Source organism: Diabrotica virgifera, chromosome 1 (assembly GCF_917563875.1).
Source record: "Diabrotica virgifera virgifera chromosome 1, PGI_DIABVI_V3a".
Lineage (NCBI taxonomy): Eukaryota > Metazoa > Arthropoda > Insecta > Coleoptera > Chrysomelidae > Diabrotica > Diabrotica virgifera.
The window spans coordinates 293,472,384-293,534,891 of record NC_065443.1 but is presented as its reverse complement, the minus strand read 5'-3'; the positions used below and the strand labels follow the sequence as shown (position 1 = coordinate 293,534,891).

General features: G+C 32.9%; 1 protein-coding gene and 1 long non-coding RNA gene across 5 annotated transcripts; one reads left to right on the top strand and one right to left on the bottom strand.

Moving 5' to 3' along the window:
• The first annotated feature begins 7,638 nt into the window (after positions 1-7,638).
• LOC126885371 (uncharacterized) lies at positions 7,639-13,530 on the top strand. The gene is made up of 2 exons (XR_007698394.1): positions 7,639-7,869; positions 13,266-13,530. It is a non-coding gene; the product is annotated as an uncharacterized LOC126885371 (long non-coding RNA).
• Positions 13,531-18,812: 5,282 nt separating this feature from the next.
• LOC126885331 (zinc finger protein 28-like) lies at positions 18,813-62,107 on the bottom strand. Of its 4 annotated transcripts, none has more exons than XM_050651895.1 (2): positions 61,681-62,103; positions 18,813-20,261 (listed from the first exon to the last, which is right to left on the bottom strand). In XM_050651895.1, the coding sequence occupies exons 1-2, from the start codon at positions 61,916-61,918 to the stop codon at positions 19,582-19,584; spliced, it is 918 nt and encodes a 305-aa protein (XP_050507852.1). In that variant the 5' UTR covers positions 61,919-62,103; the 3' UTR covers positions 18,813-19,581. The 4 variants fall into 4 exon arrangements, with proteins under 4 accessions (XP_050507852.1, XP_050507842.1, XP_050507845.1 ...); XM_050651885.1 differs by lacking the exon at positions 18,813-20,261 and adding an exon at positions 28,476-30,594 and having other exon boundaries at positions 61,681-62,107; XM_050651888.1 differs by lacking the exon at positions 18,813-20,261 and adding an exon at positions 45,553-47,123 and having other exon boundaries at positions 61,681-62,107.
• Positions 62,108-62,508: the final 401 nt, after the last annotated feature.

Here is a 62,508-nt window from a genome sequence, read left to right as displayed (position 1 = left end):
TTATATGTCAAAATAAAAACAACAAAGACCATTTTTATTTAAATAAAATATAATATTTTTATTTACATAAACAACATAACTGAAACTTCTAAAAAATAATTTAAAAAAATGTTACATAAATATCCACAGAGAACGACAGTTCTCACCAGTGGCGCACAACACCCCTACAAGCAACACTATATATACACGAAATTTTCGATTTTGTAAACCTGACTGAATTTAAAATTGGGCCAAATCCCATCTTAAAGTTTAGGAAAAGACTCGTCCATCCATATGTTAACTCCCCATTTTGGTCCAAGGGTGTGGATTTTACGGCCCTTCCCATTTAAAGCCTGTTTTTCGTTCTCGTCCCCAAAACTCCCAAAAATTTCAAAATTTTAAGCCCGACCTTTGCGGCTTCTGATAGCACAGATCATTACCTTTCCAACGCATGTTTAATTTTGAAAATCGGTTATACCATTCAAAAGTTATCGAGCTCAGAAATATGACTCAATTTTTATTTAAAAAATGGAAAATGTTTGTGGATATGTATGTATGTGTGTGGAAAAGTTACACCGATCTGAATTTTTTTTCTGTGTTTCAAGAACTTGTGAGGGCCGATTCAGAACCGGTCTAATTTTTGACTTCTGACTACCCGTAAGCCAGCTAGAGGACTAGGTAAATACAAAATAGCATATTTTTGGGCGTATATATCTTAGGTTCAAGGAAAGTCAGGAAAACCACAAATACACCAAATCAATAGGGTTGAGTTAAGCTTTCAAATGGCGCCTAAGCGATCAAGCTGAGACATACACACTGCTCACCATAGCCAAAAAACTGAAAAATTAAACTTTGAAAATTTTGGTTTTTCGACAATTACTCAAAATTTCAACCTACGAATTGCGCCAATAACTGAGCGTTTGTAGAAGGACTCAGGACGCGTCTAACGGTGTGTACCTCATATCTGGGAAAATTCGAATTTTTAAGTTATAGGCTTCATAAGTATAATCAAATCTATTTCTTATGGGAAAAACGGTTTTTCAAGCTCAATAATTCGTGTAATGCGTTCAGTTATCATACTCGATCTTGGATGCGTCAGATACTACTTGTCAATACGTTTCAAATTCATGTTTAGTGATCAACATCAGGTAAACCGTTCAGAAGTTATAGAGCTCCAAAAGTATAATTAGTCCAGGAACTGAAATTTTTCACTTCGTAATTTTTACAGAATGGATAGATTTGCTTGAAAATTTGACAATAAGTAGTGGATAGTCCAAGGATCAAAATCTACATGATGCCGAAAGACGCTTTTACCATGGGGTGGTTGCCACCTCATCTCGAGGGTGGAAATTTTTTTATTATATTTTGACCGCAAATGCTGGTAAAAATATTAATTATAAGCAAAAAATGTTCATTATACATTTTTTTGATAAAATTAATAGTTTTCGATTTATTGGTTATCGAAGCTGTTAGTTTTATATCGAAAAAATTACCAGAGAACGGCAGTTCTCGCCAGTGGCGCAGAAATACACCCCCTACACGCGACACTATTATATACACGAAATTTTCAATTTTCTAAATCTGACTGAATTGAAAATTGTGCCAACTCCCATCTTCAAGTTCAGAAAAAGACTCACCCATTCATATGTCAACCATCCATTTTGGTCCAAGGGTGTCGATTTTATCGCCCTTCCTATTTAGGGTCTGTTTTTCGTTCTGTTCCCCAAAACTCCCAAAAACTTCGAAAATTTAAGTCCGACCTTTGCGGCTTCTAACAGTACTGATCATTACCTTTCCAACGCATGTCTAATTTTGAACATTACCAGAGAACGGCAGTTCTCGCCAGTAGCGCACACCCACACCCCCCTACACGCGACACTATATATACACGAAATTTTCGATTGTCTAAATCTGACTGAATTGAAAATTGGGCCAACTCCCATCTTAAAGTTCAGAAAAAGAGTCACCCATTTATATGTCAACCATCGATTTTGGTCCAAGAGTGTAGATTTTACGGCCCTTCCTATTTAGGGTCTGTTTTTCGTTCTCGTCCCCACAACTCCCAAAAACTTTAAAAATTTAAGTCCAACCTTTGCGGCTTCTAATAAAACTAATCATTACCTTTCCAACGCATGTCTAATTTTTAAAATCGGTTATACCATTCAAAAGTTATAGAGCTTAGAAATGTGACTTAATTTTTATTTAAAAAAGGGAAAATGTTTGTGGATATAATATATTATGTGTGTTTGAAAGTTAAACCGATTTGATATTTTTCCTCTGTGTTTGAAGAGGGGGTCAGGGCCGATTTAGAACCGGTGTAGTTTGTGACTTTTGACCACCCATAAGCCAGCTATAGGACTTGGTAGGTACAAAACGGCATATGTTTTGGGGGTATATATATTCGGATCAAGAAGAGCCAGGAGAACCGCAAATACATCAAATTAATAGTGTTGACTTAAGCTTTCAAATGGTGTCTAAGCCGTCAGGATCAGATATACACACGGCTCAGTATAGCGGAAAAACTGAAAAACTAAACTTTGAAAATTTTGGTTTTTCGACAATTACTCAACATTTTAACCTACGAATTGCGCCAATAACTTAGCGTTTGTAGAAAGACTCAAGAAATTTAACGGTGTATACCTCATATCCCGGAAAATTTGAATTTTTTAGGTTATAGGCTTCATAAGTATGATAAAATCTATTTCCTGTGGGAAAAACGGTTTCTCAAGCTCAATAATTCCTGTAATAGCTTCAGTTATCATACTTGACCTTAGATCCATCAGATACTACTGGTCAATACGTTTCAAACTCATGTTTACTGATCAAAATCGGTTAAGCCGTTTAGAAGTTATTAAGCTACAAAAGTATAATCCAATTAACGATTATTCCCGAAATGGTTTATGTAGTTGTAGTGGTTACGACGCTAAATTTGATCTGGCAACGGGCAATCCGACTTCATTTACTGGCCATCTCAATATTTTTTTTTCAATCTATTTCGAATAAAAAAAATCTAGTGTACATTCGATGGACACTAGATCATTTGGGAGATAATGCAACAAAGGTGACCAATTATAAAGCTTGACGTGTAATAGAGGAACATTGCATTCAACTTCATACATTTAATTTATAAATAACTTTGAAAAACTCCTGATACAAGAATAAAAAACCGCTAAACGCCGTAAAAATGAGTGGCGCATAAAATATTCCAGCTACAAAAGATCTGATATGAATATTACGTGGCGCGAAAATGGATTTTCATTTGATGCAAAACAAAATTCTAGTTTTATTTTAAAAGATTTTTCCATAATATTTGCTAAATTTGAAGTAAACGCGCCACAAAAGAGTTTCAAAATTCAAACTGTATCAAAGTTACTCTTTTGTGGCGCGTTTACTTCACATTTAGCAAATATTATGAAAAAATCTTTTAAAATAAAACTAGAATTTTGTTTTGCATCAAATGAAAATCCATTTTCGCGCCACGTAATATTCATATCAGATCTTTTGTAGCTGGAATATTTTATGCGCCACTCATTTTTACGGCGTTTAGCGGTTTTTTATTCTTGTTTATTATTCTATAGATAGAAAAATATATCCTCTCTAGGATAAAGTGGTGAAAACAAGAGAAACAAGTTTGATTTAACTAATAAAATACCATTGTTTAAGAACTACCCTTTTTTAAACAATACTAATACATTTTGTGCATTTAATTTTTTTAAGTCACTTTCTTGTGCTTAACACAGTTTACTATACAAAATTTTACTTCAAAATTAAGTTAGTTGACGTTTCGAATTAGTAAAGCTTATTTTAATGTGAAATTATAGCTTATTCCAATAAACCCCAACTGATAAAATGCTACAGCATTGGCAATTTCATCTGATTGCACATATCACAAAAATATCCTCTCAGAAGAATTTGGTAAAAATAAGTTTTATTTAACTGAAAGGAAAGTTCTACATATATAAACATGTAAAAGACAACTATAAGTTCTAGGCAAAAAAATATTAGGTAAATAAATATGTAGTATATATTTTGTACAAAGTTCATTTTTAACTTAAAATATTTTACAAACACGCAATGGTATGTTTGCTGTCTTTTGTAGTATCTTTAAAGGTAGGTATATCGGAATTAAAATAATATTTGTATATATTTTTTTCTCCTTATGAACTTTTATTTACAATCAATTTCTTAAAAGTTTTAAGCAAGTTTGAACGAAATTTTAAGCAAGGAAGGAGGAGCATGCAATGATCCTTCGCCTAATAAGTTTATTTCACTGTTGTATTAAATCTTGTAGCCACATTCGCTTGAGTCTTCTGATTATTGGTCCATTGGCAGAAATGTTTGATCAGTTCGTTGTCTTGGTTTCTTGTTTGACTTTCATGGTTGGTTGCTGTCCGCTGTATTTCATCTCTTACAACGGGAATATTTAGATCATTGCGAATTGTGAGATTACTGACATACCAGGGTGATCTAAGGACCTTTGATTGAATTTGATATAGTTGTGATGTGTGTTAATTTAGCGCAATCCCAGACATGGATACCATACATCCTAATTGGTTTCAACGTGGCTTTGTATAGTAGTAATTTGTTATTTAATGACAATTTGGATGTCCTACCAAGGAGCCAGTACATTTGTCTGAACTTGAGATCCAACTGCCTGCATTTCATTTGGAGGTGTTTGTTCCATGTTATCCTTTGGTTGATATGCAATCCAAATGATATTAACAATATAAACAGGTTAATACAATAAAACAAAGGTTTAAGTATTTATTTTTTAAATTTTAATCCTTTATGTATTAGAATCTATAGTTTTGAACCAAAAGTATTAATTACACTTTCATTTGCATGCCACAGCATTTGTTTACTTAAATGTACTATAAAAAACCCACCATAAAGCTAATTCCTTTATTATTATGTTTGTCCTTTAAAACAATTTGTTTATCATACATTTTTGCTAGTTGTGGAAGTTCTTTTAACGGAATGTGATATAACATTAAATGATACTTAAAATCATTTCAAATCAAACACCAATATCATGTATGTATTTATAAATTTATTAACAAACTGCAATCCAAGAAAAATAATATATTATCAACATTAGCCATTTACAGTAAAACCTTCGTTAACCGAAATAATTAAGGGGGAGGCTGTTTCGGATAACAAGAATTTTGGTTAAAAATAACATTGTTTTTTGTATTCTTCTTTTATCAAATTACATAGTATTGTTCTAAAACACTCTAAACATGTTCAATTTCCTTAATTTTATTGCTGTTTAATTTACTTTTTATTGACAAAATTATTGAAACTGTCAAGCCATTTCGGTTAACGGAGGTTTTACTGTATTTGCCTTAAATGGCAACATTTTAAAACAAACAAACACACACACACACACACTACACAAACAGTTGCACGTTGCACAAGATTTTCTCCTGGTTAAAAATGTACTGCCACAGCTTGTTCGATTAAATAACCGCAGGCTCAGTTGTCAGTATTTCAATGTTTTCTCTAAACAACTGCAATATTTGTAAAGCTGATATTTTTTGAACAAAAGATATCTTGCATTGCATCTCATTTCACATATTAATATGAAAAATCTCTTCAAAATACGAAACCTTTCAATAACAAGCAATATTTATAATTGAAGCACTTCAACTGCCGTCTGAAGATTCTGCAATGGTGTCAGGTAGTCGAGAACTGGATATTCCCTAGCAATACATTGTCCATAAATTCCCCATTTTATGTGCAAAAGTATTTAACAACTCCTAAAATAGAGTATTTGTAAATGCACGTCTATATTGCAGGATGATTATTATCGGTTATGTTGTTCTGTTCTTTAAATGACAAAATACTAATTAAATTCAACGTTTTACTCTTTTCCATGATCTTATTTTACTTTTTATCTATATTATAGGTAACAAATAAAATTTCAGCACATTTTAAAGGTTATTTTTATAATTTTCTACAAATTTACAAAAATATTTAATGGCATTTGTCAATTGTCAAAATAAAAGATTGGCTGCATTCAGCAGAAAACAGTGTTGCCAGGTAGAGAAGAATGAAAATCCCCATATGGCGGTAAAAAAGTCGCTACATTGTCGCTACGCTGAAAATCGAATTTCAAATATACATCGATGTTTTTTGCGATGCATCAAGCGGAAAGCTTCCATCGATGTTTTTCGATACATCGTATATTAATACTCGATGCATCGCTAAAACATCACATGCGCATGCGCGTGTCACTTATTATGTGGCACGCGCATGCGCAGCCGGCATGTTGAATCAAAACGGGTTAAAAAGATACGCAAATATGCAAATAAAAAAGTTATACGATGTAGATGTATTCCGGGGAAGTCCCGAATAAAAAGAAGCGCAAAACAAAAACTGTCAGATTACAAGTCAATTGGTAATCAGTAGCGCCACGCTCTTAAATAAATCAGATTTAAATATCAAATAAATCAATTCATGGTCATATAATATAATTGGACTTTTCGAAAAATACAATAATTGCTTTTTGTAGTGTATTGTATTTTTTAAAATAAATATAATATATTTGATTTTATGCTCCAGAAAGTCGCTACAAAATGGCTTTTTTTTGTAAATCGCCGCTACGTCGCAAAGCACATAAAAAGTCGCTATTTTCGCGATAAGTCGCTACCAATGGCAACACTGGCAGAAAACTGCGATGACTAATCGATTACTTAGCGATGTGTAATCGCTAACGATTCTTCTGAATGGTATACTTTCATGTACATACGAAATAGGTTATGACAACTGTCACATTTTTCAAAATGATTTGCAAATACGTGAAAGACACCCCAAGAACAGAAATAAAAATTATTATGAAATGGTAATTTATAAATAACCCCATTTAATTCATACATAGTTTCAAATTCTTGAATTTCTTGCGACATAGGTAAACCAAATAGGTACATACGAATAATCCAACAAAGCAGCTCAGATATTTATCAGCGTGATTTATATGCCTTTCAGCCTTCCTTGCCTTCAATTCATGTTTTTTTAAGATATATAACTTAAAATATACGTATTAGACACACGTCATACGTCAATCATATTTTGATTTGCTAAGAAATCATATTTCAAAACCGATGTTTAAAATGGCGACCGATAAGTCATCAAATGATAACTAATCGACAATTTATGTGGCATTCAGCAGAAAATCACTAATCGATTAGTTAGCGATTGCGTCTGCTGAATGCACCCATTCCTTTCAACCATAGAGTTATATATTAGCATAGAGAGAGTGTCATTCAGAGCGAAGTGACGACACCATCTTTTTTATTGGGATTAGTGCTGTTTCACTCTTACGCATAGTAAAGCTGCTACAGTTGTCCTCCTCTTCCGTGCCTATATTCACACTGAATGTCATCATAGATTTTCGATACAATGTGTTAGAAAGAGATGCAGGAAACCAGTCCATGAGATCTTGTCGTCAGGAAGCGCGGAAGGTAGGCTCCCTCTATGTTAATATATACCTCTATGCTTTCAACCAAAACCTACTAAAATCTACTATATTTTCTACCAGATTCTAAAATCTACTAGATGTAAAATTTTCCCACTAAATCACAAGAAATTCTACTAGATATAGTAGAAAATCTACTAAATTGGCAACCCTGAGCACAAACCATACATACTCATAGACGTTTCACGTAAATTGTCAAGGTCAAGACAGCAAATTAGTTACCATTCCAATCCAGAGATGTCGCTGTCAGTTAATTCTCTTGTCATATTTAACAACTGACAGTTGACAATTAAATTAATTTGTTATTTACTTTTTATTTTACAGTTTTTGGCTTAATGATTTTATTATAGTGGTGTTACGTTTTTAATTAGATTTAATCACAATTTTAATCAATTGTATTATAGACCAATCAAGTTAGTAAAAAATAAGCCGTTTTTCGACATAACTGAAAAGACGAGGTTTGACAGTTGAAATGTGTAGTATGAGATATTACAAAAGAGCTACCATCTTGGGATTCATCAATTTTTTAGTGGAACAATTTTTAAATAAACAATCAAAACGTCAAACTTAGTTTTGTGCTCATAACTTAAAAACTTGTTTATTTAGAGATTTGACGTTCACAGGTAACTTTTTTAGAATAAAAAGATACATCGAATGAGATACGCCAAATGAAAATCGGTTAATAAACAAAAAAGTTATTACAAAACAGACGACAAAATCGTTGTTTTTTAATATTGTTAATAACAATTTTATTGTTTATTAGAATATGTTTAAATATACCTAAACTTGAGGGCATTATGGTGTTTGAATGGTGTGCAAAAAATGGTCCAGATCTGTTTAATAGTTTTAGCAAAATTGAATTTGTTTATAATTTTTTTTGAAAAACGAGCTAATTTCTGAGGCTGGTCCAGTTAATATAGCTGAATGTATCTCAATAATCCGGAGCTCATTTCCTTCGTTAAGATGTATTCTAACAGCCTATGAAAAAAAAAGTAAAAAAAATTTACATATACGTACACAAAATTATTTGTTAATAAATAGCAGTTTTTAAGCTTATAAACAATTACAATAATTTCGTAGAAATTAGATAAAATTAAATGGCAATAAAAAATACGGAAAGCTGGTTAAAATACACAACTTCTAAAAAAAAATTTTAGGTCGTATGACCCTTGGGGTCTGAGATAGCCCCTTTTTTTGAAAAAATCACTGTTACGTTAATTAACAACACTAAGATCTGAAATTAACCAATATTTTATAAGAAAAGTCAAAGTTTTTAACAAAGTTTTTAGCAAGAAAAAATGTTAAAAATTGTTTAAACAGTAGTGTTTTAAACAAAAGTATTTTGCGTTCCGACTAAAGTAAAAAATAGCGAGCGTAGTCCACTGACTGAATAGTGGGCGCGGTTGGCGACCGGCAGCAACTCCTAAAATTACGTCATACCGACCACAAAAATCAACTTTAAAGTGAATAACAAATTTTCATCATTCCTTATGTTTTCGAGGTCTCCGAATCCGAATATGGAGTTTATTTTTTTCTAGAATTAGTGGAACATATTCAAAAATCAAATTTTATGCCAAAATACGATAAATCAATTTTGATGATTTTTCAATTTTAACTCACTGTATTTTTGGTCGCTGTAAATATTTCCTTTTGAAAATTTTACTGTGCTATCTTTGAAGCATTTAGATAACAATGAGATTTGTCCAAAATGATTAAACACATTAAAAGACAAGTTGTAAATTTTTAAACATTTTGTCGTCAGATTTCGTTAGTTTCATGCTTACTTAAAAAAGTTGAGTGACAAACTTTTAAGTTTATAATTTTAACTAACACAGAAATAAAATATAATTCATGAAGAAGTTTTCCAAAAAAATTTAATTTAAAATATGCAATAGGAAAAATGTTATGTGACTTTATAGACGAGCGGCACACTGGCACACCCCAAAAAAGTTTGTAATACTTGATATTTTTGATGGTGCCGAATACGAAAATTAGGGTTGTTTTGAAAAAATGCCATTTTTTTTGAAAAAATCACTGTTACGTTAATTAACAACACTAAGATCTGAAATTAACCAATATTTTATAAGAAAAGTCAAAGTTTTTAACAAAGTTTTTAGCAAGAAAAAATGTTAAAAATTGTTAAAACGGTAGTGTTATAAACAAAAAGTATTTTGCGTTGCGACTAAAGTAAAAAAAAATAATGGGCGTAGCCGAATGAGAATAAATTCGCGGACTACCATTCGCTAGTGCTAGACCGTTGCAGCCCATTTTTAACATTGACAGTATACCGGATTTGAAGCTTAATATTATATTTATATATTTTGGTAGAAACTTGCATTTTATGAATATTATTATCTTGCACATTTATTTAGTAAAAAAATATAAAAAATGACAATAAAAAGGCCACTTAAAAAAGGTTTATACATCCTATTAGCTGCTTTGTTTTGGATAATTTTGCAATGAAAATAAGATAAACATGATCATTTTAATGTGGTACCATAGATAAAAAAAATAGTAAACTTGGTACAGTAGAACCCGATTGGTAGGTATAGGCCATTTTTTATTCTCTATTTTGAAGCCGTGTGTAGTCCAGGCTGTATCGTCGACCCCGTTATTTAAATTATTCCGATTCTTATTTTTTGCACAAACTTACTCAAAAAAAAGTTCCTTATAACAAATCCAAAAGGTACCAAGAGCTACCGCGCCCGGAAAATTGTTTAAACAATTTTTTCATTAGTTTTCTGTTAACTTATAAAAGTTGGGTGACAAACTGTTTAGTTTATAATTTTAATCAACGCAGCATTAAAACATAGGTCCTGAAGAAGTTTTCTGGAAAATTTCAAGTCAAAATATGCAACAGAAAAAAAGTTACGCGACCTTATAGACGAGTGGTACTCCCAAAAAAAAAACGCTCATTTCTCGAGATATCAACCACACTGTGGCGAATGGCTAATTTTGGTCTTACTTTATGTTTTTGATGGTGCTGAAAACGAAAATGAGTTTTATTTTGAATTTTAGATGGGGAAACATTGTCAAAATCGAAATTTTACGCTAAAAATAAAAAAAAATGAAATCACGTTTTTCTTAAAATTAAAAGTTACACCACCTTTTTTCTATAAAACATTTTGTTCTCTGTACTCTAGATTTTAACATAAAATTAATTGAACAGCTAAATTTCAAATTTTGTCACTCAACTTTTGCGATTAAACTTTGCAATTCAAGAATCTGCACCTTTTACTTCAAACAATTTATAACTTTCTTTATAGCAAGATAGAAATATTGAAGCAGGTCCCATTGTCTTCAGAATGGTGAGAAATATATACTATAAAAATTTCAGAAAAAAATATTACAATGGAACTGAGTTGTAGCAAGCTAAATGCAAAAAACGTGATTTTTATTTTTAGGGTAAAGTTGCGATTTTGATAATGTTCCTCCACGTAAGATTCAAAACAATTTTCATAATTTTCGTTTTCGGCACCATCAAAAATATAAAGTACCTATTACCAAAATTAGTATCAGTATCTCGAGAAATAAGCTTTTTTGGGGTGTGCCAGTGTGCCGCTCGTCTATAAAGTCACATAACATTTTTCCTATTGCATATTTTAAATTAAATTTTTTTGGAAAACTTCTTCATGAATTATGTTTTATTTCTGTGTTAGTTAAAATTATAAACTAAAAAGTTTGTCACTCAACTTTTTTTGTAAGCATGAAACTAACGAAATCTGACGACAAAATGTTTAAAAATTAACAACTTCTCTTTTAATATGTTTAATCATTTTGGACAAGTCTCATTGTTATCTAAATGCTTCAAAGATAACACAGTCAAATTTTCAAAAGGAAATATTTACAGCGACCAAAAATACAGTGAGTTAAAATTGAAAAATCATCAAAATTGATTTATCGCATTTTGGCATAAAATTTGATTTTTGAACATGTTCCACTAATTCTAGAAAAAAATAAGCTCCATATTCGGATTCGGAGACCTCGAAAACATAAGGAATGACGAAAATTTGTTATTCACTTTTAAGTTGATTTTTGTGGTCGGTATAACGTAATTTTAGGAGTTGCTGCCGGTCGCCAAGCGCGCCCACTATTCAGTCAGTCGACTACGCCCGATATTTTTTACTTTAGTCGGAACGCAAAATACTTTTTGTTTAAAACACTACTGTTTAAACAATTTTTAACATTTTTTCTTGCTAAAAACTTTGTTAAAAACTTTGACTTTTCTTATAAAATATTGGTTAATTTCAGATCTTAGTGTTGTTAATTAACGTAACCGTGATTTTTTCAAAAAAAGGGGCTATCTCAGACCCCAAGGGTCGTACGACCTAAAATTTTTTTTACAAGTTGTGTATTTTAACCAGCTTTCCGTATTATTTATTGCCATTTAATTTGATCTAATTGCTACGAAATTATTGTAATTGTTTATAAGCTTAAAAACTGCTATTTATTAACAAATAATTTTGTGTACGTATATGTAATTTTTTTTTACTTTTTTTTTCATACGCTGTTAGTATACATCTTAACGAAGGAAATGAGCCCCTGATTATTGAGATACATTCAGCCATATTAACTGGACCAGCCTCAGAAATTAGCTCGTTTTTCAAAAAATTTTATAAACAAATTCAATTTTGCGAAAACTATTTAACAGATCTGGACCATTTTTTGCACACCTTTCAAATACCATAATGCCCTCAATTTTAGTTATATTAAAACATATTCTAATAAACAATAAAATTGTTATTAACAATATTCAAAAACAGTGATTTTGTCTTCCGTTTTGCAATAACTTTTTTGTTTATTAACCGATTTTCATTTAGCGTATCTCATTCGATGTATCTTTTTTTTCTGAAAAAGTTATCTGTGGACGTCAAATTTCTAAATAAACAAGTTTTTAAGTTATGAGCAAAAAACTAAGTTTGACGTTTTGATTGTTTATTTAAAAAATGTTCCACTAAAAAATTGATGAATCCCAAGATGGTAGTATTTTTGTAATATCTCATACTATACATTTCAACTGTCAAACCTCGTCTTTTCCGTTATATCTAGAAAAAACCTAACTTGATTGGCCTATTAACCTCCTCTCCGTTTTTATGAGTAGAATTTTTAGTTTACATTGATCATCCCGTGTTGTGTTTCTCCCAATGAACTGTCAATACGGATGGAATAGGCACAAAGACAACTAATGCAGCCACGATACAAGAGAGAGGTCCTAGAGAGAGACAGACAAGGTGGTGGAAACTTTGACAGGCCGTGTAATTTGAGTTGCCTATATCAACTTAAATCGGGGAAATATAAAAGTCTAAATATAAAAGTAACATAAAAACATAATCAAGGACTTCTTCACTTTGTATAAAACAGTCACTAATTTAGTATTTAAATAGTTTTAAAATTATTTAACTCCCAAATACTTTAGGAAAGTAGGTATTTGTTTTGATAAATACAAATAACAATTCTGAAAAGTATCTAAACACCAAGTATGGCACTGTGTACTCTATTTATCCCCTAAATACAAAAAAGTGGTTAAATTTTGAAATACGTACTGCCAATCAGCATTAGGCCTTAGCCAAGTTAAAATATAAGTTAAAATATTCAACGAACTGTAAATACCGATTCAATCGGGTCCATTTATATAGGCAACTCAAATTACACGGCCTGTCAAAGTTTCCACCACCTTGTCTGTCTCTCTCTAGGACCTCTCTCTTGTATGTTGGTGTCAATCTTGCTTCACTATTTGAATGGGACATGGCCATTCCATCCGTATTGACAGTTCATTGGTTTCTCCACATTAAAAAAAACAATATAATAGATCCTGAAACAGTGTATTCCAATAGACAAGTGTGTCATCAACATTTCGGACCTATATATTTTTGGAAGTTTGTAAAATATTATAAGGTAATATTTATCTAAACTCTAAACAATCATCCTACAAGATTCTTTCAAAAATTTTCATTCAACTCAATATTACACATCAGTGCTTTCACGTGACACATGGCAGTAGTGTTTAGCATTTTGAAGAAAAATTGGAATATTTGAAGTTTTCAGTAAAATATGGAATAAAACATTGAATTGTCTTTCTGTTGTTTTAATTTCCTGCGAAATTTCATCAAAAATCCCGCAAAATTTATAATTGGAAATTCTCACGAACTAAAATTTGTCAATTTAGTTCCCATTCCAATCAAGAGATGGGGTTAATTCGATCCGAAAGATTAACGTGGTCGTGAAACGTCTATGAGTATGTATGGTTTGTGGTTTGGAGCACCTTCTGTCAGCACTTTAGATCATAATATCAAAGAATAGACTCGTTGACATTACATAAAATAATCATATCCGTAACACAGTTTAAATTCTTTAGGTATATACTCATACTAATTTATTTTTAAATCCAATACAAATTTATTTTTAAAATTTTGACCATTATCCACCATATTGAAATGATTGAAATTAAAATATTTATTATAGGGCTTTTCATTTTTCATTCACAGTCATTTGTTTCGAGCTTCTGTCATGTGTCACATAATATTAATAGGGCTTTTCATTCACAGTCATTTGTTTCGAGCTTCTGTCATGTGTCACATAATATTAATATATCTACGTCATACGTTATTGGTAATAACAATGATAGAAACCAAAGACGTATGGCGTAGATATATTAATATTATGTGACACATGACAGAGGCTCGAAACAAATGACAATCGATGAAAAGCCCTATATATATCTACAGGTTTGTTCCAACATGAACTTTTGGACGGTCCAGAAACCGTCACGAAACTACTTGTACCGTTTGTTGTGCGCATGTTCGTAATTGTATCGCCCAGTTATCGTCCCATGACGGTAATCATATATTTGTCATTTTTATTGGTGACAGCTTGTGTGCTTTTAGTCGATCAAAGGCTCAAAAACTTTAAAGAATTAAGTCCTAGTGCGCAAGTCAGTCCAACCAGCACATTATGCATTTGCCCGATTACTGAAATGATCATATAAGGTTTGTTCCAACTCGATACAAAACCGTTCTTGAACGGTTCGTGAACCGCGCAGTAACGAAAAATGTGTTACTGCGCATAATTATTCGTTATTGCGCATGCGCGTAACGATTCAAGAACGGTTTTGTATCGAGTTGGAACAAACCTCACGAAACCGTCACCGAAAGATCACAATTCTTGTTGGAACAGTGGGAAGGACGATCCGATGACGATCATATTTTTGTTGGAACGGATTTTGTTTACTGCGCAGGAGCATTACCGTTTCGTGACGGTTCTCGGTCGTGTTGGAACAAACCTGTCGTACGTTATTGGTTATTAGTTATTAGACTTTATTACGGTTGTCTTGTGCGACGGTGGTGGGGAGACTTATATTTTTGACTTTACGTCACAAGAGTTTACATTCCCATATTTTTAAATGATTTTCGATCATTGAATGTGTGTTATTGTGTATATATGTGTATTATTTCTGTTATTATGAAATAATTAGACAAATAGTACACATTTTATCTTATACCGGGTGGTGAATCGTAAAAAGGGCCATAGAAAACTAAATGTAAAATTCTGAATTGTTGAATTCCTGCTTCCCTAATTATTTTACATCAAAAGTCATGAGAGAATACTTGTAGAGAATTAAAATCTGTATTAAAACCAAAAGTTAAAATTGTTCTACGATTTAAATGCATTCCAAAATTTTGAAAAATATGATACATTTGCCACAATAGGTATGCGTGTAAAAGTAAGGCCACACGTTACTATTTAACTGACAGTGCTCACACCATTGACTGAATAAAAAAATCTTTATTATTAATCCTTTCTCCTCAACTGAGGGTATCTTATCAACTGTATTGTTTTTAAACAATAGATGATAAAATAAAAATATTGACAGTTCAAAAATGTGAACATTATTGCATTGTGTGTGGCCTAAGTTTGGGCTGAAAACTAAAATGTATTACATTTTTACAAAATTTTGGAATATGTTTAATTACGTAGACCAAATTTAACAGTTATTTCCAATACAGATTTCAATCCTGTACAAATAGTTTCTAATGTCTTTTGATGTACAATAATTATTAGGGAAGCTGGAATTCAACATTTCAGAATTTTACATTGAGTTAATGCAAAATTTTGACGCCTGTCAAAATTCTCAATGTGTTTTAATTGTATTCATTTTTTTCGAATCCTGAGAAAACTAATAAATATTTTTGAAAAATTTAAACTCAGAATGAAAGACATTATTACCGAGGGCTGAAAGTCCCTGAAAACTTCTATAATGTTTACTTTAATAAGTTACAGGGCTGAAAATAAAAGAGAAGTGTGATATTTAATTTCAAATATTTCATTCAATAGAATCTGCTTGTTTATTCTAAGGGGCTTTCCGCCCTCGGTAATAATGTAATCTTGCATCCTGCGTTTAAATTTTTCTAAAATACTTGGTTTTCTCAGGATTCGAAAAAAATCATATTACGATTCAAATGACAGTAAACTCTCGTGACGTAATCTCACCCTTAATGTTCATTGGTTAGTCGATTTAGGCAACCGTAGTAATGTCTAAGAACCGTGGGCTAAGTCTAAGTTAAGTGAAAACTTGTATGTAGTCCAGAGAAATAAGATTTTTCTCGTGACACATCCCCCTCCAGGCCGAAACCAAAATTTTTGAGTAGTATGGACATCTCTATTAATAACCTTTATGTTTCCTGCAGCCAACTTTGATGATATACATAGTTATAAACAAATGAAGATCAAAAAACGGTAAATTTTCGCTTTTTTCGTCTATAACCAAAAAGTTAAGCATTTTAAACAAATTTGAGAGTAAGAAACTCATAAATCGTCTAAAAAATTTCAATATGGGGTTCGCTGAATATGTCTATCCTTATTGGTCTCTTAGAAAATTGCAAAATTAATTATAAATTTTGAGTTTTTATAAATATTCATAACTTATGTAAAAATTAACTTAGAACCTTCTCATTACACGAATTGCTGAGACTTTTGGTGCTTAAATTATATTTTAAATTTCAAAGGAATTCGTCAAATAGTTTAAAAGATATTTAATTTGTTTATCCCAAATTCATTTTTTTTGCAACACTACAAGTCAGAAAATTATGAGGTTACAGTAAGAATTCTGACAGTTTATGGAAGAACATTTATACTATTGACTTAATTAAAAAAAAATGACAAAAAGTACTTTTAAACAGTGTAAAATTATTTTGCAAAAACACGTCCATTTTTTGCTTAGTTATAAACAATTAGAATAACTTTTTAACCGTTACCCGTAGAAAAATTATTTTTTCATATTTGAAAAGACTGAATTTTTATACACATTTAGAAAGAAAAATAATTGTCCTAGGACAATTAGGGACGAAGTTAGCCCCCCCTATTTTTAATTCACATGTTTTTGCGAAATCATTTTGCAGTATTTAGAATTATTTTTTGTCATTTTTTTTAAATTAAATAAATAGTATAAATTTTCTTCTTTCGTAATCTACTCAAAGTATTCGTGTAACTTCATCATTTTCTGACTTATAGCGTTGCAAAAAAAATTAATTTGAAATAAACAAATTAAATATCTTTTAAACTATTTGACCAATTGTTTTGAAATTTGGGGTATGATTTAAGCACCAGAAGCCTCAGCATTCCGTGTAATAAGAACGTTCTAAGTTCATTTTTACATAAGTTATGAATATTTATATAAACTCAAAATTTATGATTTATTTTGCAATTTTCTAAGCAACCAATGAGGATAGACATATTCAGCGAACGCCATATTAAAGGTTTTTATACGATTTATGAGTTTCTTACTCTCAAATTTATTTAAAATGATTAACTTTTTGGTAATAGACGATAAAAGCGAAAATTTACCGTTTTTTGATTTTCATTTGTTTATAACTATGTATATCATCAAAATCGGCTGCAGGAAACATATAGGTTATTATTATAGATGTCCATGCTACTCAAAAAATTTGGTTTCGACCTGGAGGGGGTTGTGTCACCAACATGATATTTTTTTTCCTTGTTTCTCTGAACTAATGGTGGAACGCAAATTTCAACTAAGAATTTTTTTTGACTAAGCAAAACTTACGTAAGATTTTACTTAGATCACGTTGGTGGAACTGGGCGTAAATAAAATATAATTTGAAAACACAAAACACTAATTTGACATTATATTTTTTAATCTCCAATATAGTCCAGGAACCGAAGCTTTTCACCCCGCAATCTTTACAGAATGGATCAATTTGCTTGAAAATTTGAGAATAAGTAGTGGATGGTCCAAGGATCAAAATCTATATGATGCCGAAAGGCGCTTTTATTATGGGGACGGTTGCCACAACATCTCGGGGGTGGATATCTCAGGGGGGGTACAAAAACATTCATTCTAAGCAAAAAATGTTGTATACATTTTTTTGATAAAACTAATAGTTTTCGATTCATTCGCTATCGAAAGTATTAGTTTTATATGGAAAAAATCAATGTTCTTCTATAGTATACTCATTTACTATTCACTCAATTATTGTCGTAGAAAAAAAATTTTTACACCAAGTTCTTAAGAATTAAATAACCTACAATTTCATATTTAAACATTTTTTCTTATCTTTGATGCTAATCTTTCTATTCTGAAGAAAATGGCATTTTTTACAAAACTACAAAAATTCTTTATTCACTTTTAACTTCAGTTTTTTAAAAACTAATCATTTTAAGCCAGTCAAACTTCTAGAATCTATTAATAATACACAAATAAAGAAGAATGAAAAAGGCCAATGACTAAAAACACCGCTAACTTACATTATTATGCTTACAATTGGATTTCTCCTTTTTTTTTTCTCAAAAAAATATAAATATTGATTTTTTAACCGTAACTTTTTTATTTTGTATCTTAGAAAGTTTGGTATAAAATAATTTTGTAGGTTTTTACAAGATCTACAAGCCTATTAATATTAAATCTTATTAAAATCCTTAGTCACAAAAAGAGGTGACTTTGAAAGGGTTGGTAAAGGTGGTTTTTGCATGCTATTACAAGATTTAAATGTCAATAGCTCACTTAATTTTTGCCATAGAAATTTTTTTTCATACCAAATTCTTGGGAATTAAATTAGCCACAATTTACTATTTAAACATTTTCTCACATCTCTGATGCTAATCTTTCTATTCAGAAGAAAAGGCCATTATTTCCAAACTACAAAAATTCGTTAATCGCTGTTAACTTCATTTTCTTTTAAAACGAATCAATCAAGTCGGTCAAACTTCTCGAACCTATTAATAATACATAAATAAATAAGACCAAATAAGGCCAAATGACTAGTTTTAATTAGGGTGGTGATTACGGGGTTGCTTCCGACCACTTTTGCGCTGAAAAAAATATGGTGTAGTAATGCGTAGGTTTATTTTTTTTCTTCTTCTTTTGGAAATTATGGCTTTGGTGAGAAAAAATTAGCTTTAATAATTGTTAGAAATAATATTTCTAATATTACAAGTAAATAAAAATACTATAACATAAAGATTTGTTGTAAATTCGCGTCTAAGTTCGTATTGTTAGACAAAATCTAAAGCGCAACCGATTACGTCACAGAATAGAGCGCGATTGTTCCCGGTTTAAGTTACCTTGAAAAAAGTGAAAGCGCTAGCTGATACAAAGCAGATTGTAATAAAAAAATTAACAATGGCAAATTAATAAAAATACAATCATTCCAAAACTATTATTTTACCAGTGGGTTAGAAAATTTTGAAAAACTTTTGAAACCAAAATTTTCTGATATTGAGTTGACCATCTTAGAAAAAAATTGACTCGGGGTATCCCCGAAAAGAAAAAAATCCCCTAAATACGTATTAAATCAACTGTTCGAAGAAAATTTGGAGGAAATACAAGAACTTGACTGGTACCTGGAATTGCTTAATGGCAAAAGTTCAAATGAAAAGGATGAGGAGGAAGGGGAGGAGAAGACATGTGACTGCATGGAAGAGGAACCAACGCTTCAATTTTGATTTTGCTCTTTTACTTTTTTCAGTTTTATTACATGACTCATAACTAGGTACTATTTATTTTAAATATGATGCTTCTTTAAATTGGTATGGGATTTTGCTGTACAAGTTTTCGGCTTTTATCTCAAAATTGAAAAAAGTGGATCTATCGGCTTTTGCATGTATGCTCCTCAATTGTGAGATTTTTCTCCAGTGTGCACTTTCAAATGTCTATCCAAATGAGCTTTGAAGGAAAACAGCATAAAACAAATCTCACACTTGTAAGTTTTTTCCCTAGTATGCACTCTCATATGTCTTTTCAAAGCAACTACTTCTCTAAATTGTTTAAAACAAATTTCACACTTGTGAGGCTTTTCGCCAGTGTGCACTATCAGATGTCTATTCAATCTATATGCTTCACTGAATGGTTTAAAACATATTTCACACTTGTATTGATATTCTCCAGTATGCAATCTCATATGTCTCCTCAAAGCAACTGCTTCACTAAATTGTTTAAAACAAATTTCACACTTGTGAGGCTTTTCGCCAGTGTGCACTCTCACATGTCTATTCAGACTATATGCTTCACTGAATTGTTTAAAACATATTTCACACTTGTATGGTTTTTCCCCAGTGTGCACTCTCGAATGTCTTTTCAAATTACGTTCTCTACTAAACTGTTTAAAACAAATTTCACACTTATTAAGATTTTTCCCAGTGTGCACTCTCAAATGTCTATTCAAACGATTTGTAGTAGTTAATTGCTTGTAACAAGTTTCACATTTGTAAGGCCCAGTACGATTTCCTTTATGAGAAGGATCTGCAGTTGAAGTTTCCCTGATTTTCATTTTTGGATCCTCTTGAGGATTACCTAAAACACAAACCAATTGTAACAAATTTTTTTAGAAGGGAAAAATAAATGTAGAGACAAATCTAAGTACAACATAATAAAATGTGTATTCGCTCCGTGCATGACTGACGCGGTACCTAGCGTAGTCGCCTGAAATTTTTGGCGAACACAATTTGACGTTAAACATATGATACACATATAAAATCAAGTAACAATATAAAATATCTTAGAGTAAAAATCGACTTTCATTTAAGATGGGATGCCCACATAGATGAAATAACGAAAGTGTTTGAGAGCCTTAATACCAAAGTTCAAATTTCTCAAATCTAAAATAGATTTAAATATTTAAAAATATTATATTATGCACTAGTTGAATCTAAAATTAGATATGGAATATGTACACTCAGGTGCAAAAAAATCGATCCACTAAAAATTTGGTCATTTTTGAAGTTTCGAATTTCCTAAACCTGTTGTTGGATTTAAGTGATTTTTTTACCACGATATAGCCTTATTTATTTACAATATCGCTGTAATAATATTGTTGCTAAACAGTCAAACTGTCATTGTATACCGGGTGTACGAATCAAACTGTGCCTTTTTCTCAAAGTTCGCATCACCCTGTGGACTATTCTAGCATTTATAAAATACTGAAGTTAAAACCTAACTATAGCCCCAGGTTTTCTTAACATTTTGTCTTTCGATTCATTCGCTTATATTGGATAATGAAGAAGTTAGGTACTTTAACAACTGGCCATGTTCGTCATCAGTACAGGGTGTTTCTAAATAAGTGTGACAAACTTTACGGGGTAATTTTACATGAGAAAATAATCACAATTTGCTTTATAATAATAATGTCCGCAAACGCTTCGATTCCGAGATACGGGATGTTCAATATTTTTTTACAAACTGACGATTTATTTATTGCTTTAAAATCAGTTGAGATATGCAAATCACGTTTGGTGGGTTTTAAGACGTAGTTATTGCACATTTTTTGACATACAATTAAGAATTTTATATTCACCATTGGCGCGCAAACGGGTATTATGACCCATAATATTACCCACCAAAAATGATGTGTTATCCAGAGGGAGCCACATACGTCTTTCAGCGGCCATTTAATACGTTCAAGTTTTTTATCCCCCACTCTACATACTTTTTGAATCAAAATTTTTATTTTCTTAATATTTTTACTTAAAATAGGTATACTACATTCATCTCGCTAAACAATTTTCGAGATAAACTCATTTTAATCTGCGATACAACATAATTTTTTGATGTTGTTCTGAAGCTATTTTCTTGTGGCTATTTATATGGGAAATAACCCACAATTAAATTGAAAAAAAAATATTAAAGTTTCGACGCCCAAATCGGGTGTCGTTTCAAAATAGAAAATACTACTGAATTAAACAAAAATGTTGTTGCTAAGTAAAATATTCTTCTAATAATCTATTTAATCTTACTCATTTATATTGGCAATTTAGACATATATTATACATTTTAAAGTAGAAGACTTTAAAATTATATTGCCAATATTTATGAGTTGCGTTCCTGGGACGACTTTACTGAAAGATAGTTCATTCGATTACATGAAAGCAACCCCAACTCAAGAATATCCGTAACAAAAAAATCATAGCATGTGATCTGTCTTTAGAAAGACAACCAAATGCAACGATGACAGTAAAATTCTCGCGTTTCCATAGTAAATCACGAGGGAAAACCAGGAAAAAACCTCGTGATACTATCCCGTCATCGTAAGTATTTGGTCTTTAACTCTTTATTTGGTCTCTATTTAATTTACTCTCAAAAAACTAATAGGTACCCAAATTCCGACTTTAATATGTTTAAATTATAAATAATATTAATATGTTAACTCAATATGTTATTTACTTACTAATCGTGGTATTTTATTTCTATTGACTTTTTCTTTCAGTATTGGTAACCACATCCTACTGCACTCTACCGAGGAATTTGCGACACAATTGGTTTCATTTAGCATAATTAGAGCCGCTTCTTTGATTTTTCTCTTTTTACTATCTGATTCTATTACTATCTATTCCATATAAATAGTTAATCATAATTTTTTGCATAATATCATTGTAGTTAGACCCGAAAAATAAACTTGAAACCATAATCATTGTCCTAGTGCTCACATTTATGTCATTGCATCGTAAATTTCATTTGAAAAAATTTGCGATATATTTTTGTAAATTTTTATGGTTCGGGTGTAACTACAATGATATTATGCAAAAAATTATGGTGCCTCGCAGATTTAAAATGCGTTTATCTCAAAAACGGTGTTGAGTTTAGCGAAATGAATGTAATATACCTTTTTCAAGTAAAAATATTAAGAGAAAAAAGTTTTTATTCTAAAAGTATGTAGAGTGGGTAATAAAAAAACTTGAATCTATTAAATGAGCGCTCAACGACGTAAGTGGCGCCCTCCGGGTAATACATCATTTTTGGTGGCGAATTTAAATTTCTAGTCCCGAAAAAACCCCGCTTACTAAATTTCGTGTTATTATCCCATGCCTGTTAGGAAATATTCAAGAATAAATAAAATAAAAGTTTAACTTTGACACCCTGTATTTCGGTTATTATCAACTTTCGTACTAAGGTAAGTTAGCTTAAATCGATCCATTTTAACCTCAGGAATCTAGGGTTAAGCTATCACTCTGTACATTAATAGTTCTTAAGTCTTAATTCATGAAAGTATGGTAAGATCTATATAGTCTAGGCGCCAGAGGGGTCACCGTGTCATATTCAATTCTGATGGACAAACTCAACGGTTTCTTATGGATTTTTGGCTGCTGATTACGAATTTCGAGGGGGGATTTCGATCCGAGTGGTCAAAAAATTGTTATAAACAATTTAATTGTTTATAAGGCTCTGGCTCATAAACTAAAAGAGATAAAAAAAATGCTTCAAATAAAATTTGTTCCTTAATAAAAAACCGTTTACTAAACTTAAATCTAACAATTAGAACTCAAGATATTGTAAAATTAGTGCACAATGCAACTTGCAAACTAAGTATTTTTAGAAGCTTTATCGATCTTAACTCGGCTTCTACGCATGCAAATAAGTCTTAGAAGGTGTCGTTTTAAAGCTTAATTAACAGGCTTCCAAACAAAGTTTGTTAAATTACTTGATCTTCATTTGTTTTAAAGTTATACCCGTTTGAAGTTACAATTTTCTTAAAAATATTGTACATTCATTTGTTTATAAGGGTTTCAAGCAAATTTGAGCTATAAAAATTTATACTTTAATGAACAATGATAGAAAAACTCAAAAGGAACAATTTGAGGTTATGAAAAGGTTCATAAGTTTATGTTTGGCCAAGATGTCGATATTTTAATGGCGCGCGCTATGAGGCGCAAGATCGGCTCACCGCGTAAAGGTTCACGCGCTAACTTCTCGATGCAAATTTTATAATTTCTATGTATACATACGTTATCTTCATTTTTCATTTTTGAAGATCCTAATAAAAGTTTATCATATAATTCTTATAATTAAATCATCATACTGTACCTCGTATCACCTTTCATTCTATTTACATTGTCTTCTATTTTTTGCACTAAATGAGAAAAAAACATTAAAAACTAATATTTCAGAAGTATAACTAAAAAGTAAGTTGATATTATTTATTAATACTATTTTTACAAACATTATTTTTTCATGCATCTGCAAATTTGCATAGAGATATACAGGGAATATCAGCTTTTTACATCTGCATAAGTTCTTAGCGAAATTTTAACAGTTACATGGTGGTACAAGTCTGTTCTTGTAGGCAGTAAAACTAAAACTTTTTGAGGCTTCAGAGTCTAATTATCTATATGATATCCATATAAAGTGGATCTAGTTCTTTTGCAGCATCATCAAGGCCCGTCAATTGTGTGTATGCCGCCACATCATAAATGCTCGTTTTATATGCAATGATGACGCTGCAAAAGAACTCGATCCATTTTTATATGGATATCACATATTGGCTCATTTTCATGCGTAGAAGCCGAATTACGATCGATAAAGCGTCGAAGAATATATACTTACTTGACTGTGAGCCAATCTTGCGCCTCATAGCGCGACATTAAAATATCGACATCTTAACCAAAAATAAACTTACGAACATTTTCGTAAGCTCAAATTGTTCCTTTTGAGTTGTTTTATTATTATTGTTAATTAAAGTATAAATGTTTATAGCTCAAGTTTGCTTGAAACCTTTATAAACAAATTAATGTACAATTTTTTAAGAAAATTATAACTTCAAACGGGTATAACTTTAAAACAAATGAAGATCAAATAATTTAACAAACTTTGTTTGGAAGCCTCTTAATTAAGCTTTAAAACGACACCTTCTAAGACTTATTTGCATGCGTAGAAGCCGAGTTACGATCGCTAAAGCTTCGAAAAATACTTATTTTGCAATTTGCATTTTACACTAATTTAACAAAATCTTGAGTTCTAATTGTCGAATTTAAGTTTAGTAGACGGTTGTTTCCTCGTTTTTTATTAGGGAACAAATTTTATTTGAAACATTTTTTTTATCTTTTATTTTATGAGCCAGAGCCTTATAAACAATTTATAAACAATTAAATTGTTTATAACAATTTTTTGACCACTCGGATCGAAATCCCCCCTCGAAATTCGTAATCAGCAGCCCAAAATCCATAAGAAACCGTTGAGTTTGTCCATCAGAATTGAAAATGATACGGTGACCTCTATTTGGCGCCTATACTAATATTCAAAAAGTATGTATTGAACCTAGATTGTATTATTGTACATAAATTATTTGTAGTATGATAAAATTGATCTAAATAATGGCATAACCAAGACATCGAAAGTGAAAGTTATCCTCCAACACCAAATTGTTCTATATAGTCCACATAATGTTCAGAAAAAAGTCACATCATTTTGAGCGTCAGGTTTGGGGCAGGGAGGGGGGAGAAATCGGTAAATTCGTAGTTTTTTTAGGTTTTTCGTCAATATTTCTAAAACTATGCTGTTTAGCGTGAACAATCATCTATACAAAAATGTTCTACATTAAATTTTAAATAAAAAAGGTCCTATGATTATTCTTCTAAAATGAAAGGTTGCAAAGTTACGGAGGTAGTATAGTATAATTGGTCCAAAATAACGCCTAACCCAGACATCCAAAGAAAAGTTTTCCTCCAACATAAAATTGTTCTATATGGTCCACATATTATTCAGTAAAAAGTTACACCATTTTGAGCGTCCGGTTTGGGGGGGAAATGGGGGAGAAGTCGGTAAATTAGTAGTTTTTTTAGGGTTTCCTTCAATATTTCTAAAACTATGCTTAAGCGTAAACCATGTTCTATACAAAAAATTTAAAACAAAAAAGATCCTATTCATAATTGTTATAAAATCAACAGTTCCAGAGTTACGGAGGGTGAGAAATGGAGGTTTTCGATACTTTTTATATTTTTTGGACAACTGATGATGATTTTGGATGGTGACATTGACGTTTCTTCAAGGGCTTATCACTAACATACCATTGGGAATTTACAAAACATAATCTTGTCAAAGAAAATTTCTTTCATCACTAATAATATTATAAATTGCCCACAAAATATAAAAAGTATCGAAAATCTCCACTTTTCACCCTCCGTAACTCTGGAACCGTTGATTTTATAACAATTATGTATAGGACCTTTTTTGTTTTAAATTTTATGTAGAACATTTTTGTATAGAACATTGTTTACGCTAAAGCATACATTTAGAAATATTGACGAAAAACGTAAAAAAACTGCTAATTTACCGACTTCTCCCCCCCAAACCTGACTTTTTTCTGAACATTATGTGGACCATATAGAACAATTTGGTGTTGGAGGATAACTTTCAATTCGGATGTCTGGATTTGGGTCTAGTTATATATACTATTGATCTGACTTAACAAGTGAACAAAATAAAAAAAAGAATGTTTGCAATAGAGTGGTTTGTTAAATTTACCCAGTTCCTTTAGGTATAATATAAAAAAAAATACCTACATGTAAGATAATAGAATGTTTGTAGTATTTAGTATAAACATACTATATTTAACATTTAGTATGGTATAACTAGATCCAAACCCAGACATCCAAAGTGAAAGTTATCCTCCAACACCAAATTGTTCTATATGGTCTACATAATGTTCAGAAAAATGTCACACCATTTTGAGCGTCGGGTTGGGGGGGGGGGGAAGAAATCGGTAAATTCGTAGTTTTTTATTCAAATTTCAATATTTCTAAAACTATGCGGTTTAGCATGAACAACACTAAATTTGAAACAAAAAAGGCCCTATGCATAATCCTTCTAAAATGAACGGTACCAAAGTTACGGAGGTAGTATAGTATAATTGGTCCAAAAAAGGCCCAACCCAGAGAGTAAAAGTAAACACAAGTAACACAAAGTAAAAGTTTTCCTCCGACACCAAATTGTTCTATATAGTCCAGATATTGTTCAGTAAAAAGTTACACCATTTTGAGTGTCCGGTTTGGGGGGGGGGGGGAGATGGGGAAAAATCGGTAAATTAGTAGTTTTTCGTCAATATTTCTAAAAATATTCTTTAGCGTAAACAATGTTCTATACAAAAATGTTCTACATCAAATTTAAAACAAAAAAGGTCCTATACATAAATGTTGAAAAGTGGAGGTTTTCGATACCTTTTATATTTTTTGGGCAATTTATAATATTTTTACTGATTGAAAGAAATTTTCTTTAACAGGATTTGCTATTTCAGTGGCCAATGTTATGTTAGTGATAAGCCCTTGAAGAAACGTCAACCTCACCAGCCAAAATCATCATCAATTGCCCAAGTAATATAAAAAGTATCGAAAACCTCCACATTTCACCCTCCGTAACTCTGGAACCGTTGATTTTATAACAATTATTATGGATAGGACCATTTTTGTTTTAAATTTTATGTAGAACGTTTTTGTATAGAACATTGTTTACGTTAAACATAGTTTTAGAAATATTGACGAAAAACGTAAAGAAACCACTAATTTACCGACTTCTCTCCCCCAAACCGGATGCTCAAAATGGTGTAACTTTTTACTGAACAATATGTGGACCATATAGAACAATTTGGTGTTGGAGGAAAACTTTTACTTTGTATGTCTGGGTTAGGCCTTTTTTTTGGACCAATTATACTATACTACCTCCGTAACTTTGGAACCGTTCATTTTAGAAGGATTAAGTATACAGCATTTTTTATTTCAAATTTAATGTAGAACATTTTTGTATAGAAGGTTGTTCATGCTAAACCTCATAGTTTTAGAAATATTGACGAAAAACGTAAAAAACTACGAATTTACCGACTTCTCAATTTAGAAGAGACAAAATAACTCTCAATTGGCGCTGAAATAGAACAACTCGATATCGAAGACAATCATAAAATAAATCCATGTGACGAATATGCTGGGCGTCATCTTGGACCGTAGTGGAAAAGACGAACGAGAAATAGAACATCGAATCATACAAGCACGAAGAGCTATAGCATGTCTAAACGGAGTTATATGGAGTAAAGAAATATCAAAGAAAAGAAAATGGAACATATATGAGACAATGGGTTAAAACTAGCCTACTTTATGGAGCCGAGACATGGAGAATAACCAAGAAATATAAGAAAAAGGTCGAAGCCACGGAAATGGATGCCATCAGAAGATCGATGAGAATATCGAAAGCCGAAAGAATAAGGAATGAAGTAATAAAACAACAAATGGGTGTAGAGGGCACTATAGTTGAGGATATTGAGAGAGAACAGCTCATATGCTATGGGCATGTGAGCCGAATGGGGGACGAAAGATTGCCTAAAAAAACTATGATGTGGCAACCCCCAGAGAAGAAAAACGAGGAAGAGCACCACAGAGCTGGAATCTGGGGTTAGGAAAGCGATTCGCCAAAGTTGTCATATTTCGTCGCTACGGGCGCTGGCATAGTTTCGTATATCCCCACCATGGTCACGCACGGAGCCCATATAACAAAGCATAATAATATTTGTAATTTGATCTCGATTGACGATAAAAAAATAATATGCAGGTGATTATAGTAGCGTGCTACTACACAATGGGAGTTGTAATTTTGTACAAGTGGGAGTAGTAACAAACCAGGGTCGTTCCTGGGGTCCCTGCCACCCGGGTGCCCAAGAATAATTTGCCCTCCCATAAAACCCAACTTTTCCAGTAAGTTTATAAGCATGTATAAATCAAAAAGTTAAAATAACTTTAAGTTAAAAAAACAAAATTGTAAGAAGACAGAGTTTATTTTTTATTTAATACAATATTATTTTAAAACTTAATTGTAAAGTATATAGGACAGGATATTAACATATCTACTAATACAGTAACCTAGGGAGATATCGCAAATGCATTTTTATCGCACGCTAATAGCGGAATATGCTATTTTGACATGTGCGCAGAGTGAATGTTACGCTAATACCGAATAACGTCTCCCGCTATTAGAAAGATATCGCAAAGGTTAACATTAATAACGTGTCAAGAAGTAAATAACAGATAACGGTCTATTTCAACACGGGCATCAAGAGAGTTATCGCAAATGTATTGGGGCGAGGCTTAACGTTATTATGACAACCGACGTTTGGAATTAAATGTAACCTAGGAAATTAATGTTTAAAGAAAAGACCAGAAGAAGACCGTTTAGCCTTAAAGAACACAAGCATTTAACACAGGAAACAAGATGATTTACAATTTTTAGTTTATAAAATTTGTATTCTACAAATTATTTTTGTTTAATGTCAAATTAGCGCTAACGTTATTACCGTCCCTTATTTCGACCTAAATAACGGGACTCGTTATCCGGTATTAACTTCAAATTCACTCTGCGCTTGCGTACATGTCAAAATAGGGTATTCCACTATTAGCGTGCGGTAAAAATGCCTTTGCGATATCTCTCTATATTTAGCTTGAAATAAGGGACGGTAATAACGTTAGCGCTAATAAAAACAATAAATAATAAATAAGCTAATTTGACATTTGACAACGGACCATAATCCGACGCCGTAATAGGCATAAAAGGAAAAAAGACAAGAAGAAGAAGTAATCATTTTCAAAATGACGGTGTACTGGGGACTAGAACTAAATTAGTTCATTTTGAATATGAACACCTAAATAATATATTTTATGGAGTTATTTTAATCCTGTTAATGTGGTCGGATATCATATCATTAGGTTGAAATTGTATCAATTAATTTTAAGAAGTTTACATTTTGTTGCTTTACTGAGTTGTTTAAAGCAAATTTTACACTTGCAAGGTTTTTACCGAGTGTGCACTTTCAGATGTCTTTTCAAAGCACTCGATTCAATGAATGATTTAAAACAAATCTCACACTTGTAAGGTTTTTCTCCAGTGTGCACTCTCTGATGTCTTTTCAAAGCACTTGATTGTCTGAATTGTTTAAAACATATCTCACACTTGTAATGTTTTTCTCCAGTGTGCACTATCAAATGACCTTTCAAATGAGATTTCTGAGAAAACTTCCTAAAACAAATCTCACAATTGTACGGCTTTTCCCCAGTGTGCACTCTTGAATGTGTTTTCAAATGACCTGCTTCACTAAACTGTTTAAAACAAATCTCACACTTGTAACGTCTTTCTCCAGTGTGTACTCTTAGATGTCTTTTCAAAGAACCTGCATCACTGAATGGTTTAAAACATATCTCACACTTGTAATGTTTTTCTTCAGTGTGCACTATCAAATGACTTTTCAAATTAGATTTCTGAGAAAACGTCTTAAAACAAATTTCACACTTGTGAGGTTTTTCTCCAGTGTGCACTTTCAAATGAAGATTCAAATGAGCTTTCTGAGCAAACTGCTTAATACAAAGCTCACATTTATAGGGCTTTTCTCCAGTATGCGATTTTAAATGATTTTTCAAAGCATACGTGTCAGTATATTGCTTAAAACAAGTCTCACACGTGTAAGGAGTTTCCCCAGTGTGCACTCTGAAATGTCTTTTCAGAGTCTTTTTTAGAGAAAAGTGCTTAAAACAAATCTCACACTCATAAGATTTTTCCTTAGTGTGCATTTTCAAATGATTTTTCAAACCATACATTTCACCAAATCGCTTAAAACAAACCTCGCACTTGTATGGTTGTTCCCCAGTATGTACTTTCAGATGTCTTTTCAAATGACTTATTTGACTAAACTGTCTAAAACAAATTTCACACTTATTAAGATTTTTCCCAGTGTGCACCCTCAAATGTCTATTCAAACGGCTTGCAGTAGTTAACTGCTTAAAACAAGTTTCACATTTGTAAGGCTTAGTACGTTTTCCTTTATGAGAAGGATCTGCAGTTGAAGTTTCCATAATTTTCATTTTGTTATCCTCTTGACGGGGACTACCTAAAATACAGACCACATGTAATACAAATTTTAGGCAGGAAAAATAAATGTAGAGACAAATCAGGGTACAACACAATAAAGCATAATATTTGTAATTTGATCTCACAACAGGGAGTTGTAATTTTGCAAAACTTTTTTTTGTTTGAGAGTGGGAATCTTCTAAGCCAGGTGAATCGTACCTTGCGTGTGTTGATTCAGAGTAAACATAGTATATCCGAACGCAGTTCTCCCCCTGGAGGTCTTGCCTCCGGATACATCCACGTTACAATGCCTACCAACTAAACTCACTCTCGACTCTCGGCTTACGCGCGTTTCAAGTCTTTCCAGACCGTTCACTCGCGCGGGCAGCCTCCCTTTCTCTACTCTTTTCTTTTTATCTCTACTGCTTATGTTTACCCCTGTTGTCTCTCTCTTTTTATAATCTCATTTCTTTTAATGATTTTTGTCACAGCCTCTAGCACTTCTTTAAACTCTTTCCCCCTTGTCACTATTGCCATAAAATTGTTTGCTCCTAATATGCCTACTTTTGCATACAGCCCCGCTCTTTCGTCATAAAACGTTCTGCATTCGAACACACAGTATTCTGCTGTGTCGCTTACTACATAATCCACACAACTATCATCTATTGCCTTGCCTACCCTCTCAAGGTATGTTCTAAACGATCCGTGTCTCATAAGGGCTTGCGTTAAGAAGTAGTTTGTACTTTTATATTTGCACTTCACCCACTCCTCCACGACATGGATCAGAGTCCTTGTCCATGCAGCCCTCCGCTCGCTTTCCCACTTTGTAATGGTTTCGTTTCTTCTGTCTTCTCCTGGTTATTCTTGCCGTATGTTTTGGCTCTCTCTTTCACCTGCAGTTGTATTGGTGGTACTCCGTACCCCAGCTATAACTTGTAGGGCTACCATCGAGGTCGTTCTGTCGGCGCACACGGCCTTAATTTCGTACAACTGGGAGTTGTAACAAACTGTTACAACAGTTCCAGTTCCGAAACGGTTGCAGGAGGAACCATCTCTGAAGGAGGAAGCATCAGTTTTTTGGGATGCGAGAGGAATTTTGTTTGTGGGTTACTTGCAACCCAGATATCACATGACATCCCGAGGACGTCCGTTTCAGGTCCCAATTAAGTCCGAATGTACGGGGACCTCAATCGGACGTTCCAGGAATTACAAATTCAGACGTCCCCAGGAAGTACGAATACGGACGTCTGTTTCAGGTCCCGCTAAGTCAGAATGTAATGGGACCTTAATCGGACGTCCCCAGGAAGTACGATTACGGACGTCCCTAGGAATTACCAATCCAGACCAGTTCAGGAATGGATCCAATAACCTTCAGTTATTTGGCATTTGCAGTGTTGCCATACTTTATTTGTTTGATTCTTGTATAATTCCAATCAATGGTATAATATACAAGAATAGTAAGATTGTATATGAACGTTTAATATATAGAGATAGATTTATAGTCTAAACAAAATTTATACAGTTTATCTTCATTTATCAGTTTTGATCTTCCTTTTTATAACAGTGTTAGTTAACTTTGAATATAATCTACTGAATAATTTAAATTTCAATTAATGTTTTAAGTTTTAATAGTAATCATTAACAAAAAGAATTTAAATTACCTTTTGATTTAAAAACATTTATACAGTTGATCTTTATTTATCTTTTTGTAACAATTTTAATTAACTTTGATTTAAAATGCCTCTAGAGTTTTTTCTATCCAGTATTTACACTAATATTGTACTATTTACTTTTCCAAACTTTATTTTTTTGGTGCTTCAAAACTATTGAAGCAGCTATTTTTAAATGTAACTTTATGTGATGTGGTTATGTTTGTGAAAAAATTGAGGATACGGCAACGGTGTCATATTATGTCAAGCATAGAACCCTGCCTGGCCAATCATAGGATAGTGGGTAGATTAACCGTTATAGAAGGAAATGTTAGCACAAAAGATTAACTTTTTATGCAAACAGAGGAAGATACAGCTAGATACAATACTTCCGCAAGAACCCGATAAGCCATGGCATAAGTTTTTTTATATAAGGTATAGGGTGGCCATACGTCCCGGTTTGGCCGGGACAGTCCCGGTTTTGACCGCTTTTGAGGGCGTCCCGTCGGTTTCAGAAAATTCCCTAAAATGTCCCGGTTTCACGCAAAAATAAAAAAATGTATATTTTTACTAACAAAGATAATAATTTATTAATAGTTTCATCGCAATTCATAAAAGCTTAAAAAAAACTAGTAGTTTTAAAAAGTGCATGAAAATGTATCGTGTATGTGCTACTTAATGCGTGTTTTGTTGCATCACCTGTACTTCGCGATGAACGAGAAGCTTTTCTTGTTGACTGTACACTGTACCGTCAGGTGCGCCTACCGACATGCACATTCGACAGAAGTGCAAAATTCTCTCCCTAAAGGTCTAGTCGCCAGTGCGTGCATGAGTTTAGTGCCAGTTGTATTGTGTCTCTCTTTCGGTGAATACGGTCGCATGGCTGCTCAGTTTTAGCGTACTTGTGAAAGTGTCATCATTAATATTAATTGGTGTTTGTGTTGCGAATAATGTCACTCTCAAAAAAACAAAAACGGTTATGTGTTTTCAATGAAGATTTGGAGAGAGAATTTAAGTTTATTAAAACTGACATTTCTACCGCTGACGCATCAAACAAAAAGGCAGAAAAATGTTTTCCTGTACTTGTTCGTTATTTTTTGCCGTTATCCGGAGTCCACGTTAAAATGATTTCATTTTCTTCGCTTCCAAACGAACAATCTGATATCCAGAGCAAAATGCTTGAGGAACTAATAAAAAACAAAAACCTTAAGGAAAAATTAGTAGCTATGTGTGCTGACAACACTAATACAAATTTTGGTGGGGCCGCTAGAAAAGGGAAAAATAATTTGTGGCGACATCTTCAACATAGTTTAGGGAAAGAAATAATCGGAGTAGGATGTGGTGCCCACATAGTCCACAACTGCATTCTGAAGATATTTGAAGGCCTGAAGTCCTACTTTCTTTCTCAGGATAAATGCCCTTACTTTCTAAGCCAACTTTTTGAAAATCCATGTTTTAAGCCATGGCTGATGTTTGCGACATCCCAGATTTCAACTTTTGAAGATAAAGAAAGACAATATCTCCGCTACTGAAGTTGCTTGGCGCATAAACTCGCTCAAAAGTGTGTTGAAATCTAGAGCGGAAGAGGGATTTATTCCTACTAATGTAAAAACACTTATATTAAACTTACAGGAAGAAGGAGAACTAAATGTCCAAGACTTTACAGAAACAGTGAAAAAGTTTTACAAAACTTGTGTTGACTATTTAGAAAAATGGGAACTGAGCTTCGGAGGCGTACATAACTTGCAGTGGATTTTGCTACAAACAGTTCCGTCATGGAGTGATATCCAGACCAGCCTACCTAATTTTAATGTCACACAGATCAAGAAAATATCTGAGGATGAAGAAGAAGAAACCAAACTCTTTGACCAGTGGCAGTGTGTAAAGGAGATTGTGTCTGAAATATTAACGGAATGGAACAGAGTGGACAAAACTAAAGTAAAAACTTCTGTTGAAGAGCGATGGAAGCAAATATTCGCAAGGCTTTATAGTAAGGATATTGCATACGATACTATTTTGAAAGTGGTCGAATTTGCTATGTGTTTGACAGGAACTAGTGCTCCCGTAGAAAGAGTATTTTCCATCATGAACAACTTGTGGTCAAATGAGAAATCACGACTTCATATAACAACAATGAGTTCAATGTTGATGGTTCGAGTGAACTTTAAATACACCTGCGACCAATTTTACGAGATGCTCTTGAAAAACAAAGACGCATTGAGAAAAATAAGTAGTTCCCAAAAATACTTTTGGTATGAAAAAGAATCTGATGAACAGGCAGGACCCTCAAACTAAAAATAAGTTTAAAGTGGAAGTGGGCCATTTTTTGTTAGTGTAAGAAGAAACACGAATTTGCTATGATTTATAAGTTTTTAACCTTGTAGGTAATAAATAAGAAGAAACATAATGTTAGTTTTGTTTCACAAACCAACCCATTTCCATGGATTAACTTCACCGGGGGACCCCCCCCCCCCGGTAACTACGATGTCCAGGTCTGAGCCAAACCATTTATGGCCACCCTAATAAGGTAGGAACTTAAGTATATTCTTTTATCTACGATTGTAGGTAAAAGAATTATCAAAATTTGGAGGAGCAAGCAAAGAAGAACATAAAAAGACGTCTTATTGTTTGTTAAATGTTAATAAAAATCTTGTTTAATACTATATAGGTAATATGTGTTTTTTTCCTTTTAAATGCAGATTTCATCTTTAAAAATTATGAGTAAATTTATATAAAATAATTTTAGACTTTTTCAACATTGTTTAATAGTAATTAAACGCCATGTTTACAATTTCTGAAAACATTTTACATAATGCCCTAAAAAGGTTTGGTCGGAGGTTCCAAGGAGGTTTTGGACGACCGTCCCAAGGAGGTTTTAGTCGGACGTCCCCAGGAGAGTTCGGTCGGACGTCCTGGGCACGGATGATTTTGTAACATCGAACGTCCTCGGTACGTACCGAGGATTTCCCAGGACCTGAAACGTACGTCCTCAGGACGTACGAATGTCCTAGGGGTACATCCCAGGGATGTACTTGTGCTGTTTGGGTAAAGACCCGGTTTGCTGAAGAAAAAAATCATTTTTGAAATTATAGATACTTCTTTAGGCGCGATTGGGAGTAAATGTAAATGTGCGCGAATTCATAAAAAATGTTAGCCCTACGCGCAGATGAAACGTTAAACGTTTGCTCTGATTGGGCATTACAATGACCTGTCAAAAATTATTCAATATGGCGGCTATTGGTAAACAAATGATATGTGTTAGTTTTTATTGTTGTAAGAACAGAGACAATAGTAAGTTTGTAATTATAGTGGCTTTTTAAATAGTTTTTAAAAGCAACAATTAATTAATTGTAAATGTTCTAGAATTGTTAAAAAAATTACATACCAATTTCGAAAATGTAAAATGTAGTAGGTAGTGCTTCGATTTACTCAATTGTATTTCCAACAAAATTTCTACCAGCCAAACAGTCAAACTAGTCAGAAACCGTCAGCAAACAGTTGGTCAGTGAGAGAACATAAAACAGCCACCAGTGCTATCCCCTCTACTCGCGCTGGTCCACTATTCGCTGATGGTTTCAAACCGTTTGAAACTGATGCTAGAACAAACCTAATGTTTTCTTACTCTATATTTTGTTGTATTTTAATTCCAGAAAATTCAAACCAATTTGATTAATTGACACAGTAAGCAAATATGTCAAAAAGTTTAAAACATTCAGTTGGCGTAGTGATGTAAAATTTCCGGGAAGATTCGAAAGCCGGAAAGTTTCCGGAAACTTATGGAAATATTGCATTTTTATTAAAATTATTATAATAAATTATACAAATCAGTAATTAGCTTTACTTATTGTTGTGATATTACGACTACAGAAAAAATCTGTAAAAAAATAAATATCCAAAAATACTTTTAAAATTTATTTAACTTAATAAAAAAAAATAATCTGAATATTTGTTAGTAGTCAAAAGTTAATTTATTTAAAAAAATAATAAAATAAAAAAGATGCAACAAACAAACCAAACTTGATTATATAGGAACTTACTGCAGGTAATCTGTATTCCTATATAGTGTTAAAGCAGGAATGTTTCCTTAACTAGTAATAACAAAAGACACTACACAATTCTTAGGAATTATAAATATAAAATATATAAATACGTAAGAGTCTATTCTTGTGAGTCACAGAAATTTTTTTTACACAAGCTGGACTATGTATTATGAAGAGAATATAATGAAGAGACTCTCTCCGTCTCGCTTGATCTTTCATTTTCTGATATGGATTTAGAGTCTTGCCGTGGTTCCAACATATTATAGTTATAGTTATAGAAAGACTCTCATCACATACCATTTTTCCATGTTTATGATCTTTTAGGAGTTTTTCATTATGAGCTATTATACGTTGACTTCCCTGCTCTATCCATAATTAGTATATTTCTCCTTTTATTATTATAAGTAAAAGAGTTTGTGCTATCACTACGCTCTGTTTCAGCGTAGGAAGCTGGTAGCCCCAGCATTGTAATTGCCAAATCTTTTAAAGAAGTTTTGGTGCACATTCCTTGTCACCAGCTTATACAATCTACTGATCCTGCTGAAAGCCAAATAAAATCCATTAACCAAAGGTCTGCTTTTGCACAGAACTTTGTTAGATCTGTAAAAATGTTTTCCTTTTTGTTGCCAATAAACTTGGAATGATTGGTTAATATCTTGTCTATACGCTGCATAGCTAATATATGCTCTTCACCAGTGAGGCTTTGTCCTGTTAAAGAAGAAACAAGTAAGTTTGCAGCATGGTGCACAGGCTTCACTGCTTTCTTCTTTTTTTTTTTAATTTAGATAAGCATTCCTGTTCCTCAGACTTACTGATTGGAAGTAATGGAATATTCTCGGTAAATATATTTTATGTATCCTTAAATGCCTCGACAACCTGGGATATTTTAAACATATTGCCTTCCAATAAAGTACAGGTAAACAGAGTTAACAAAAACCTTTAAGGTCACTTGCAGTGCACAAACGTCTGTTATCTCTTCTCCTCACGGTTGCAGACACATTGGTTTTACTGTACCTAATCCATTTCATAATTGGTGTTAGCACAACTGCTACTTTTTGCAATTTTATCCAAAATATTTCATCATACAGACAGTTATGTTTAAAATTCCGTGAAAATTTTAAATGTTCTCCTTTCCTTCTATAACTATAAGCATCGGTAAATCACTTTTAAATGCAATAATGTTATTTATACAATTAAGGATTGAACCCTATCTAGTTTTTACAGGAAGTTAATGATATAACTTTATTGTAGTTTTGAATTTTTACTTTTTATTTAATATTTTTCTTTAGAAATATTCCCATGCATTATACCTATTAGTTTTAGGCATTTTTAATATAAAAATAATGATAGTAATGTTCAAAACAATCTTCCTTTTGTACTTGACAGTGGTATAGGTTCGCCGGCCTTGTAATTAAATAATAGCGCTACTTCCATGTAAATTCAAATTACGTCACTGACTCTTACGTCCAAAAGGCTCTTGGAAATATTCTCAAAAGTTCTCGGAAATATTATGGAAAGTTCTCGAAAACATTCTTGAAAATTTTCGGAAATATTCTCGAGAATTTTCCATTGAAAGTTTCCGGGAATATTCGCGGTCAGGAGAATATTTCCATTTTTTATAGGCGAATATTCTCGGAAACTTTCCAATGTTCGCGAATATTCGCTTGGAAATATTCTCGACTCACATCACTAAGTTGGCGTGACTAATTGGCTGCATTTTAAGGTGCTTGATTCACAACCTACTGACCCAAATATACAAAGGTTCGATCCCCAATGCAAATTTTTATACATTTTCTGATAATAAGAAGTACATTTGTATAAAAAAATGTTTTGTTATTGTGGCATGTGGCATTTTTAAATATGTTTGTGTGTGTTCTATTCTTTTTTTTTTAATTTTTGGTATTGTTTTAACAAAAATTTTTGGAAAAAGTATTAAAATTAGTTTAAGATTTAAATAAAATATAAGTAAACTGTTTAAAGTATATTGATTTCGTTGAAATCATATAGTAGAAGTATAACTAGAGAAATTGTTCCCTGGTATAACGTCTTACGCGCGTACAAAGTACACACATTCTTTTTTATCAGGACAGTGCATCGTATCATTTGAGCAAATTGACAAAGGCTAAAATCCAGCAATTTAAGTTCGAATAGTTGAATCGTCACCGTATTTATCAGATTTGGCCCTAGAGAGTGCATCTGTTTAAATACCTACAAAAATTCATGCGTGGAAAAGCGTTTTTTTTATCAAATGATGAAGTCATAACAGCTGTGGAAGCGTATTTTGTAGCCCTGTCGCATTCCCACTTCAGACACAAACCATACATACTCTAGATAGACGTTCCACGGCCATATTCTACTTTCAGATCGAATTAACACCATCTATTAATTGGAAAGGCAACTAAATTGACAAATTACAGCTACGTGGGAATTTCAAACTATAAATTCTGCGGGATTTTTGAATAAAAGGTACAGATAACCGATAACCTAGCCTGGTTAATATGCCAATATGAAATTTCGCAGGAGATTAAAACAACACAAAGACAATTCAATATTTTATTGAATAATTATAAGTAATGCTTTTCTCTAGTGTGCACTCTCAAATGCCTGGTCAAACTTCCTGTTTGTAGCTTTTTTTCTTACATTGTAATGATATGATGCCTGCAGCCGACATGCGGCAGGTCAACTGTAGAGGATCGAATTAATTTTCATGTTGGCGCAGCTCCCCTACGTACCATCACTCCGGCGATGACTACCGAGAACGTATATAAGACGAGCAAGGAGAATCAAAAATTAGTTCTTGGCGTACTGAACCAAGAAGAACTCAAAACAGCAGAGATGCAATGGATTGAATTGGAACTTTGGCGAGGCGGGCACGCTCCGTATTGAAGAGGCGTTTTTCCGGAACCGTATCTGCAGTGAGTGGTAGTGTCAATTAACCATCTCCGATTTGGAGACGATGGATGGGCGACTATGTGTCGATTGTTATCGCATTGGATTGAAATTTGATAAGTGAGTCTGAGTGTGTAGGTAGATAGATTGACTCCGTGTAGCGTGATTGCTATTATAAATACTGTGTTGTGTATTGCTACTCGTCACAACATATTTTAGTGTGTTGAATGTGTTCTCAAATGTCTTTTTAAAGAACCTATTGTAGTAAACTGCTTCAAACAAATTACACACTTTTGTGGTTTTTCTAAACTGTGTACTACTAAATGATTTTTAATGTACTGGACATACCAAACTGCTTTAAACCAGTTTCACACTGATAAGGCTTTTCTCCAGTGTGCACTTTCAAATGTATTTTCAAACCACTTGTTTGACTAAACTGTTTAAAACAAAATTCGCACTTGTAAGGCTTTTCTCCAGTGTGTACTCTCAAATGCCTGGTCAAACTTCCTGTTTATAGCTGTTTTTCTTATTGTAATGATATGATGCCTGCAGCCGGCGTTCGGCAGGTCAACCGTACAGTATCGAATGAGTTTTCATGTTGGCGCAGCTCCCCTACGTACCACCACTCCGGCGATGACTACCGAGAACGTATTTAAGACGAGCTAGGAGAATCAGTTCTTAGCGTACTGAACCAAGAAGAACTCAAAACGGCAGAAATGCAATGGATTGAATTGGAACTTTGGCGAGGCGGGCACGCTCCGTATTGAAGAGACGTTTTTCCGGAACCGTATCTGCAGTGAGTGGTAGTGTCCATTAACCATCTCAGATTTGGAGACGACGGATGGGCGACTGTGTGTCGCTGTTTGATTGTTATCGCATTGGATTGAAATTTGATAAGCCATGAGGCTGAGTGTGTAGGTAGATAGATTGATTCCGTGTCGCGTGATTGCTATTATAAATACTGTGTTGTGTATTGCTACTCGTCACAACATATTTTAGTGTGTTGAATGTGTTCTCAAATGTCTTTTTAAAGAACCTATTGTAGTAAACTGCTTCAAACAAATTACACACTTTTGTGGTTTTTCTAAACTGTGTACTACTAAATGATTTTTAATGTACTGGACATACTAAACTGCTTTAAACCAGTTTCACACTGATAAGGCTTTTCTCCAGTGTGCACTTTCAAATGTATTTTCAAACCACTTGTTTGACTAAACTGTTTAAAACAAAATTCGCACTTGTAAGGCTTTTCTCCAGTGTGTACTCTCAAATGCCTGGTCAAACTTCCTGTTTATAGCTGTTTTTCTTATTGTAATGATATGATGCCTGCAGCCGGCGTTCGGCAGGTCAACCGTACAGGATCGAATGAGTTTTCATGTTGGCGCAGCTCCCCTACGTACCACCACTCCGGCGATGACTACCGAGAACGTATTTAAGACGAGCTAGGAGAATCAGTTCTTAGCGTACTGAACCAAGAAGAACTCAAAACGGCAGAAATGCAATGGATTGAATTGGAACTTTGGCGAGGCGGGCACGCTCCGTATTGAAGAGACGTTTTTCCGGAACCGTATCTGCAGTGAGTGGTAGTGTCCATTAACCATCTCAGATTTGGAGACGATGGATGGGCGACTGTGTGTCGCTGTTTGATTGTTATCGCATTGGATTGAAATTTGATAAGCCATGAGGCTGAGTGTGTAGGTAGATAGATTGATTCCGTGTCGCGTGATTGCTATTATAAATACTGTGTTGTGTATTGCTACTCGTCACAACATATTTTAGTGTGTTGAATGTGTTCTCAAATGTCTTTTTAAAGAACCTATTGTAGTAAACTGCTTCAAACAAATTACACACTTTTGTGGTTTTTCTAAACTGTGTACTACTAAATGATTTTTAATGTACTGGACATACTAAACTGCTTTAAACAAGTTTCACACTGATAAGGCTTTTCTCCAGTGTGCACTCTCAAATGTATTTTCAAACCACTTGTTTGACTAAACAGTTTAAAACAAAATTCGCACTTGTAAGGCTTTTCTCCAGTGTGTACTCTCAAATGCCTGGTCAAACTTCCTGTTTATAGCTGTTTTTCTTATTGTAATGATATGATGCCTGCAGCCGGCGTTCGGCAGGTCAACCGTACAGGAACGAATGAGTTTTCATGTTGGCGCAGCTCCCCTACGTACCATCACTCCGGCGATGACTACCGAGAACGTATATAAGACGAGCAAGGAGAATCAAAAATCAGTTCTTGGCGTACTGAATCAAGAAGAACTCAAAACGGCAGAGATGCAATGGATTGAATTGGAACTTTGGCGAGGCGGGCACGCTCCGTATTGAAGAGGCGCTTTTCCGGAACCGTATCTGCAGTGAGTGGTAGTGTCAATTAACCATCTCCGATTTGGAGACGATGGATGGGCGACTATGTGTCGATTGTTATCGCATTGGATTGAAATTTGATAAGTGAGTCTGAGTGTGTAGGTAGATAGATTGACTCCGTGTAGCGTGATTGCTATTATAAATACTGTGTTGTGTATTGCTACTCGTCACAACATATTTTAGTGTGTTGAATGTGTTCTCAAATGTCTTTTTAAAGAACCTATTGTAGTAAACTGCTTCAAACAAATTACACACTTTTGTGGTTTTTCTAAACTGTGTACTACTAAATGATTTTTAATGTACTGGACATACTAAACTGCTTTAAACCAGTTTCACACTGATAAGGCTTTTCTCCAGTGTGCACTTTCAAATGTATTTTCAAACCACTTGTTTGACTAAACTGTTTAAAACAAAATTCACACTTGTAAGGCTTTTCTCCAGTGTGTACTCTCAAATGCCTGGTCAAACTTCCTGTTTATAGCTGTTTTTCTTATTGTAATGATATGATGCCTGCAGCCGGCGTTCGGCAGGTCAACCGTACAGGATCGAATGAGTTTTCATGTTGGCGCAGCTCCCCTACGTACCACCACTCCGGCGATGACTACCGAGAACGTATTTAAGACGAGCTAGGAGAATCAGTTCTTAGCGTACTGAACCAAGAAGAACTCAAAACGGCAGAAATGCAATGGATTGAATTGGAACTTTGGCGAGGCGGGCACGCTCCGTATTGAAGAGACGTTTTTCCGGAACCGTATCTGCAGTGAGTGGTAGTGTCCATTAACCATCTCAGATTTGGAGACGACGGATGGGCGACTGTGTGTCGCTGTTTGATTGTTATCGCATTGGATTGAAATTTGATAAGCCATGAGGCTGAGTGTGTAGGTAGATAGATTGATTCCGTGTCGCGTGATTGCTATTATAAATACTGTGTTGTGTATTGCTACTCGTCACAACATATTTTAGTGTGTTGAATGTGTTCTCAAATGTCTTTTTAAAGAACCTATTGTAGTAAACTGCTTCAAACAAATTACACACTTTTGTGGTTTTTCTAAACTGTGTACTACTAAATGATTTTTAATGTACTGGACATACTAAACTGCTTTAAACCAGTTTCACACTGATAAGGCTTTTCTCCAGTGTGCACTTTCAAATGTATTTTCAAACCACTTGTTTGACTAAACTGTTTAAAACAAAATTCGCACTTGTAAGGCTTTTCTCCAGTGTGTACTCTCAAATGCCTGGTCAAACTTCCTGTTTATAGCTGTTTTTCTTATTGTAATGATATGATGCCTGCAGCCGGCGTTCGGCAGGTCAACCGTACAGGATCGAATGAGTTTTCATGTTGGCGCAGCTCCCCTACGTACCACCACTCCGGCGATGACTACCGAGAACGTATTTAAGACGAGCTAGGAGAATCAGTTCTTAGCGTACTGAACCAAGAAGAACTCAAAACGGCAGAAATGCAATGGATTGAATTGGAACTTTGGCGAGGCGGGCACGCTCCGTATTGAAGAGACGTTTTTCCGGAACCGTATCTGCAGTGAGTGGTAGTGTCCATTAACCATCTCAGATTTGGAGACGATGGATGGGCGACTGTGTGTCGCTGTTTGATTGTTATCGCATTGGATTGAAATTTGATAAGCCATGAGGCTGAGTGTGTAGGTAGATAGATTGATTCCGTGTCGCGTGATTGCTATTATAAATACTGTGTTGTGTATTGCTACTCGTCACAACATATTTTAGTGTGTTGAATGTGTTCTCAAATGTCTTTTTAAAGAACCTATTGTAGTAAACTGCTTCAAACAAATTACACACTTTTGTGGTTTTTCTAAACTGTGTACTACTAAATGATTTTTAATGTACTGGACATACTAAACTGCTTTAAACAAGTTTCACACTGATAAGGCTTTTCTCCAGTGTGCACTCTCAAATGTATTTTCAAACCACTTGTTTGACTAAACAGTTTAAAACAAAATTCGCACTTGTAAGGCTTTTCTCCAGTGTGTACTCTCAAATGCCTGGTCAAACTTCCTGTTTATAGCTGTTTTTCTTATTGTAATGATATGATGCCTGCAGCCGGCGTTCGGCAGGTCAACCGTACAGGAACGAATGAGTTTTCATGTTGGCGCAGCTCCCCTACGTACCATCACTCCGGCGATGACTACCGAGAACGTATATAAGACGAGCAAGGAGAATCAAAAATCAGTTCTTGGCGTACTGAATCAAGAAGAACTCAAAACGGCAGAGATGCAATGGATTGAATTGGAACTTTGGCGAGGCGGGCACGCTCCGTATTGAAGAGGCGCTTTTCCGGAACCGTATCTGCAGTGAGTGGTAGTGTCCATTAACCATCTCCGATTTGGAGACGATGGATGGGCGACTGTGTGTCGCTGTTTGATTGTTATCGCATTGGATTGAAATCTGATAAGCTCTGAGTCTGAGTGTGTAGGTAGATAGATTGATTCCGTGTCGCGTGATTGCTATTGTAAATACTGTGTTGTGTATTGCTACCCGTCACAACATATTTTAGTGTGTTGAATGTGTTCTCAAATGTCTTTTTAAAGAACCTATTGTAGTAAACTGCTTCAAACAAATTACACACTTTTGTGGTTTTTCTAAACTGTGTACTACTAAATGATTTTTTAATGTACTCGACATACTAAACTGCTTTAAACATGTTTCACACTGAAAAGGCTTTTCTCCAGTGTGCACTCTCAAATGTATTTTCAAACCACTTGTTTGACTAAACTGTTTAAAACAAAATTCGCACTTGTAAGGCTTTTCTCCAGTGTGCACTCTCAAATGTCTTGTCAAACTACCTGCTTCAGTAAATTTCTTAAAACAAAGTTCGCACTTGTAAGGCTCTTCTCCAGTATGCGAACTGATATGACTTTTCAAATAAACTGCACGAGTAAACTGTTTAAAACAAAGTTCGCACTTGTAAGGCTTTTCTCCAGTGTGCACTCTCAAATGCCTTGTCAAACTTCCTGATTTAGTAAAATTCTTCAAACATATTTCACACTTATGAGGTTGAAGTTTTTCTCCACTGTGCTTTGTCCTTTGTTCAGTTGCAACTTTCATATTTTTTTCCATGATTTTCATTTTGTTCTCCTCCTGCGAACAACCTGAAATACAAACCAACTATAAACATTATACTACACTGTATATGTAGAAGCACTGAAAACTATTTATAAATGGCAACGGTGTTTACATTTCTCTGTCTTACAAACGTTTATGTCAAACTTCAAATGCTGTTCCATATTTGTTTACTTTTTAAGGTAGATGGGGAAGAGTTGTTTTTCGCTATTTTGGGTCTATTTCGAGTGATATTTGTGAAAAGTGAAATAAACACCATAATGGTGCTAGTATTGCATTTGCAAAAAACTAAATATTTATATCCCGATCTCTCATTTCATTTGTAAGTACTGTTTATTTACATTATAGAAGAAGAGGAAGTCTGTTTACATTTTAAAATATGTCTTTCATAGGCGTGTCATTGGGTTCCTTCATATTAATGTATTGAACAAGATATTAGTTCATTAAATTAGTATAGACATTTTTAAATAGTAAGTAGACAGCCTCTGATTAAAAAAGATCTGTTTAGTAGCTTCTTAATTTGATATTTCTCATGGATTCAAATAAATTAGTGAAATGAATATAAAATAATTTATTTTTCTATGTAGGTTTCCAAATAATATTGACGATCGAACTATTTGGGTAGCAAATTTAGGAGAAAACAAAAATATTTTAAAATATTTTTTAATTGATTTGTTTTACCGTAGCATTATTTGATACCTATTAAAAAACTAATTTGAGCTTAACTATATTGACATGGTAATAATTTTAATAACAAATAAAATTGTATTTTATTTTTTGTATAACAACGGGATTGTTAATTGGCTGTGAGTTTTGACGTTAGCGTTCTCTCGCGGTTTGTTGTACTTTTCTGATAAAATTGGTGTATGCGAAATTACAAAACGAGAAAAATAGATATTTATCTAGAAAAACACAAAATCAATAACCTGATTACTGAACGAATACACAGAATTAATAGTAAAAGTAATTATGTTTTTTTATTTTAATCATTATAATTTTAATATTTAATATATAAATTCGTGCGACTGGATGACTGCTTACGCAAGAGGCCATTGACAAAAAGAAGAAGTGTATGTGAAATTTAGAGGTTACCTCTGTTTTTATTGGCTGAGTTTCGTCGGTAGCGCTCTCTCGCGGTTTGAAACTTGTACTTTGTTGATCAAATTGTTCAAATCTAATGCACAAAACTGCCACTAACTGCGCTGACGAAAACTGTCAAATCCCCTCTACTCATCGGCTCACAGCGAATAGTTATATTCTGTTTTTTTTAATTAAATTCTTTGAACGTGTTTTTATAAATTATAACTACTTCCAATTTTATTAGCGTCTGAATAATTATCCCCACGAGTAAAAATTCAAGAACGCTTATGTCCATTGAGGAAGCATCACATTCTATCGAATCTTCAAAACAGTGTGTGTTCAAGGTATCTTATTGCTGGGTTCATCTGTGTTTATACATCCATGGGGTATAAAAATTCTTAACTGGGTGTTGGAACCAACAATGGGCAGAAAACACAATAAGCTTCAGCTTCAGTGATATCGGAGATCTTTTGGAACAAACAGGCCCAGGGAAAAAAGCTGTTTTTACTACATCTTTTAGTGTGTTACGTGTGTTCTCAAATGTCTTTTCAAAGAACTTTTGGAAGTAAACTGCTTTAAACATATTTCACACTTATAAGGCTTTTCTCCAGTGTGCACTTTCAAATGTGATTTCAAACTACTAAAATGTTTAAAACAAACTTCACACTTGTAAGGCTTTTCTCCAGTATGTGCTCTTAAATGACTTTTCAAAGAACTTTTGAAAGTAAACTGCTTAGAACAAATTTCACACTTGTGAGGTGTTTCACCAGTGTGTACTCTCAGATGTGTCTTTAAACCATCTGCTACCCTAAACTGCTTTAAACATATTTCACACTTGTACGGTTTTTCTCCAGTGTGTATGCTTAAATGCTTTTTCAAATTTCCTGCTTCACTAAATTTCTTAAAACAAATATCGCACTTGCAAGGCTCTTCGCCAGTATGCGAACTGATATGACTTTTTAAATAAACTGCACGAGTAAACTGTTTAAAACAAAGTTCGCACTTGTAAGGCTTTTCTCCAGTGTGTTTCTTTAAATGATTCTTCAAAGTTCCTGCTTCACCGAATTGCTTAAAACAAAATTCGCACTTGTAAGGCTTTTCTCCAGTGTGTATCCTTAAATGCTTTTTCAAATTTCCCGCTTCAGTAAATTTCTTAAAACAAATTTCGCACTTGTAAGGCTTTTCACCTGTGTGCACTCTTAAATGAGTTTTCAATGTTCGTGCTTCAGTAAATTTCTTAAAACAAAGTTCGCACTTGTAAGGCTTTTCTCCAGTGTGCACTCTCAAATGCCTTGTCAAAGTTCCTAATTTAGTAAAATTCTTCGAACATATTTCACACTTATGAGGTTGAAGTTGTCCTCCACTGTCCTCTGCTCTTTGTTCATTTGCAACTTTCATATTTTTTTCCATGGTTCTCATTTTATTCTCCTCCTGGGGACAACCTGAAATACAAACCAACTATAAACATTTTACTGGAATGGAAAAACTATTGCAGAAACTAAGCAATGCAGTAAATAAAGTAAAATTATAGTCCAAGTTGTCCTTTCTAAGTGTATTCCAGCATTCGATCTCTTTCCCTACCCAGTTGGCAACCTCAATGTCTACTACTGTTTTTCTCTTTGGTTAAAAAGCTACTAGGCTACCAATTAGATATAGCATATTGCACCAAGAAATTGTAATTTAATTGAATTGCCCTGTATTATATGTTGCAAAATATCATTGGTTTAAAATTAAACTCTTAGTAAATTTTCTTCATTATTTACTGATTTCTTATTTTCTTCATTATTTACTGATTATTTTCTGATTGTTCTTTTTAACGAAGTCTTCTTTGACGTTACTAAGTAGTTGTATTTCCGATGATATCCATATCATCAGCGAAAGCTAGTATAATGTGTAGATGAGTAATGAGTAGATTGATTTCTAAAGAGAAGAGATTCTATGTTCAATTTTCATACGAAACTCTAATAATACGATAATATTTAACATGATACAAGTATTCAATAATGTACTCTCATTCTCGTGCACAATATTGTTGAATACATAAATGTTTCCTAAATTTTAAACCACATTCCACATCATTAACATTTGTATTCACTGGTTGTTTAGAATTGTGTATGTTGTTGGTATATAAATCTTGTTTGAGATGATAATCAGCCCTGTGATGGATGACCGAAGTTATCTTTAACGGAAAGTTATCCTGTAGTTAAGTTATAATTAAAGTCCGGATTATAAGCATTTTGCTTTTTTTCTTATAAATAGGATTTTTAGTAAAAATGCTTATTTTAAAGATATTATCTTGAAGTATATTATCTGAAGTATATTATCTTTAAAATAAGCATTTTTACTAAAAATCCTAATTATAAGCAAAAAACAAAAAAAGCAAAATGCTTATAATTCGGACTTTAGTTATAATCCTCGAATTGGTGTGATGTATCATATTTAACTTAACTACTTGCGTTATTTCTTGACAGTTCTTGAGTTATCTGATATATCAACTGTCACTTTATAACGCGACGTTAAACCTCAAGTTATGAGATAACTCTGTAGTTATGTAAGTTCATCTTTTGACTTTGTTTTTAGACAGAAATCAAGTGAATTTAGAAGCTAATAATTTAATAATTAAGAATAAAGGGGTAATACAATTTTAAAAATTATACAAAAATTAAATCGAGAGATGTAAGTTGAAAGTTTATTTTAAGTACCTAATGAACTTTCTATCCAGAGTTGCCAGATGATATTTTATAAATCCCCCACGTAGAAACTGGAATTCCCCCACATTGAAGCTCAAGTACACAAAATTTAAATTTTTGCCGCATTTTAAAAAAATTAGTAGTCAAATGAAGAGAAAATCGCGCCTAACGAAGTATAACTTCAATAAACTATATTATAGAGAATCAACAGAAGACTCCGGTGTATTTAGGACACACCATGTAAAAAACTTGTACATATTTACACAGGGTATAAAAATTCTTAACTGGGTATTTCAACCAACAATGGGCAGAAAACACAATAAGCTTCAGCTTCAGTGATATCGGAGATCTTTTGGAACAAAAAGGCCCAGGGGAAAAAGCTGTTTTTACTACATCTTTTAGTGTGTTACGTGTGTTCTCAAATGTCTTTTCAAAGAACTTTTGGAAGTAAACCGCTTTAAACATATTTCACACTTATAAGGCTTTTCTCCAGTGTGCACTATCAAATGTGATTTCAAACCACTTGTTTGACTAAACTGTTTAAAACAAACTTCACAATTGTAAGGCTTTTCTCCAGTATGTACTCTCAAATGATCTTTCAAATGACTTGATGTAATAAACTTCTTTAAACAAATTTCACATTTGTGAGGTGTTTTACCAGTGTGTATTCTCAAATGTGTCTTTAAACTACCTGCTTCCCTAAACTGCTTTAAACAAGTTTCACACTTGTACGGTTTTTCTCCAGTGTGTATGCTTAAATGTTTCTTCAAATTTCCTGCTACAGTAAATTTCTTAAAACAAATTTCGCACTTGTAAGGCTCTTCTCCAGTATGCGAACTGATATGACTTTTCAAATAAACTGCACGAGTAAACTGTTTAAAACAAAGTTCGCACTTGTAAGGCTTTTCTCCAGTGTGTTTCTTTAAATGATTATTCAAAGTTCCTGCTTGACCAAATTGCTTAAAACAAAGTTCGCACTTGTAAGGCTTTTCGCCAGTGTGTACTCTTAGATGAGTTTTCAAAGTTCCTGCTTCACCAAATTGCTTAAAACAAAGTTCGCACTTGTAGGGTTTTTCTCCAGTGTGTTTTCTTAAATGATTCTTCAAAGTTCCTACTTGACCAAATTGCTTAAAACAAAGTTCGCACTTGTAAGGCTTTTCACCAGTGTGCACTCTCAAATGCCTTTTCAAACTTCTTAATTTAGTAAAATTCTTCGAACATATTTCACACTTATGAGGTTGAAGTTTTCCTCCACTGTCCTTTGCTCTTTGTTCATTTGCAACTTTCATATTTTTTTTCATGATTTTCATTTTACTCTCCTCCTGGGAACAACCTGAAATACAAACCAACTATAAGCATTTTACCGGAATGGAAAAATTATTGCAGAAACTAAAGGCCCTCACTCGCTAAATTTGCAGTCACTCGAGCGTTATGGGAACATATTGGGTTGTGAAAAGTAGGTTCTAAAACCAAAAACAATTAAGTTTTCTATTTAAGAGGATCGGTACGTATTTTCGGCTGCAATGCTATTCAAATGGGGATTCATTTTTTTCGAATCCTGAGAAAACTAATAAGTATTTTTGAAAAATTTAAACGCAGAGTGAAAGATTACGTTATTAGCGAGGGCCGAAAGTCCCTGAGAACTTCTATAATGTTTATTTTAATAAGTTACAGGGGTGAAAAACTAAGAAAATTTAGTGTGATTTTTAATTTCAAATATCTCATTCAAAATAAACTTTTTATTTATTCTAAGGGACTTTCGGCCCTCGGTAATAATTTAGTCTTTCATTCTGCGTTTAAATTTTTCAAAAATATTTATTGGTTTTTTCAGGATTCGAAAAAAATGAACACAATGCCGTGGTAATATTTTCCAAATCTATCTTTGTCTTACAACGCACTCAGCCGAATATAATATTGTCAGTCAGACACTGACAATCAGTGACAATTTTAAATATTTGACATTGCATTCGCAATATTTTGAAATATTGATTAAATATTATTGATATATACGCTCTGAGCTTCGCTGGTGTCGCTCCTGGCGGATTACTAATTCAACTTTCACCGGTAATTTTTAAATTTATTATTTAATTGTTATCGCTTAATATTTACAATGCTAAAAAGTAATTAAATTGTAATAGATTTTTTTAAGATTTTGCTAATCATTTTGACGTTCTATTGATGAAATATTAATTTCTTACTTCGGATACTTTCACAATTATCGTGTAGATGGCGCTAAGATTAATAGATATTACATATTACGGAACATTAAAAAAACGTAAATTCAGTATTTAAAACGTAAGTATATTTAAGGTAAAAATATATACCACAGCTTTGACCAACTAATATTTTTTATAATTAATGTTTTTAATTTTAATTTTAAATTAATCACTTTGACATTTATGTCAAATTTCCGGTAAACGTTTACAGACTTGCCACTACTGGCGCTCGCGAATTTATAAATATCCCCTCTACGTACGAGCTCACAGCGTATAGTGTATTTGATAAATAATTGATTTAAGACGTGAACTTAATAAAAAGTTATTTATTGTGTATTCTTTGTGGAAGATCCAAGCAGAGAATACATCAGGATAATATATTCTGTGATCCAAGTATTTTGTTATTAAAGATGTTCAAAATTGTAAGCGGTCCATAACAATATATTATTAAAAAATCACTTTAACACTTTTCCTCTTTTCTCGATTGGGTATTAGTTTTTGTGTTTTTGTTGTACAAATAAATTATTACAATCACTGAATACATAGTTAGTGAAAAAATTATCGCATTTATTAACTGAATTAATAATTTGCAATTATAAAAATAACAGTTATCCAAGAACATTCAAAAGCCATCTCTTTAAATTAATGATGACATGTTCAAGTAGAATGACATTCTAGTAATGTTTACATATCCATACCAGTGTGAATTTTACTACACGTAATTTGTCGTGTAAAGACAGATAAAGTAGGGATACACGTAAAATATTTGCGAATTATGTACCCATAGCCTTAAGTACGGACTTTCCATTTTTTAATGTAATTTTCCATTTCCAACAATCGTTTTTTCCATCGGTTGTAGTGCCATCTATCAATAATTCGAAAAAATGTCTCAAATAAAAGTTGCTTATTTTTACGTAAAGAATCCAAATCTCCAATAAAAATTGGGGGCTCCTATTTAAGATTTTAAAGTAAGTCCCCATCCCACCTCCGTAGGGGGTCGTGTTTGGTGTCATTGGATAGATTTTTCAAAAATATTGAATACATACTCACGTTGCTGGTTGGTTTGATCAGCAAATATCTTGATACCTGCTTCTTTAATCAGTTGTTTATTGCTCAGCACCGACATAACCTTTTCTTTAGATGGTAGTATAACTTTAATTGGTCTAGTTTTCATTGGTGCAAACTTTCCAAGTCTAAAAACTTTAATGCTCTTTCTGTCTATATGAAAATTTTCCAATATCTCGTTTACTGTAGTAAAGTCTTCAGCAGTTATCTCCTGTTGGGTCTTCATTTTTCATTTTCTTCATTCAAATCTTCTTTAAGACATTTCACCATTACTCTTGTAATAAATACTCTTACAAAAAAAACCCAAAAAAGTTAAGATTTTATTTTTTATTTTACCTGTTTTTGTACATTTTTCAATAAAACTTTACGCGGGACTAGATATTATCTATCTACAACTACTGTAAAAATTTGGACCTTCGATCATCTAAGGAACCAGAGATATCTGACATCAAAAGTTAAAAACCTAGTATTCGGGAAATCGCAAAGACGTAAAACACTCTAATAGGCTATAAAGCTACCGGTACACGGTAAATTAAGTGCAGACGTTCAGAAAACAAATAGTTTTGTAACCATGGAAATTTTATACTATAATGTGTTATATACCGTTGGAAAAAGAAGATTTCAGAGAATAATTTTTAATCGTAACCCAAAAAACTTACAAAATTCAATTTTTGGACTTCGGGTGTCCTTAATATCATTCTAAATATCCTCATATTTTGAAATAAAAAAATTCCCTATATTTTACGAATAAAAAATATATTCTGAAGTTGATTTTTAGTAAAATACCGTCTATTATGTGTAATTCCAAGTAGTTTTACGCTAATGACATCGACTTTGCAAAGTAACAAGACACTTACTCAACATCCACACTACACATGACACTAATACTCATGTTGTGACGGGCCGAATGCCATAAAGTCCATACCATAAAAAAATAATTTTTTTGTTGTCATTTTTGACCTAGGGTCATTTTTTACCCCCTTGGTCATCCGTGTAACAAAAAAAAGGTTGGTCATCGGAAGGTTAAACATATTTCACACTTATAAGACTTTTCTCCAGTGTACACTCTCAAATGTGATTTCAAACCACTTGTTTGACTAAACTATTTAACACACTTTTAAGACTTTTCAAATAAACTGCCCGAGTAAACTGCTGAAAACAAAGTTATATGATTTTTCTTCAGCCTAAAATGGATTTAAATGATTTTTCAAATGTCTATCTTGACTAAATTGTTTAAAACAAATCGTACTTATAACATCTTACAAAGACGACTGCAAAACTTAGAACACGAAATAATATTCTACAAAACTTATGCGGTACCACATGGGGTTCCTCAGCGACTACACTTAGGTCGACAGCGCTAGGACTCGTGTATCCCGTTGCGGAGTACTCTGTGCTCCGGATATGGCTCAACAGCCCACACACCAAACGTGTTGATGCCCAACTAAACCAGGGTTTGCGTATTATGTCAGGTATAATCAAGGCCACGCCAACGTATTGGCTACTAGCACTAAACCACATGGCCCCCTCACACGTCCGCTGAGAACATAGAAGTGTCAGGGAGTATAGAAAAATTAACGACGATCCTGTGCTCCGCTCTCACGTTGGTATTGACGACAGAGACGTAAGTAGGCTTCGTTCAAGAAAAAAACCCTCTGGATTCTGCAAGGATACTAATTGAAAGGAATTTTAAAATAACCGACCGTTGGCGATAACATTGGGAGAAGAATGCTCCGCCTGACATCCGGAATATGCCAGGTATTATAAGAAAACTAGAGGGTTTCAATCAACCAAGACGAATCTGGGCGACACTAAACAGAATTAGAACAAACTGTGGCTGACTCACTTTTTAGATGAGGAAAAATACCTTCTCCAAATTGCGATTGCGGTGCTGAACGACAAACGGTTAAGCATTTGGTGGAGGAATGCCCCGTCAGATCGTACAGTGGCAATCGGTTCAATTTTTTAGTGGCGATCAAGGAATCGATTGAATATATTTACCAACTAAATTTTTGTTTATAAAAAATAATTATTATTATTTATAATGTATTGTTATCTTTATTTATATATACAAAAACTGTGATATACGCTCTGAGCTTCGCTGGTGGCGCTCCTAGCGGATTACTAATTCAACTTTCACCGGTAATTTTTAAATTTATTATTTAATTGTTGTCGCTTAATATTTACAACGCAAAAAACTAATTAAATTGTAATCGATTTTTTAAAGATTTTGCTAATCGTTTTGACGTTCTATTGATAAAATATGAATTTCTTACTTCGGATACTTTCACAATTATCGTGTAGATGGAGCTAAGATTAATTTATAATTACATATTACGGAACATTAAAAAAACTTAAATTCAGTATTTAAAACGTAAGTATATTTAAGGTAAAAATGTATACCACAGTTTTGACCAACTAATATTTTTTATAATTAATGTTTTTAATTTTAATTTTAAATTAATCACTTTGACATTTACGTCAAATTTCCGGTAAACGTTTACAGACTTGCCACTACTGGCGCTCGCGAATTTGTAAATATCCCCTCTACGTACGAGCTCACAGCGTATAGCCATACGCTAAATAATAAATTCGTACTTATAAGGCTTGTCCTAAGTGTGCTTTTTTAAATGCTTTTTCAAATTGTCATCTCGACTAAATGTCTTAAAACAAATTTCACACTTGTAAGGTTTCTTGCCAGTGTGCACTCTTAAATGCTTTTTCAAAATTTCATCCCGACTAAATTGCTTAGAACAAATTTCACACTTGTAAGGCTTTTCTCCAGTGTGCACTCTCAAATGCCTTGCCAAACTACACGCTTCAGTAAACTTCTTAAAACAAAGTTCGCACTTGTAAAGCTCTTCTCCAGTATGCGAACTGATATGACTTTTCAAATACACTGCACGAGTAAACTGTTTAAAACAAATTTCACACTTGTATGGTTTTTCTCCAGTATGCACTCCCAAATGTTGTTTCAAATTGTATGCCTGAGAAAAATGCTTAAAACAAATTTCACACTTGTAAGGCTTTTCTCCAGTGTGCACTCTCAAATGTCTTGTCAAACTTCCTAATTTAGCAAAATTCTTCAAACATATTTCACACTTATGTGGTTTTTCTTCAGTGTGATTTGTCCGTTGAACAGTCGCAACTTTCATATTGTTTTCCATGATTTTTATTTTATTCGCCTCCAGGCAACCACCTGAAATACAAACGAACTATAAACATTTTACTGGATTGGAAAAACTATTGCAGAAACTAAGTAATATACAATCAGCCCTATTCTGTAACTTTTAACAAATCGAATATAAATGACCAAGTCGAATCGTAATTACCTGAAATCGGAATGTTTGATATCTATCGCGTCATTTTCGTGTTTGGATTGGCATTCTGTAGCTCACATCGTAAGCAGGGCCAATCGAAATCGGCAATGTCTATTTCACGTGGTCAGAAGGGGTGGCAACCCCTTCGTGCATTGTCAAGTGAACCCATTGTCAAGTGAAATTAGTGTTCTGTGAATGGTTCTACATTTGAAATACGACACCAGTGCCATATCTTCAATTTTTCATATTATCACATGACATACAGTTAGTTTTGAAATAACAAAAAGGAACGTTTTGAAAAGTAAACAATAAAATATTAGTGTAAATATTGGACACAAAAACCTCAAAAGATGATAAATGGTTTTAAATCAAAGTTAATTAAAATTGTTATAAAAAAAAATTTGAAAATTTTTTTTAAGAAACGCTTTTTTTTTAGTTATGAGTGGCAATTTAAAATATTATAAAAAAATCAACTAAAAAGCAAAAAATAAAAAAAATCAAACTCGAAGGATTATTCGAAAAAAACGTTCGTTAAAAAAATGAAAAAACACATTCGTTAAAGAAAACCGTGGGGCGCTATCCTCAAACCGTTTGGTCAGAAAGTCAGAATTTGGTATTAGTTTTGAGAGTAAACTAAATGTAAGACCCAAATACTTACGATGTCGGGATAGTATCACGAGGCTTTTTCCTGGTTTTCCCTCTTAATTTACTATGGAATCTCTAGCGCGAGAATTTTACTGCCACCGTTGCATTTGTTTGTCTTTTTAAAGACAAACATGATTTTTAAAAACAATACATGCTATGATTTTTTTTGTGGCGGATATTCTCAAGTTGGGGTTGATTTCATGTAATCGAATGAACTATCTTTTAGTAAAGTCGTCCCAGGAACGCAACTCATTAATATTGGCAATATCATTTTAAAGTCTTCTACTTTAAAACGTATATTATATATCTGAATTGCCAATATAAATGAGTCGGATTAAATAAATTATTAGAAGAATTTTTTACTTAGCAACATTTTTGTTTAAGTAGTATTTTGTATTTTGACAACGACACCCGATTTGGGCGTCGAAACGTTAAATAAAATTATTTTTCAATTTAAGTGTGGCTTATTTCCCATTCAAAATAGTTAAAAATAACTGATAAACAACTTTTCCCAAAAACGGCGTCTTTTCTATAAATATTTTCTTTTCTATTAGCGTTGATTGATAAATACATGTAAACTGGTATAATATATTTATTAATTAACACTATAAGTCAACACAGATAGACATCTGTATATTTTAAACGTTCGTGTACAATCTATTTTTGTACCTACATTATGCCATTGATTGAAATTGTACAAGAAATAAACAAAGAAAGTTTGGCAACACTGTCCCTGGCGCATTCAGATTCAGATGCCAAATAAATTTTAAGGTTAGGTTTAATGCATACTCGAACATGTCTAAATTAAATATACAATTCCCTAATACCACCAGACTAAACATTAAGCAGATACAAAAGGAAAAAATGCTATAAATAATGATAAATAAGCAGTAATAAATTATTTTTAGTAGATATAAAATATAAATGTCAAAACAAAAACAATGCGCTTGCGTCAAGCACAATTCCGATAATCGAAATCTAATTTCGACAGGGTAAATGGTGTCGAAGTCATTTCTATTCACTATTCCGATTGTAGAGATTCCGAGAGAGTTATGGAATACCGATTTTGACTATTTGCCACTTCTATTCGATATTCCTGACTTCTATAATAGAAATGAGTTACAGAATAGGCATGAATAAATAAAGTAAAATTATAGCCCAAGTTGCCTGTTCTAAGTTTATTCCAGCATTCGATCTCTTTCCTTACAGCTTAATACCAGTTGGCAACCCCAACGTCTACTACCGTTTTTCTCTTAGGGTTCAAAAGCTACGAGGCCATCAATTAGATATATCTTGTTATTATATCAAACTTTTTGACAATTATTATTGTAATGAAGAAATTGTAATTTAATTTTTTATATGTGGCCAAAATTATACTTTTAGTAAATTTACTTCAATTACTTATTAATTATTCTTTTTAATGAAGTATTCTTTGGCATTAAAATAGTTGTATGTCCCACTATATCCATATTACCAGCGAAAGCTAGTATAATGCAATGACAAACCCTATTATTCCGCTATTATTTATTATATTTATAAATGATATTGTAGATATAAACTGTGATAAGCTTTTGTTTGCGGATGATTTAAAAATCTTTTCGAAAATATCTAGTCCTGTAGATTCCGAAAATCTGCAATTTCAATTAAATAAAATACAGGATTGGTGTAAAGAAAATGAAATGGAGCTAAATGTCAAAAAGTGTCATAAAATTAGTTTTTATCAAGGTAGAATGTATATTCCGTATGAATATAAACTTGATAACACACCACTAGACTGTGTTAATACAATAAGAGATCTTGGAACACTGTTTGACAAATCGCTAAAATTCGCAGATCATATTGATTCTATTATTTCAAAGGCATTACAGATGCTTGGCTTCATGAAACGAAACTGCTATGATTTTAAAAGTCCCAATACCCTAAAATTGTTATACTGTTCTCTTGTTAGACCTTACTTGGAATACTGTTGTAGTATTTGGTCACCTTACTATAATGTTTACGCAGAAAAAATTGAAAAGGTTCAAAATAAATTCCTTAGGTTTTTGGGATTTAAAATTAGAGCTATTACTGGGAGCAACAGGTTTTACAGTTATGATGAAATTAGAGCATTTATAAATATCAATATCCTGGAAGAACGTCGTTATCACCATGATTTGAAAATTTTATATAGTTTGTTAAATGGTACAGCAAATAGTCATTATTGGTTTTAAAGTTCCTTCATACAGTACTCGAAATGCAGTCGAAACCACTTTTCATGTACCATTTCATCGATGTAATTAGTTGGTTTTAAAGTTCCTTCATACAGTACTCGAAATGCAGTCGAAACCACTTTTCATGTACCATTTCATCGATGTAATTATGGCCTCAATGAACCTATAACTAGAATGTTACGTCTAGCAAATCAAAATACTGAAAGGCTTAATTTTAGTTCCACACCCAACCAATTTATACACGACTTACAACAAATTAATATTGCCTCTTAATTGTTTTGTTATGTCCACCTTTACCAGTCTGTTTCTAATTTGTTCTGTATGTAATTTATATTATTTATTTTAACTATTTTAACTATTATATTTTATGTGTTATATATATGACTTATATTTAGTATAGTAAATTGTTCCAAAATTTGTAAAAAATTGTAACTGTATTGGGCTTGTCCCGTGGAAATAAAAAAGAATGTATGTGTACTTTGTACGCACGTAAGAAGATATTCTTCTATTATATAGGTAATTTAAACGAAGTAAATATACTTAACAGGTTATTTGTATTTTATTTAAAAATTAAACTAACTTTCTTATCTACCACTTTCAAATTTTTTTTATTAAAATAACGAAAAATAAAACAAAGTATGAATCGTCCTGGATTAGAACCCGCGACCTTCCGTGTGCTTCCGTTCTCTGTCCCACCGCTCTGCCAACTACGCCATCAAGCCACTTTAATTGACACGTAAGTTTCGGATATAATTACACAACACGGCGACAAACTGTAAAAATGTTATGCCTACATATTTTATTATTTTACTACAGGGAAACACAAATCCAAAAACACAAGAATTATAATAAATAATACATTTCCTAAAACCACTAATATATTCTTTTAATGACTTATTTGCACGGTTACAGATACATACATACCTATCTTGAAAGATTAGCAATGAACTACATACTGTCAGAACTACATACTGTCAGTGTGCGCAGGCGCGTGGTTCATGTACAATTTTACCCTTAATCGATTCGCCGCTAAAGAAGAATATCTTCAAAAACAAAACAAAACAAAACAAACATTATGATATCTTAACCTTTAACTACACGCGTATCAAGTTATAACATAACTACACGCGTGGCATACTTTATACGCCATAAGAAAATACACTTAAAACAGCGGCTTTTTTTATTTTTTTTTTTTGAAAAATACACTTTAGTTGTTTGTTATAAACCTTATTCGGCATCAGAGAATACTTTGAGTTAATTCTCAGTAAGCCAATTGGGATTTATAAATGAAATCATGGAATAACTGGATTCCATGATAAATAAAACTACTAATAAAAATTTTTTTGAAATGTGATTTTTTACGGAAGAAAAAGTATTGTTTATAAAGAAAAATATCTTTCGTGCCATAATGACTAAAAAACAATTGTAATATGTACTTATATTACTACTTATATTAATATAATCGTGGCATATATTGTCCACCACCGGAAACAACAAATAATAAACTGTAAATTACGATCTTCCCAGAACGCCAACTATAACGAAACTAAAACCAAATGGTAAAGCACATTCCAGTGATAGATAAAATATTGTTGTTTGTTCCACCACGATCAACAAGACAAATTCAAACCTTTCATATTTCTTGTCATAGATATAATTACTCATATTTTACTTTTGTTCCTAGAACACTAAGACTTGCTAACTCCCTTGGTGACCTTTTACTTTTTGGTAACTCTGTTGATGTTTTTAAGAACCATTTAACCAAATTAAATATTTAGCAATGTCATAACCTTGTTATTTGTTAGTAATTAATGTTTTGTAATTATTTTACTTTGTCATGTCTTTTTAAATGTTTTGTACTCTCTCATTTTATTCTTATATATTCAACACTGTAATTATCAATATCTTATTACTGTATTACTGAATTGGGCTTGCCCGTATAAATAAATAAATAAATAACAATGGAAAAAATGATTACGACAACTTTTTTTTTTCACACACAAAAATTAATATAACAAAAAATAAACTTGTATAAATGTAATATTTAAAATAAGGAAGTTCGAAAATTCAAAAATATAATTTATTTACCATTATTTTCTTCATTTGTGACAAATATACAGTAGAGTTGAGTAGAGCGTCGATTATCCGAACGTTGATCAACTGAACGACCGGTTATCCGAACTCTCGACTCCAGCGCCCCGCACTCGAGTACTGAGCAAGCGTTAGTAATTAACGCTTAAAATATCTTCAATTTTCTTTAATTGTGTATCCAAAAATATGTTGTTGCAAAGACTGCACTTTTTTGTTTAATTGCTATTTGTCATTATCAAGGTATAAACAAATATACAGTTATATAAATATGGTTTTTATTCACTTGTGGATAAATATGTATGATAATCTCAGTATAGTTTGATTATCTGAACAAATCAGTTTTCCGAACGCCCATGTCCCCCAATTAGTTCAGATAATCGACGCCCTACTGTACTTTAAATGAAAACATCAGTTTGGAGGCTTTTGCTGTACCCAACCCAACCCACAAAATTTCGACTGCACAAGCCAACATTTCTTAATGAAATTACAAAAAGTTCTATCTTGTTTGATTTTTTCCGAAGTGAAAATCTATATGCACTCCCCTAGGAAGCTTATGTGAAAAGTATGAGTTTGTTGACTGAGTAGGAACAAAAAGACTAATTTTACAATTTGTAATTGTGAGATTGTTTTTGAGTTATGTTCGTTCATTACTAGAGTATTGTTCAGTGATTTGGAGTCCAAGTTATGAGAATCACAAATATCGAATTGAATCGATTCAAAATAAATTCGTTAGATATCTGCGGTATAGATTAGGTACTAGAGGAATGCAATTGAATTCCAGTCAGGTCATGCAGATGTTTCATTTGCACCGTCTAGAGGATCGCAGGAGATACTTTGACCTTAATTTCGTATTTAAGGTGTTAAATGGTATTATTGTTGCACCTAGCATTCTGGGTCGAATAGATTTTTATGTTCCAGCTGGGAATTTGAGAAGATATCCCTTGCTATCTGCTAGATTGTGCAATACACGTCATGCAGAAAATATACCTTTAAATAGAATTGTTTCTAGTGTAAATGAGTTTCCAAATATAGACTTTATGGGAGTCACACTAAATGCTTTTAAAAGGACTATTTCACGTGAATTATTTTAATTTTTTGATGTTGTTAGTTTAATTGTAAGTAATGTTTGTGTTCAATGTTTAATTTTGACTTTTAATTTTAATTGTAAAATGGAGTTTTCCGTCAATAAATATTAATAATATTAATAATAATTGTATTTATTTATTTTACAGATATACCATTTTTACAAAAATTTTGACAGGGATTATAGGATATAATATTATAAGATAATAATAATAGTATCCCATTTTATACTGCTGATGTGGCTTTGGGATTATAACAGGATAGTCTGCTATATCTAGAGCCTATGGTATACAAGGAATGTAACAGGGACAGTGCTACGCTTCAACTGCCTATTATTACCCCTGGTTTTACCCAAGGTACTCATTTTTATTCAGGCTGAGTTGACCTGGGGCCTATAGACATTTTAAAAATGTCTTGATGTTCTTGCTGGCACTTGCATTTCGAACCCCGGCCTACCTGCATGGAAGTCAGACATGCAACCACCCCGAGCTATCCGGGCCCAGTAAAAGTATAGGATATTTGGAATAATTTAAAAAGATAAGTGGAATTATGCAATTTTGAGTTGTCACTTTTCTTCCGGATGAGTGAGTAGGAGTACTATCGAACTATTAAGAATCTTCCTCAAAATGTAATTAATTTTTTATCATGTTATTTGTAAGAATTAATGTGATTTACTTACCTTCTTCATTTGTTGTTTGTTTTTCATCCAATGGTGTAAATTTACATTCATCTTCTACTTCAGTTTTTATGGGGAATTCATATAAGTCTAAATATCCAAATGTCTCGAATGCGGGTTCTGTCTTGGGTTCTTCTTTGATTTCAACTTTGAAAGCATCCAAAGCCAGGGGACCATCAAACGTCTCATTATATGTTTCTATTTTACAAATTTCCTCACTAGCTTCTTGTTTTACTTCCATATTCAATTTGATTTTATTTGCTATTTTCAGTTTTATGTTCACACAAAAAATCACTATATTTAAATAAATTTTTAGAACTTTAGATATAATTTTTAACGAGAAATGAAACTAAAATACAGTAAAATACGAATACGAAAATAGGAATCGACGGATTCAACGAAATGACAAATAACAAAAATGGCGATGACAGTTTGGCGATTGGCGGCAGTGTTGAGTGTTGCCAACCTTCAAGTGAGGTTTTTCCTTCAACCTACTATGGTTTGTTTTTAAACCAAGAGGCGTAAACTAAAAAGATAGATTCCACTGGGGTCGCGGACGTTTCCTCCCCAACTGTCATCAATACGACCATGCCCCGCTAACTCTAATAAAAAACATGTAATCGTATTTATTTTCCTTCCGTTTAGTCAGAGGCGCTGATGTCGGCATTGTGATTGGTGGAATATGACTTTTGACAAATCGTGCGCTATCTGTGAATTATGGAGACCAATGCGTATCGAGTGTACGTAATCCCTATGCAGCATAGGGATTACGAACACTCGATACGAATCGTATCCGCCATGTTTTCCCGTAAGGCGCTATGGGAAAACATG

Bases quoted from the DNA above. Each gene is read 5' to 3' on its own strand.
- LOC126885331 (XM_050651885.1), bottom strand. From the start codon at position 61,918: ATGGAAGTAAAACAAGAAGCTAGTGAGGAAATTTGTAAAATAGAAACA. The intron at 30,595-61,680 runs GTAAGTAAATCA...TCTGTATTTTAG, and splicing joins ACAAACAACAAATGAAGAAG to GTAGTCCCCGTCAAGAGGAT.